General features: G+C 43.2%; 1 protein-coding gene across 2 annotated transcripts; it reads right to left on the reverse strand.

Annotated features, from left to right (window-relative positions):
- Positions 1-474: 474 nt before the first annotated feature.
- slc16a1a (solute carrier family 16 member 1a) lies at positions 475-31,038 on the reverse strand. Of its 2 annotated transcripts, none has more exons than XM_034166013.1 (5): positions 30,731-31,038; positions 17,906-18,161; positions 2,181-2,324; positions 1,193-1,966; positions 475-1,090 (listed from the first exon to the last, which is right to left on the reverse strand). In XM_034166013.1, the coding sequence occupies exons 2-5, from the start codon at positions 18,120-18,122 to the stop codon at positions 855-857; spliced, it is 1,371 nt and encodes a 456-aa protein (XP_034021904.1). In that variant the 5' UTR covers positions 18,123-18,161; positions 30,731-31,038; the 3' UTR covers positions 475-854. The 2 variants fall into 2 exon arrangements, with proteins under 2 accessions (XP_034021904.1, XP_034021903.1); XM_034166012.1 differs by having other exon boundaries at positions 17,906-18,156; positions 30,727-31,038.
- Positions 31,039-72,089: the final 41,051 nt, after the last annotated feature.

Genomic DNA, 72,089 nt, shown 5'->3' on the forward strand with positions numbered 1-72,089 from the left:
ACTAGCACCTCTACGCTGAGTCCTCCTGGATATTCAAGTATCTCACCCTTGAGTGTCAGCCCAGATACCTGACAGAGAAACCTAATTTCAGGCACTTGCATCTGAGGCCTTCTTCTTTTAGTCATTACTTTCTTGTGAACCTTCCTGTAGGGTTTGAATTGTGTTATTGAAGTGTTTGAGAGGGTGCCGCAGTGGTTTACTTTTGAGCTGAGTTTGCATGTTCTCCCTGTGTTTGCGTGGGTTCCCTCCAGGTGCTCCAGCTTCCTCCCACTTCCAAAGACATGCGGGGAAGGTGAACTGAAAACTTTACATTGGTAATACGTGTGAGAGTGTGAATTAGTTTGTATGTCTGTTTGTCAGGCCAGTGATAGACTGACAGCCTGTCCAAAGTGTGCCCCACCTCTCACCCAATGACCGCTGGGATAGATAGGTTCAGAAAATGAATGAATCAGGTATTTAAGAGGCACTGTTTTTTTCTTTACACCAAAATAGATTATAAAATATTAGTTTACAACAAAACAGAACTGTTACAACACTATGTCAAATATAATAAAACCAGAATATTGAGAAAAATATGTTTTATTCTCACATCTTAAATGTCAATGGAAGAGACCTGCAATTAGTAAATGCAAAGCAACGTGATGTCCATTAATGGTGGTGTCAAAAACAAACAACAACAACAACAACAAAAACAAATCATTGTCCCAAACATAGTGTTAAGGGTGGTGCTAAAGACATGATTTTAGTCCAAGCAAGTTATGAAGCATTAATTTGTAGATAGTAAAAGGACACATAATATCCATGTTACCATGTTTATTATAACACAAAAAACCTCTGTATATGAGAAGTTAAAATTAGACAGCATTTTCTGTGTTTTTAGCTTCTGTCACATCCTTGGCAGCCTTGTCCCTGCTGGCTCTTTGGTCTCTGCCTCCCACCCTGGCCTTCCTCTCCTCCTCTTTTTTCTCTTTATCCAAAAGACGGTAGTTCACTCCCATTCCTACAAACAGGAAGACACTGGAAATGATGAGAAGGATCCCACAGCTTTGGTATGTGTACTTGTAGTCATGGTAGATGTCTTTGAACTTCCCTGTGGAGACAAAAAAAAGTTGTGTTACCATATTTTTGTTAAAATACATTAAACGTAATCATGTTAATTCATTTGGAATTCGGACGGTAGGTACATACTCACCAAGCATAGGGGGCCCTAATAAGACAGGACCACACTCTACAATAGTGACCAGACCCACAGCACTGGAGAAGCGTTCAGCTCCCACCAGATCCATCAAGGTCTCAAACAGCACTGAACTCAGCCAGCCAAAAGCAAAGCCAAAGAAGATGGAATAAACCACAAAGCCAGTGTAATCTACTGACACAGGGGCTAGAACATGGCACACACCATTGAACAGAACAGAGGCAGCAAAAAAGTACTGTACTCTGGGTCGGATCAGCTTAGTATTGGCCACAATGCCCATTGCCGGCCGGGCAAACATGTCAACAATAGCCAGCACGGAGAGTAAGAAAGCTGCCTTTTCTTTAGGGATGTGTATACTCTTTGCATAATTGCTAAGGAACACCAGTGGTGCAAAGAGGCCAAAAAACATGACAATATTGCCCATAATATATAGCAAAAATCCACGGTGTTTGAATAAAGAGAGGTCAATGAAGCTGTTAATGACCTGCATTACAGTTCTCCTCTCTGTAGATTTCTCTGCAGGTTTGGGCTTTGGTCCTATAGGTCGCATGAGCGAACCAGCAACACAGCAATTGAGGAGCACCCCCCCAAGAATCAGGAAGCTTCCTCTCCAGCCAAACTTGTCAAAGAACCAGGTGTTTATAGGAGCCATCGTGGAGAGAACTATGGGGCTGCCAGCCATAGCAATTCCATTAGCAATGGGCCGCCTCTTGTAGAAGTACTTTCCAATCATAGTGAGGGCTGGGTTAAGATTGAAGGACAAACCCAAACCTAGAAAACAGTTAGTTAAAAATAGTGTTAGACATTCCTGGTCAATAAGAGGCTGCAAAAAAAAAAAAAAAAGAAAAAAAAAGAGGCACAAACAGACAAAAGAAACAAACATATGGTTGGAAACTGTTTCAAGGCACTTGCGTCTTGGACAAACACTAGATGGCGCCATTGCTCAGTTAAAAACAAATGCAAAAGAGAAATAAAAATTGGCTACCTCCTACCACACCAATGCAGAAGTACAGAGCTTCAACCGAATTGCAGAAAGAGGCAGAAACAAGGCCAACTCCAGCTAAGCATCCTCCGAGCATCATCACAGGGCGACTCCCATATTTATTCACCAGGATGCTGCTGATTGGACCTGAAGAGCAAAGAAGAAACAGTGAAAAATTGCTGTCCAGTTATCAATGTGCAGGCCTGCAACTGACCGTCAGAGGGCTCCAGTGTGACATCTTTGGTGCAGTGATTTCACTCAACTTGTGCAATCATTTTTGGCAGTACTGCACTGCAGCAGCTGCGTTCACATGTCAGAAATAATGTGATTCGTTAGAAAAAGAATGACAGCAACTTTGAAACAATCATATATTTGGTGCACATATTTATAAAATTTGACAAAGGAATAATTCATAGATTCTCTTGTAACTGAAATGCTTTTTGAAGATGATTAAATCAGGTAATTGGGTGCATAGATGTGTCTCTGAGTTTGTCTTTTGGCTGTGGTGATGCAAGTATGTGGTCAAGATATTCTCTTCTCCATTCCCCTACCAACACCAATATTTGAGTCTTCTGGTTCCAAACAATCAGTGAGTGAGAGAACGAGGCAACAGCCAACCCACTTTTTAATGAGTGTACCATGGATTCCTCCTGTGTTACTATTAGAGATAAATGTTAGCAAGATTATCCAAAAACTATTAAGTCAGTTTTCTTGAAATTTGGCCAAATTGTGGGGTATGGACATACAATCCCAATTCCAATGAAGTTGGGACGTTGTGTAAAATGTAAATAAAAACAGAACACAATGATTTGCAAATCCTCTTCAACCTATATTGAATTGAATACACCACAAAGACAAGATATTTAATAAAAAAGGAGAGTTCTCCGCACTTCTGTATAGCACAAACAAATCTGGTGCAACCAGATAGGACTGATTTGTAAAAGAGAAAACTGGTGGTGCAACACAGAAGTAGGTGCTGAAAAATTTAATGAGGTGCTGAAAACATACAAAAAGTATACAAAGAGACTGAAGAGACTAATGTTTCGACGTGAAAGTCACATCTTCATCAGGACTCTGATGAAAGTCACATCTTCATCAGAGTCCTGATATATATATTTAATGTTCAAACTGATAAACTTTATTGTTTTTGTGCAAATATTTGCTCATTTTGAAATGGATGCCTGCAACACATTTCAAAAAAGCTGGGACAGTGGTATGTTTACCACGGTGTTACATCACCTTTCCTTCTAATAACACTCAATAAGCATTTGGGAACTGAGGACACTCATGATTTGGTATAAAAGGAGCATCCCCAAAAGTCTCAGCCATTCACAAGCAAAGATGGGGCGAGGATGACCACTTTGTGAACAACTACATGAAAAAATAGTCCAACAGTTTAAGAACAATGTTTCTCAATGTTCAACTGCAAGGAATCGAGGGATTCCATCATCTACAGTCCATAATATAATCAGAAGATTCAGACAATCTGGAGAACTTTCTACACATAGCGGCAAGGCCGAAACCAACATTGAATGCCCGTGACCTTTGATCCCTCAGGTGGGACTGCATTAAAAACCGACATCATTGTGTAAAGGATCTTACTGCGTGGGCTCAGGAACACTTCAGAAAACCATTGTCAGTTAACACAGTTCGTCACTACATCTACAAGTACAAGTTAAAACTCTACCATGCAAAGAAAAAACTGTCAATATCCAGAAATGCCGCCCCTTCTCTGGTCCCGAGCTCATTTGAAATGGACAGACGCAAAGTGTAAAAGTGTGCTGTGATCTGATGAGTCCACATTACATCCAGATTGTTACCAGTCAAGCAAGAATGGGAAAAAATTCCACCTACAAAGCTTCAACAATTAGTGTCCTCAGTTCCCAAATACTTATTGAGTATTGTTGGAAGGAAATGTGATGTAACACAGTGGTAAACATACCACTGTCCCAGCTTTTTTGAAATGTGTTGCAGGCATCCATTTCAAAATGAGCAAATATGTGCACAAAAACAATAACGTTTATCAGTTTGAACATTAAATATCTTGTCTTTGTGGTGTATTCAATTGAATATAGGTTGAAGGGGATTTGCAAATCATTGTATTCTGTTTTTATTTGCATTTTACACAACGTCCCAACTTCACTGGAATTGGGGTTGTAGGAAGAAACCATTAACTTTTGGAGCACATCCGATTAAAGGGGAGGATACACAATTTTTTTTCCCCACTTCCTTTAACATTGTGAGATTCGGAATTTGTTAACATTTTCATGAATTTCTAAAGTACTATTGCGTACAGGCCCTTACAAAATGAACATATAAATAAATAAATAAAAATTATGCAGGGTGCTAATATCTACTGTATCTCTTGAGAAATTATTAAACATGTTGAAAAAATGCCCTACTTACCAATGTTAAAAAACGTGAAAATAAATTGCTGGTTCGGATCCAAACCTTAATGGTTTCTTTCTTGACCTGTTATCCACCATTCCGCCAAGTTTCAAGAAAACTGGTTTCGTGGTTTTTGCCAGCCCAGTCTCATTTTTTTCCTTTCCTTTTTCTTTGTGACACCATCGCGATATGTGTTAGATTTTCATGATGAGGTCAACTTCCAGTCACTATTTTTAACCCTAACCATAACCCTAATCATAACCCCAACAGCCCCCTGTGTCAACCCAAATTTTGTGATGTCATCACAAAATATTTTCATCATGAACATGTACTCAACTTTGTGACTGTATAATGAACGATTACATCAAATTAATTGTGATGTCATCATGTTTTTGCCATGTGATCTAGTTGGTTTTATAATCCTGCTGAAAGAGCACAGAAAACACTACCTCATTGGCTAAAGAAACAAACAAACAAACAAAAATCACCATTGTCGACAAACGACAAAAACGCAAAGCTTCAGGTTGGAAAACAATATCTCCATCTACAGCTTGTAAAAACTGGCTAAATGAGTATGAGGATCCACATGGAAGACATTCCTGCCTCTCTGCCAAATCCCCGCACTACCAAATGAACCTAAATAGAAACTGACAGTTTTTGTTTAGAGGTTGTCCAAACTCATTTGCCAGCACAACGCAAGACAAAGAGTTTTTAAATTGTAATGCCGGCAGTCTGCACACGACAATAAGTGCTTTCCTTCCACCCTGCAGGGGACGTAAGTCAAGATAAAAAGGTTGGAGACAAACCAGTGTGGAATATTACGAACGTAATGAATCAAAAATTGAAGCAGTACAGAAGTAAGTAACACTTCGGTTGTTAAATAACCTGTCTTGTGCTGCTGTGGTTGAACACAGAAGGTAAAACTCACCTGTAACGTGCTTGGCAGGCAGTTACTCACTTCCATCAATACATTACACATCATCAATAAATGTACTGTCAGATGCAGTAATGGCTAGAGTTCAGCTAATCAGCTAACAGCTAATTAGCCAAGTAAATTTTTCTGTAGTGGATTAGCCTTCTAGCTAACTTTGAAAACCATTAGCACACCAATTATCGCAGACTTAATGTAGTTCCACTAACATTAAGTCAACTAACATAAAAAAAACAAGGTTTAAAGGTCAAAAACACTTGTATACACTAAAATCATACATGTTAATTCCTGCTGGAACATATCCAATAAGCAAAGCTGACACTGTGTGGTGGCAATGAGCATCACCTCCAGGAGATGAAGGAGCAGACAGTCAATCCAGAGTAAATATATTAATTAGATTATTAAAATTATTATTTATGTACATTTTTATTTCTTAACATTCCTTATTCATTTCATACTTTCTATGAGTAAACTGTATGTTAAATATAAAGTACTGCTAAAAGTACTGCTGATCATCTGATGTTGCTGTGACGGAGGCCACCAGGAGTCGTCATACATGTGGAAGTCAATTGGCCTCACTCCTCTGACAGCCAAAGAATGGCCACTCCGACCAAAGCCTGGGTTTTGGCCGACTGATGAGAGCATCACCTTCCCATGCTGGAAATCGTGAGTTCACATCCGGAGGACAGCAAGTGGGAGGAGTCAATCACAACACAATGCAGAGGAGGTACTATATTAGTGCTATGACTCAGATGTTCCAAGGTGACACTAGACAACACTTGGAGTTCAATCTTCTGCAGTAAGTGACCTAGGAGCCAGTACTATCTCCCGACCTTTACCACACCATGGTTTCCTTGCTCTGGAAGTCAATGAGAAAAGAGACTTATTGGTGCTTGAGAAGCCTTCAGTAGGCTGTTGGTAAAACCAACCATCCCCAGAAAAGACCTAACCTTAATGGGAGATGGAGTCCTCATCCATCAAGTCCTTCCTCCTCTGTGAGATCAACAATGGCTTAACCTTCTCTGGGTCAGTATAAACTCCATCCTTAAATGGTAAAATGGTAAATAGACTGCATTTATATAGCGCCTTTCCATCTGCATCAGACACTCAAAGCGCTTTACAATAATGCCTCACATTCACTCCGATGTCAGGGTGCTGCTATACAAGGCGCTCACTACACACCAATAGGGGATTAAAGACCTTGCGTAAGGGCCTTTAGTGATTTTCCAGTCAGGCTGGGCTTTGAACCAAGGATCTTCTGGTCTCAAGCCCAACGCCTTAACCACTAGACCATCACCTGCCCCTGGCCAAGAAACTTAACAGAAGAACGCATGAAGTGATACTTTTTGGTGACAACTTAAAATTGAGTCTCTGGACAGCCAACTGCTCACCAAAGACTGACGTCATCATCTGCATGAATGTGGCAGGGCTGTTATACAGTCCCTGGGGCAGCCTGTTGTACTTAGACAACCAAAAAAGGTGAGGTGAACACAGTGAACTTGTCCTCCTCATGAACTTCCACATTGTAATAAGCCAAAGTCAGATTCATGGTAGAGAACACATTCCACCCCAAATGCATCAAAAGCATCTGCCTGATGTGGAACGGGGTGCACATCCTTGATCGTCTGAACCAGTGCTTATCCGGGATCGTGTCGCGGGGGCAACAGGGGATCCCAAAGTTCCCTTTCCGGGCCACATTAACCACTTCTGAGTTCTGACTGGGGGATCCCGAGGCATTCCCAGGCCAGTGTTGAGGTATAATCTCTCCACCTATAGTCCTGGGTCTTCCACAGGTCTCGTGTCAGCTGGATGTGCCTAGAACACCTAGTTTGGCGCCCAGGAGCCCTCGTTACCTGATGACTGAACCACCTTAGCTGGCTCCTTCATGTTGAAAGGAGCCATTTGAGGTAGATAGTTCAGAGGTAATACCTCTGAAGTGATTTATAAGACTTTATATATGTTAGCATGTAAACTAGCAAGACAGAAATGTCACTCTGAAAGATGCTGGACTGAGACAAATCAAGTGAACGTTGGTTCTGTTAAGCACTCAGGCACGGAGGAAAAACCAGCCCAGTATCAAGGGATTTTTTTTGTCCATGATACTGTCATGAAATGTGTTACATTTTTGTGAAGCAGTCACCCTTCGATCATGAATTTTAACCCTAACCCACACCCTAACACCCTAACTCTAACCATAACCCTAATGCCACCCTGTGTCAACCCAAATTTTGTAATAGTATCACGAAAAATTTTTCATGACATCATCATGAAAATCTACTCCATTTTTTGATAGTATCACACACTAATAGATTAAATTACTTTTTGTGACGCCATCACAATCTTGATTTGAGATTGGGTTGAGAAAAACTCACTATGAAAGAGTCGGGTTTTCCTGTCCTTCATAATGTAAGATTAAAACATTGTGTACAACCTGGCCCCAGGAACACACATCAAGTGACCATAGTGTTAAGAATGTTAAGGTTTGTCACACTGGTAACAAAGTGATAAAGGATGCAGCGTGGTGGATTAGAAAGGATAAAATGAGAACAGCTGTGAAGAGGATGAAGAGTGGATGGTGTAGAAACAGATCTCAGAAATATGCGTCTGCACATGTGCAAAACCACAAGGTAGGCACATCTCAGTAGGTAGCATTGCTCCACAGAGTTACAGCGGAATTACTGCTCCTTGCTCCAGTGAAATTGCTCACTGCTCGAAGGAAATTTGTTGAGCTACTTTTCAAGATGTAGTGGACTTTCTGAAAGGTGATCGGGGAGAACACTTGGGAGCAATGCTGCCAGAGATCAGCAAGCTAGTGAAACTCGCTCTGACTGTCCCTGTAACATCCTGCAGTTCAGAAAGGTCGGGCCTGCAGTGGCTTATAACCTATTTAAAGTCCACACTGGCACAAACACGACTGAATCATATCACTTGGAAGTGACTTTGTCCCTCGGCCCCAGAGAGGCCCTGCCACCAAATGTACATCTCTCCGTGCAAACAGTTAAGTCTTGCGCAGTTAAAATTCACATTGCCGGTCCCTAGTGCAGTTATTACAGAGTATATCTGCTGTAATCTGATGTAAACCCACACAGATGATGAGCCTTTGTGTGCAGCTGCTGTGTCCAACACAAAATGATTAAGCAACTGACTGTGAGGCGCAGGACATCAGACATCCTCACAGTGTGTACCAGTAACCTTTAACCAGTGCTGCTGCTAATTACACAACGTGTGAGGTGTCTGTGTTGCTGAACAATAAACACCAGTGTTGTACAGAAATGAGGGCTTTGTTTGCTGCTAAGTGTTGGGTCCATCTGACATATAACACTATGAAAGCACACTGCAGAAATCTGGCAGAATTTATGTTGCAAAAACGGTACTTGGCAAAAATTCCTGAATGATTCATGTCTGACCTTTTCGTATGATGCTCCACATTAATACTGATGCATTGACACATGCACATATAAATGAGTGATTAGGATGTCACTGATGTATTGCAAACCAGATGTGCACTTGGAGAGTGGAAACCTCTGCAAAATAAGTAATAATGACACTGACATTAAGACCTCTGTCACCTGACTGAGGAGGGTGACCCATCTGCACTTACTTTAGGACTTTAATGTAGATTTGCTGCAAACACAGGAGGGAATTCAAACAGCACTTAGGGTTGGATTGCATCTATGGGAACGCCACCCGACAAAGTCATTCCAGCACTATCCAGAAATTCTCTGGAGAGGCTCATTACTGAAGACATAGACGAAACCGCTAGTGTGTACCAAAGGTCATGTCCCATGAGGGCGCTGCATAGCAGTTAGGCTCTAGTCTAAGGTGGCTAGTGAGAGCAGACATATGGAGTGCTTCTTAAGCCACCTTGAAACTTGCACGAATTTGATCACCGCACTGCCGCTCAATTTGTCGTGCCAATTCGATGTTTCGCAGTTGTGAATCTCGCACCATCTTGTGGTCCATGACTCACACGAGAGGTCAGTTTCAGCAGAGTTCCGGTTCAGGGCACAATGTAAACAAAACTCGTGAAGTATGCAAGACAACATCGGGGCACGGCAGAAGTCCATCACAGGTCCATCACATCGTCTGTGAAGTCGCTGGATCCACGCCATTCACATCCTTGCCAGCTATTGTCTACATGCGCTGTGAGATGCTGGAACTCTGCTTGGGCTGTGGTGCATTCTGGGAAGTGCAGTGGGCCACCAGGGGGATTATGGGAAACATGAAAGTACTGAATACATGCCGCTTTGTTCCGCTTGATGCCATGCAATATAAAATAAAGTCTGTGCCATATCATTTCATAGCCGATGACACATTTGCTCTCAGAACTTGGTTGATGAAACCATCTCTCATCGCTCCCAGAATCACAGAGAAATTATCTACAGCTACAGGTTGTCACATGCGGTGAAGAACGCATTTGGAATCTTGTCTAAAAGGTAATTATTTATAATATATACAGTATAGTAATGGATTGGTAAAACAGTTACATTTTCATTCCTTCTTTTGAGTTAGATAATGTATCTCTGTAAAGTTATGTTTATTATGGATGTAACATGTCGTCATAATCTAATTTCAGGTTCAGATGTGCTACACACAATGACACGCAATGTTTTCAAATAGGCTGTGCAATGTTCACGACGACTTCACCCAAGTGGCATGAAATTTATGCGTGCCAGAAATTTTGGACATTTTAAAATCTGCTCCTTCATCTCCTGCATGGCTGTGTGCCAGTGCACAGTTTACAGCACTTTACAACAGGTTTACTTACTGGCACGCAAGATTGCGTGCCAGTGTGGGGATCAAACTCGTGTAATTGTCAAGGAACCCTTAGAGTGTCTCAGTGAAGAAATCAAAAGAAAGTTGGTCTCAAAATGTGAAAGCAGGTGATGAACATTTTTTTTTTAACAACAAAAACCTCTTCTTTGTTCAACTGTTGCATTTGCCATTATAATAACGGTCGCTATTGTCATATTTATTATAACAGAGAACCTTCACCACTCTTGCAAAAGTTGTTATACTAGTAGGTAACATTGCATGGGAAACTTAACCTGCTGATGTAACTATCAGTAATAAGCATAACAACAATAGTCAAAATTGCATTGGAAATTTAATCACTTTTAATAATACTGATGGAAACTTCATTGATGGAAGCATACGGGAAATAAAACCAGTTCTTTTTTCAATATTTTCACAAAAAATGTTTGTTTTACCTATTTTTTTTAATTAAGTTTTAAACTCTGGAGTATTACATCATTTGTGCCTCATACACTTTCACTTTATACATGCTTCCCTTAGGCAGTATTATTAGACGGTATTGCTTAAATTTTCATTGTTACGCAGATGATACCCAGCTTTATCTATCCATGAAGCCAGAGGACACACACCAATTAGCTAAACTGCAGGATTGTCTTACAGACATAAAGACATGGATGACCTCTAATTTCCTGCTTTTAAACTCAGATAAAACTGAAGTTATTGTACTTGGCCCCACAAATCTTAGAAACATGGTGTCTAACCAGATCCTTACTCTGGATGGCATTACCCTGACCTCTAGTAATACTGTGAGAAATCTTGGAGTCATTTTTGATCAGGATATGTCATTCAAAGCGCATATTAAACAAATATGTAGGACTGCTTTTTTGCATTTACGCAATATCTCTAAAATCAGAAAGGTCTTGTCTCAGAGTGATGCTGAAAAACTAATTCATGCATTTATTTCCTCTAGGCTGGACTATTGTAATTCATTATTATCAGGTTGTCCTAAAACTTCCCTAAAAAGCCTTCAGTTAATTCAAAATGCTGCAGCTAGAGTACTGGCGGGGACTAGAAGGAGAGAGCATATCTCACCCATATTGGCCTCTCTTCATTGGCTTCCTGTTAATTCTAGAATAGAATTTAAAATTCTTCTTCTTACTTATAAGGTTTTGAATAATCAGGTCCCATCTTATCTTAGGGACCTCGTAGTACCATATCACCCCAATAGAGCGCTTCGCTCTCAGACTGCAGGCTTACTTGTAGTTCCTAGGGTTTGTAAGAGTAGAATGGGAGGCAGAGCCTTCAGCTTTCAGGCTCCTCTCCTGTGGAACCAGCTCCCAATTCAGATCAGGGAGACAGACACCCTCTCTACTTTTAAGATTAGGCTTAAAACTTTCCTTTTTGCTAAAGCTTATAGTTAGGGCTGGATCAGGTGACCCTGAACCATCCCTTAGTTATGCTGCTATAGACGTAGACTGCTGGGGGGTTCCCATGATGCATTGTTTCTTTCTCTTTTTGCTCTGTATGCACCACTCTGCATTTAATCATTAGTGATCGATCTCTGCTCCCCTCCACAGCATGTCTTTTTCCTGGTTCTCTCCCTCAGCCCCAACCAGTCCCAGCAGAAGACTGCCCCTCCCTGAGCCTGGTTCTGCTGGAGGTTTCTTCCTGTTAAAAGGGAGTTTTTCCTTCCCACTGTAGCCAAGTGCTTGCTCACAGGGGGTCGTTTTGACCGTTGGGGTTTTACATAATTATTGTATGGCCTTGCCTTACAATATAAAGCGCCTTGGGGCAACTGTTTGTTGTGATTTGGCACTATATAAAAAAAATTGATTGATTGATTGATACAGTACAGCCTGTACAGAATGAGCGTTTGTATGTGCAGTGATGAATCTCTCCATTTTTCCAATAATGTGGAACATAACCTCATCAGTATGAAGCCAGATGTTGGAGAAACGTTCCACTGGAAAATGGAGTGAGGGTGGATGATATGAGCTGAATGATCAGACAAGAAATTAAGTTTGAATCCAGAGTATTTGCAGCAGTCATAGGCTGTATATACTATCAGCAGGCTGCTCTCACTGAAGCACAATGAAGAGAGGAGTCAGCTTTTATTGATTTATTTTTGGTGAAAAACAAGGATTTCCGTGTTTGATTTGGAACACTTTCATTAACATGCTTCTTCTGGAGGATGGTGTATTTTTGCACATGTTGGCTTCTGAATGCTTACATATTGAGAGTGGCAACATGCAATGTTCAAGACTTTTGAATGGTGCATTGATCACATTTTAAGTTACACACTTCTCAACACAGTGTGGACTGTTGGATGCATGGTTTTACTCTCCAAAATGTTTCAAAATGATGGAATGATGCGCATGTGGATACAAAAATCGACCTGAAAGCAGATATAAAATGTAAGGAATTCCTGCAGATACAGAAAGGAGAAAATAAAGCTACATCCAGCACATGACTCTGTCAGGCAAGTTCATGTTGCCTGACAGAGTCATGCTTATACATCGTGAGTAGAACTTACTCTTCAGGCTTTTACAACTGAATTGAATAACTGATTGAATTGAAATGAATTGCATACTTTCAACTGAAACTGTAAATCTAATAAGTGAGTGATCAGAGAGCACCGATGCAAGAAGCACGATGTCAATATTTGTGAGAGCAATACCACGTGTGAGAACCAAATCCAGGGTATTTCCACTAATGTGTGTTGAGTCCTGAATGCATTGCTGAAATCCTAATGCTTCCAGAATTTCCATAAATGATTTGCAGAGGGGATCAGAAAGCTTATTTATATAAATGTTGAAGTCACCAATAATCAGACTGTTATCTGCACTAGTTGACAGGTTAGAGATGAACGCACCAAATTCATCTAAGAATTCAGAGTATGGGCCAGGAGACCTATATAACCACTCCCCTAATTACCCATAACTTTATGACTTAACAATATTACAATATGTTAAACTGATGAGTTTTTTTTATATATATATATATATATATATATATATATATATATATATATATATATATATATATATATATATATATATATATCCCCTCGTAGAGTTATTATGGATGGGGAAAACTAGTCATAGAGTTCCATAGCATTTATGTACCGGGCTGTAAACATATTTATTTCTCCCCTAAAACTAGACTTTTTAACATGGGATTATACAAGAACACATTTTGAGCCAGCCTCAAATGGCCATTCAAGGAACTCCAACTTTTTCCATTTCCAGGCATGCATCATTTTACACAGCTGAGGGTTGTGGATTGGTCACTCTCTATGAACTGGGAGATAAGTTAACTTCTTAACCTGTTAGTCTTTCAGTGAAGCAAAGTAAATATTCAGCACTCAAACCTTCCTAGAATTGTTTTAATAAGATTTAATTGTTGTGTGGGCCGCTGAAGAGGAGGTACTGCTGGCCCACCACCAGAGGGCGTCCTGCCTGAAGTGCGGGCTTCAGGCATGAGAGGGCGCAGCCGCCTCACGGGAGCAACCGGGAATGACAGCTGTCACTCATCACCACCTGACAGCTGTCACTCATCACCATCTCATCACCATCTCCATAAAAGCCGGGCAGCAACTCCACCTCCCTGCCGAGATATCGTTCTACCTCTCAGGTAAACTGCTCAGCCGTTTTTTTGAGTCTTTCACAGACGGTTTTTGCTTCTGTATTGTTTGCAGTCGTTTCTGTGAGTGCTTGCAGCTGTAGGCTGGGTTTGTGGTTCATGGAGGGCTGACGTCTTCGCTCCCCACGCCAAACTTCGATAAGTAACTCACTGATACTGCACGTGCCGGGTTTCTGGATTGGAGGTGGAGGTTTTCCCTCCGTTTGAAACTAAGGACTGTTTGCTGGGTTGTGCACACACCCAGCATTAAACTGTTTCTGCTTCCTGCCAGCAGTTCCAGATCTGACAGCTGGAGACGGTGGCCACCTGGGAACTCAGGACTTGGCGGCTCCAGTGTGCTCCAGATCCGTGGGCAGTGGAAATCGTGTGGGACCTGGCTCTTCTATTCTCGAGCCTGTCCACACGTCACCTTTGTATATTTGACTTGATTCTAAATCTGTTATTGTCTGTATTCCGTTGTGCACATTCACAACATTAAATTGTTGTCTTTTGGCTCATCTATCATCCGTTCATTTACGCCCCCTGTTGTGGGTCCGTGTTACTACACCTTCACAATATTAATGATGTACTGCTCAACTGCTGGAGTAAATGTAGCCATTGCGCAGACATTGTTCAAGTCATGTGTGTTAAATGTCTCACAATTTCCATTCACATTTCCTGGCTGATTTGGTAAAGTCCACATTTTTAGAAAGCGTATGAAATGAGGAATCAAACAGCAAGGTTCGTAAGGCTGCCATCTTGGATTTACAAAGTTGCTGACCTTCAGGAACTAACTTTTCATTTTCTTGACTTCTGGGTATTTGTGGGTCATGGTTAATAAATAATGGCACCATTCTTGGTATAAGGATTCATAACCTTTATTATATAACGGCTGAGTGGATCCTTGTCATTTGATTGGTGTTTCATATGTCACATGACATGGATTAATTCATCCCATTTGTGTTGCGTTGCATTTAGAGTGCAGCTTTGTTCCATTTGGAGTGCAAATTTGGTTCCATACGTTTAGTACCATTGCACTCTCACGTGCACGCGCACACGCAAGTGCGCATGTCCTTGTGCACGTGCGCACATGTGATCACGCATGCACACGTGCACACGTCCTCATGCACGTGCGCGCATACTCGTGCACATGCACACATACTCGTGCACGCACACGTCGTGTGCACGCATGCTCGCACAGGAGTATGTGTGTGAGTGGATTGGTTTTGTGTGGTTTTGTGCACGCACAGAACCAATCCACTGTGCTGCCTGGAGGTTGTTAGCAGGAAGAGAGAACAAAAGCTGGACTCATTTCTGATGTGATTTTTTTTTTTTCGCTGCACTGAGGACATATACAGTCTTATTTTTGTTGTTCACATGCGCACAAGCGCCGACCAGGTTGCGTGTGTGTGTGCACGCGGGGGACATGACTCTCCTGAGACATAATTTGAGCTAACTGACACTGTTAATTCTTGTAAAATACACACATTGGCTAAGGAGAAGTGGGGTAAGAAAGGTGACATCAGACAATGCTTTTGAAAACACCCAATTTCCTCTAGCCTCAGAGATCATGGGGAACATTCACTTCCTCCAAAACAAAGTAGGCAATCTCCAGGGAAATGTTTGTTTTCAGAAGGACTTCACTGCCAGCTGTGGCTTTCATGGAGACAACTCAACTCAAGGTGGTAAGGTGAGTTTATATTTAAACTTTGCAAAATCTTGTAACTGTTAGAATGGCTTAAGCAGTGGGCCACCTCTTTGAGTCTGTTCTGTTTGAGGTTTCCTCATCAGAGGGAGTTTTTCCTTACCACTGTCACCTGTGTGCTTGATCTAGGAGTTGGTAAGGTTAGACCTTACTTGTGTGAAGCGCCTTGAGGCAGTTTTGTTGTGATTTGGCGCTATATAAACTAAATAAACTGAAAATAAATTGAATTGAACAAACAATACCCCTGTGACGGTCAGAGAGTGCATCTACACACCAGATGTTGAATTATTATCACTATTATTTCTCGTTGCAACCTTTTTTACCTGCACTGCAAGTTTCCACAACTTTTTATGATAATAGTGTACATCCACTCAAAGGTAAATGTCACCTCTGGCTCTACCAATATCTTGTATATTCTGCAAAAACTGCCAGCGATTTCACCCAATGCACCAACTTCATACTGCATGATGTTAACCATATCTCTCTTTAAAAGACACTCCCAAGCTTTTACCAATATTTCTCCTGTCCAACTAGACGAAATAAGACATTAGACCGTAGGCCCCAAAAGGATGCTTACAAATCACTCTCACAACATACACTGGGCTCAGCAGATCATAACTGTGTGCCCATATATTGAACTGTTTAAGGCACTGACAGAGGACACAAAGGACTGGACAGAAGATACAGTACTTTGTCTGCAGGAATGTTCTGACAGCACTGACTGGGATATGTTTCAACACGGGTGCGGTGATGATTTGTTGAAACGTAACATGTTCATGTGTAAGCTTTTGCAGAGGTGTGATCATTCCTTGAAGAAAAGTTAAGATGTATCCTAGCAATAAAAAGTGTGTAACTAAAGAATTTTGAGTTTAAACAGGGAGCTAGTAAGGAGGTGGAAAATGTAAATCCTACAAGAAAAACAAGTTAATGCACTTGGTTTAGCTTGATCCAGCTTCCAGAACCTCAACAACAGAAGTCAGATAACTTGTGATGGCATTAAGTTAGACACTGAGCTCGCTATTGATCTTAAACATTTTGTTATGTTTTTTCTTGGTTGCCATATTTTTGTTGTGGATTTTTTTTCCCGTTTTTTTTTTGTGTGTGTGTGTGTGTTTTATTTGTTCAAAGTAAATTCATTCATAATCCCTTTGACATAACTGTATAGACAGTATATACAATATATGCACAGTTCCTAGTGTTCCCATTATTTTATTGTCTATATATTTGGTCGTTTCATTAATTCATCCATCTATTTTTGTAATGTTGATGTTTTTCTGTTGTGTTATGTTCTTTTACTGCACAGCTAATCTACCCACAGAAATTAAGTAACCTGAGCCTGATTGGTTAATCATGGGAAACTTGACCACAAAATGTAACCAATATTTTAAAACATATTACACTAGCAGACACAATTGCATGAGAAACTCAACAACTGTTATAATGATTACATTATTGCAATAATTATTAAAAATCAAAAGTGATTATCTGACTAACAATTTGAAAACAGATGCTTATAATCATTGAAAGGCATTATTACAGTAAGGACACTTATTACAATAGCAGTTGCAACAATGCTTTAAAGCACCTTTCCTTAAACTTTCCTGTCATCATTTTACCATCGGATCACTTATGAAAGAGAACTACACCGTGCTGCTGTGGTTAGGTTTCCGTACATAGTCTGCTTTGATCTCCAGTCTTTGTGCACTGAATGTCACGCAAAAAAATAACTCTTTATGGTCGCCTACCTGGCTCAACCTATGCACCGCCCTCTGTCTCATTCATCTCATCAGTGCAGGAACTTAACCAAGCCTAAAATATCCTCTTAAAGCACAAGGGAAAAGGATCAAAGCTCTGCAATTTAAAGCCCGTTCATTGCTGCAGACTTTGCACTTTTGTGATCAGCACTTAAACTGGTATTGTGTTGTCTCTGTTTGGAAGGTTTGATTGAGGCTAAATGATAATTGCAAGAATCTGTGGTCTGTTTGTGGGTGAATCATGGATGAAGAGGTAATAGAGAAAACAGTGATGGTTGCCTTTTAACTGAACATTCAGCAATAAATCATCTACAGCTGTGTGATAATAGCTAGAAATTGATTCCTTATAAATCTCTGTGAAAATGTTTGTGACCCCTTTAGTTTTTACCCTTTTTAAGTTTTATGATATGAAACTTTAAAAAAATTCTTTGTTAAAACGTTTGAAATTGTGTGCTTTAAAGTCACAGTGAAAACAAATTTCTACAAGATGACATAAATTAAACAAGAGCAACCAGAGATTTCTGATGTCCTCATCCAGTTTGATCAATCCCTGTGTTTGGCAGGTTGCACTTACCTCCGCCATACATAACTGCTAACATGATGGAAGAGATCCATGACACTTGGCTGCTGGTCACATCAAAGATCACCTCGATTTCCTTGAAGAAAACGGTGATAGACTTGGGGAACGCATAAGAGAAACCAATGGAGATGATAGCACCAATCACCACCATCCATCCCCAACCACCCTCAGGTGGTGTGTAGCCGACAGGACCGCCGAGGGCAACCGGCATTTTCACTCCTTGTTCAACGCCTTATGCAGATATGGTGAGCTGTTCACAAAACAAGAAAAACAATTATTAATTATATTATTTAAAAGACTTTTTTTCCAATTTGGTGTGTTTGATATTTATGAAACAAATGAATTGCTGAAAAAGAAACATTATGTTCCATCATTGATATTTAATTGATCAAAGGGTATATAACTGCAAAAGGCTGGAAATTAATCTGATTATATTTGCTGTTATTTTATACTTGATTGTTCACGTTCTTTGCCGTTTTCATTGAACATGTTGTTTAACAAGTAATTTCAGTGGAAATTTTGATAATACATCACATATAAAAACTTTGAGTGAATGATTGAATGAATGAATGAATGAATATTTTGTTTTCAGACATTCCACCAAGAGTGACCAGAATGTCAAAGTCAACACATATACACTTACACATACACTTAATTAACCCTTGTGGGATTAATAAAGTTGTTTGATTGACACCTATTCTTAAGTGTTAATACAACACCACATCACACACACACACACACACACACACACACACACACACACACACACACACACACACACACACACACACACACACACACACACACACACACACACACACACACACACACACACACATATATATCTGAAACAAAATTAGGTAATTATACCGATAATACAAGCATATCCATCTATAAAAGTCTGTGCACACACATGCCACATAATTAGTGAATATGTCTGAAAAAGGGGTAGAAAGAAGTAAAGCTTATCTAATCCTACTCCTTCTCCATCATGTTTCCAGTTAGCAATGTGAGTTTGTAAAGTTTTGTATTCATCTGTTTTTTGTATGCATATATATTATATACTAATATACTTATATACAAGGTTGGGTAGGATTACTTTGAAACAATACATGGGGATTACATGTATGTATGTACATACATTTCGATTACTTGTAATCTGATTACTTTTGGATTACATTTCAAAGTAATCCAACCTTGCTTTTATATATATATATATATATATATATATATATACAGTGAGGAAAATAAGTATTTGAACACCCTGCGATTTTGCAAGTTCTCCCACTTAGAAATCATGGAGGGGTCTGAAATTTTCATCTTAGGTGCATGTTCACTGTGAGAGACATAATCTAAAAAAAAAAAAAAACTGGAAATCACAATGTATATATATATATATATATATATATATATATATATATATATATATATATATATATATATATATATATATATATATATTCATAATTTATTTGTATGTTTTTCCAATAAATGTAAGTTCCTAAATTTTATCTTAAAAAGAAATAAAATTTTACTTAGTGAACAACTTGAACAAAAAAATTACAAAACATTTTGGAAAAGGGTTCCAAACTGTTCATTCCATTTTATTAAGCCTTTTTTTGTGATCATGACTTTAAAAATTTAGCTGTACTTAAAGTGACTATGATCTTTCTCATTCATCTTCAACCGCTTTTCCGGATTCAGGTCGCAGGGGAAACAGCTCCAGCTCTTTCCAGTTCTTTCATGCCACATTGACCACCTCTGACTGAATAAATTATGTAATTTTTAAATGCTCTTAACATCATTTTGCACTTTCAAAGTTTCAAGATCCCTCTTTATCCCTCTTTTTTTCTTTTATTTATTCTTTGTATTTTAGTCTGAAGCAATACAATAAACACATTTCTTTATCATTCCTTCAGTCCTAAAATGGATTAAGGTGTTATACCTTCCATCCATCCATCCATTTTCTTCCGCTTTATCCGGAGTTGGGTCGTGGGGGCAGCAGCTCAAGCAAAGCCGCCCAGACCTCCTGATCCACACACACCTCCTCCAGCTCCTCTGGGGGAACCCCAAGGCGTTCCCAAGCCAGCCGAGAGATGTAATCCCTCCAGCGTGTCCTGGGTCTTCCCCCGGGGCCTCCTCCCAGTGGGACGTACCCGGAACACCTCTCCAGTGAGGCGTCCAGGGGGCATCTGGAAAAGATGTCCGAGCCACCTCAACTGACTCCTTTCGACGTGGAGGAGCAGCGGCTCGACTCCAAGCTCCTCCCGAGTGACCGAGCTCCTCACCCTATCTCTAAGGGAGCGCCCAGCCACCCTGCGGAGGAAACTCATCTCGGCCGCTTCTACTCGCGATCTCGTTCTTTCGGTCATGAGCCAAATCTCATGACCATAGGTGAGGATCGGAACGTAGATCGATCGGTAAATCGAGAGCTTTGCCCCCCTACTCAGCTCTCTCTTCACCACGACGGTCCGATACAGCGACCGCATCACTGCAGATGCTGCACCGATCCGTCTATCGATCTCACGCTCCATCCATCCCTCACTCGTGAACAAGACCCCGAGATACTTAAACTCCTCCACTTGAGGCAAGGACACTCCACCGACCTGAAGAGGGCAAAGCACCTTTTTCCGGTCGAGAACCATGGCCTCGGATTTGGAGGTGCTGATTTTCATCCCGGACGCTTCACACTTGGCTGCAAACCGCCCCAGTGCACGCTGAAGGTCCTGATTTGACGAAGCCAACAGAACCACATCGTCCGCAAACAGCAGAGACGAGATTCTGTGGTTCCCAAACCAGACCCCCTCTACACCCTGGCTGCGCCTAGAAATTCTGTCCATAAAAATAATGAACAGAACCGGTGACAAAGGGCAGCCCTGGCGGAGGCCAACGTGCACTGGAACAAGGTTTGACTTACTACCGGCAATGCGAACCAAGCTCCTGCTGCGGTCGTACAGGGACCGGATAGCCCTTAGCAAAGGACCCCGTACTCCCGGAGCACTCCCCACAGGGTGCGCCGAGGAACACGGTCGAATGCCTTCTCCAGATCCACAAAACACATGTGGACTGGTTGGGCAAACTCCCATGAACCCTCGAGCACCCGATGGAGCGTGTAGAGCTGGTCCAGTGTGCCGCGACCAGGACGAAAACCACACTGCTCCTCCTGAATCCGAGGTTCAACCATCGGTCGAATTCTCCTCTCCAGTACTCTGGAATAGACCTTACCGGGGAGGCTGAGGAGTGTGATCTCCCTATAGTTGGAACACACCCTCCGGTCCCCCTTCTTAAACAGAGGGCCCACCACCCCGGTCTGCCAATCCAGAGGCACTGTCCCCGATCGCCACGCGATGTTGCAGAGGCATGTCAGCCAAGACAGCCCCACAACATCCAGAGACTTAAAGTACTCAGGACGGATTTCATCCACCCCAGGAGCCTTGCCACCGAGGAGCTTTCTAACCACCTTGGTGACTTCGGCCTGGGTAATGGATGAGTCCGCCTCCGAGTCCCCAGTCTCTGCTTCCTTTTCGTAAGACGTGACGATGGGATTGAGGAGATCCTCGAAGTACTCCTTCCACCGCCCGACAACATCCCCAGTCAGGGTCAATAGCTCCCCACCCGCACCGTAAACAGTGCTGGTGGAGAGCTGCTTCTGCCTCCTGAGGCGTCGGACGGTTTGCCAGAATCTCTTCAAGGCCGACCGATAGTCCTCCTCCATAGCCTCCCTGAACTCCTCCCAGACCCGAGTTTTTGCCTCTGTGTTATACCTGTTAACCGGTGTTATACCTGTTAACTTTAATCCTAAAGTTTGATTAATTTTTCCAGTCATACATCATCATATATGCTGTTCTCTTACATGCAGAAAATATAGTTGATTGTTGAACATTTATCTTTTTCTGCTTTTCTTGTGTATTTTGTTATTACTCATAAAGCTCATCTTCATCACTGACTTATCAAACTGTTCTGATTTAGGTGTACCTGCATATTAGAGCAGGTAGCTCAGTGGGATAGAGTTGGACTAGCAATATGTAGACCTGGATTTGATTCTTGGTCTCTGGTGGATCTGATCTTCTTCCATTTATGGATGATTAAGGCCACTGTGCTCACTGGGACTTTCAATCTTGTTTTCACGGTCTACAGACAATTCCGTTGACTTCATGCTTACTTTGTGCTCTGACATACACTGTCCACTGTGGGACCTTATATGTAGGCAGGTGTGTGCCTTTCCAAATCATGTACAATCAACTGACTGTACCCTAGGTGGACTCCAATTAAGTTGTGGAAACATCTCAAGGGAGATCGGTGGAAACGGGGTGCACCTGAGCTCAATTTTGAGCTTCATGGCAAAAAGCTGAGAATACTTATGTACATTTGATTTCTTAGTTTTTAAAACATTTTTAATAAATTTGCAAAAAATCACAAAAATTTGTGTGTAGAATTTAGAGGAAAAAAATTTACTCCATTTTGAAATAAGGCTGTAACATAACAAAATGTGGAAAAAGTAAAACACTGTGAACACTTTCTGGGTGCACTGTACTTCTTATATAGTATGACATTAGACAAAGGATACCATTTCTGGACTTCCTTAGCTTTGAACTGCATATAGTTTCTGAGTTCCCTCCCACTGATGCCCCAAAGTCTCACTTTCGAGGTGATGTATAACGATTCCATCTGCAGACTCAAACGACTTACTGTATTGTTTGCACAAAGGAAACCATTCAGAGAGAACATCGATCTGTCTATGAACACTGGTTGAGTTCACACTGCTCAATACCTCAGGGCAATGCTTCACAGTGGGTGATGATACAGTGTTTTTCAGCTGAGGAGGACTTGATTTGGTTGATGAATTGGTTTAGCGTTCTGAAAACGTATTGGACGAGCCAGGTGTGTGCAGTGAGTACTGAATATTTAATGTGTTATAGAACTTTTGTTATTGAGGTGGGATTTTAGTTGCTGCTATGCAGCTGTAAAATTGCCTCCTGCTTTGTCCTACAAATGTAAGCGATAAATGAAGAGAAACAAGAACTTATTCTTTGTCTTATTTATTCATACATGCGCCTCACTTGGAAAAAAATTAGGTAGCAAAATGCATTTGGGTGAGGCAAAAGTAATTTGCATAGGCAAGTAGTGGAGAGTACATATAGTGAAAGTGCATTTTGAAACGCTGCAAAATTTTCCCGAACAGGCTTTTTTTGTGTTAGATCACTTCGGATAAGTCTGTGTAAACTTGAATGGCAGCCAGCAGTGCTCACACACCATTTTTAAACCTGTTGACCTGTGACTTAAAGTCTGTGACTTTAAGACTTTGTCTTAAAGAAGACTGAAAAGATTAATCCAGGTTTTGAGTATATTTCTTATTGTTACATGGGAAACAAGGTACCAGTAGATTCAGTAGATTCTCACAAATCCAACAAGACCAAGCATTCATGATATGCACACTCTTAAGGCTATGAAATTGGGCTATTAGTAAAAAAAGTAGAAAACTGGGTGTTCACAATAATAGTAGTGTGGCATTCAGTCAGTGAGTTCATCAATTTTGTGGAACAAACAGGTGTGAATCAGGTGTCCCCTATGTAAGGATGAAGCCAGCACCTGTTGAACATGCTTTTCTCTTTGAAAGCCTGATGAAAATGGGACGTTCAAGACATTGTTCAGAAGAACAGCGTAGCTTGATTAAAAAGTTGATTGGAGAGGGGAAAACTTATACGCAGGTGCAAAAAATTATAGGCTGTTCATCTACAATGATCTACAATGCTTTAAAATGGACAAAAAAAAAAACAAAAAACAGATACGCATGGAAGAAAATGGAAAACAACCATCAAAATGGATAGAAGAATAACCAGAATGGCAAAGGCTCACCCATTGATCAGCTCCAGGATGATCAAAGACAGTCTGAAGTTACCTGTAAGTGCTGTGACAGTTAGAAGACGCCTGTGTGAAGCTAATTTATTTGCAAGAATCCCCTGCAAAGTCCCTCTGTTAAATAAAAGATGTGCAGAAGAGGTTACAATTTGCCAAAGAACATATCAACTGGCCTAAAGAGAAATGGAGGAATATTTTGTGGACTGTTGAGAGTAAAATTGTTCTTTTTGGGTCCAAGGGCCACAGACAGTTTGTGAGATGACCCCCAAACTCTGAATTCAAGCCACAGTTCACAGTGAAGACAGTGAAGCATGGTGGTGCAAGCATCATGATATGGGCATGTTTCTCCTACTATGGTGTTGGGCCTATATATCGCATACCAGGTATCATGGATAAATACTTGAAGAGGTCATGTTGCCTTATGCTGAAGAGGACATGCCCTTTGAATTGGTGTTTCAACAAGACAATGACCCCAAGCACACTAGTAATTTTGTTGGTTGTTCCAAACCAACAAAATTAATGCCTCACAGATGTGAAGAAATCATGAAAAACTGTGGTTATACACCTAAATACTAGTTTAGTGATTCACAGGATTGCAAAAAACAAAAACAGTTTGAACATAATAGTTTTGAGTTTGTAGCGTCAACAGCAGATGCTACTATTATTGTGAACACCCCCTTTTCTACCTTTTTTTTTTTTTTTTTTTACTAATACCCTAATTTCATAGACTTAAGAGTGTGCATATCATGAATGCTTGGTCTTGTTGGATTTGTGAGAATCTACTGAATCTACTGGTACCTTGTTTCCCAAATAAGAAATATACTCAAAACCTGGATTAATCTTTTTACTCACATAGCACTACTATTATTCTGAACACTACTGTAGGTGCACCACGCTTGTGGCATCATATTCAAGAACACTTTAGGCTGTAATTGCTGCCAAAGTTGCATCAACAAAGTATTGAGCAAAGGGTGTGAATACTTACACGCATGTGATTTCTTCATTTTTTTTTTTGACAAATTTGCAAAAATTAAAAAACAAAAACTTTTTGAATATTGTCATTATGGGGTGTTGTGAGTAAAATTCTGAGGGGAAAATGAATTTACTCAATTTTGGAATGAGGCTGTAACATAACAAAATGTTGAAAAGGTGAAGTGTTGTCAATACCTTCTAGATGCACTGTATGTGTATATATAGGTGATATATAGAATGTATATCCTGAAGAATTGGTTATAATTTCTGTTCAGCACCACTATGAAGTCATATATCACCTTTCTAAGGGTCATATGATCTTTGACCTTGGGTGAACATAAAAGGTCAAACTCCAGGTCATAACTGTTGAACTCAGGCAGTTTGGAGCAAACATACATTCATCATGGTGGAAGGGTTGCTTAATAGATATAGTGTTTCAGTTTGGGAAAGAATTGATTAAATGTCAAGGCCACACAGAACCAAATATAACAGCATCAGTAAATCACAAATAATTAATTTGCATGACATTGTGTCAACCTCTTATAAATTATGCCACAAGCCTGCTTAATTGTGATTTGTACAATAGAAATACTCAAACCATCAGAGAGCACTTTAGAAGTTTTAATTGCTATTAAATTCATATCTTTTGATGCCAAATACAAATATAGGAACTTGAACATGCGAGTGCTAAGTGTACTCCCATTATATTATCCCTAGATGTTATTATTATTATTTGCCTGTTGGTTGGATTGTTAGCAGAATAAGTCAAATTTTAATGAGGCCATTTTCATTAAACTTGTTGAAAAGGTTGATATGACCCGGGATAGAAGCAATACAATATTGGTGTGAATCTGCATGAAGGGGTAAAGGGAGATAGGGAGGAGAATTGTACCACTTGGCGATATACGGCGGGCATGTTAATGCATCCATTCATTCATTTTCCTCTGCTATCTGATGCAGGGTCACAGTGGCAGCAGGTTAATTAAGTGAGGCCAGACATTCATCTCCCCAGCCGCATCCTCCAGCTCCTCCTGGGGGATCCACGGTGTTAACAGGCCAGATGGGATCTACTGTATAACCCCCTCCAAGCATATTCTGGGTCTCCTCCCAATTGGATGTGTGTGCAAAACCTCCACATGAAGGAGTCCAGGGTGCATCCTAATCAGATGCCCCAATCACCTCAGCCGGCTCCTTTCACACTAATATTCACAATCAGATTTTGTTCAGCTAAATGTGTGGAGCCAGATGGTGATTTTTAAGGTTAAAAAGTAATAATAATAATAATAATAATAATTTAAATAGCACTTTCATGCAGAACATACTACACACATGAACATCAAAATACAAAAGTTAAAAGATGTTTCCAGTTTCTAACTTTATTCTTGCAGTTGTTGAATATCAACAGAATTTACTGCAGTTTTACTTTCTGTCAGCATGTTCCACTGAGTGAATTACGTAGTTAACAGCAACCGTCACCTGTGATGAATAGCAGAGGTGGATACTCTGGATTTCCCTTTGTAGCTGTTACCTTTCTCACTCTGTAAACTGAAAGTTTGCAAAAGTATAATAAAAGTTGCACATTCAATATCCAAAAATAGTCACTACTCATACAACTTTGCGACCTGTCAATTGCCGCATTAATGACACATTATTAATGGTATTAACGTGTCATTAGGTACAGTGTTGTGTTCTTAAAAGAATTCATAAAAAAATCATTAGTGTTTGACTTAAGATGATGAATGGTGAGACAGGCAGAGCGAGACACAACTCCAGCCGAAATGACAAAATCACAGACATAATAAATAAAACAGAAAATGTCACACAAAGAATTGATTGCTGGCTCAAAAATAGAGAGAAAAGTCTCACACAGTTCAGTGACAACTGAGTTTCAGGGTTGAGTTCAGAGATTCATTTCACCCTCAAAGTGCTGAAGTCTGAGCAGCCAGACACTCCGATTCTGTTGCATTTTTCACCCGAGGCCATCAAAATATGGCCATCGGGTATTGCCAAGGCTTTGCATCCGTCTGTCTGTGTGTCTGTGTGTCTGTCCCTCTGCCTGTGCTCAGCATAGGTCCAGCCATATTACTGCCAGAGTCTTCAAATTTCAAGGACACAACCCTTGGACAAGTTCAAAAATGGCTAACCTTGACCTATTTTAAGAGGTCAAAATGTCAGATTTTGTCTCCTATTTTTATGCTATGAATCATGCAAATCCACTTTTTTGGGGTTGAGAGTGGCAGGGGGTGACAGCCAATCAGAGTAGAGAGACACAGCGATATCACTGGCTGGACTCACTGCCTGCTAATTCCGCTGCATTTCTGGGTAAATCTAACACACACACACACACACACACACACACACACACACACACACACACACACACACACACACACACACACACACACACACACACACACACACACACACACACACACACACACACACACACACATATACATACAGTGAGTATTTGACTTCAAATGGGCCTGGACATGTGCTGGTGTGAGCAGGGGGACCTTGCGTGCCCTGCGGGATTTTAAACCATGACAGCATAGTGTGTTACTAATGTAATTTTTGCAGCGGTGATCCCAGCTAGAGCCCAGACCTGAATCCAACTGAACATCTCTGGAGATATCTGAAAATGGTTGTGCACCGACGCTCCCCATCCAACCTGATGGAGCTTGAAAGGTGCTGCAAAGAGGAATGGGCAAAACTGACCAAAGATAGGTGGGCCAAGCTTGTTGCGTCATATTCAAGAAGACTTGAGGCTGTAATTGCTCCCCGAGGTGCACCATCAAAGTATTGAGCAAAGGGTGTGAATGTTTATGTACATGTGATTTCTTAGCTTTTGATTTTTATCAAATGTGCAAAAAATTTAAAAATCTTTTTTCACATTGTTATTATGGGGTATTTTGTGTAGAATTTTGAGGAAAAAAATGAATTTACTCCATTTTGGAATAAGGCTGTAACAAAACAAATTGTTGAAAAAGGGACGTGAATACTTTCTGGATGCACTGTATATTCACATTTAAAACTGAATCATTTAGTTACTGGAGCATTTTCCATCTGCTCACCAAATTTCAGTGAGATTTCTTCATTACTTTTTGAGTTATCCTGCTTACAGACAAATTCAAAAATAAATAAATAAAAAAACACCAGTGAAAACATTAACTCACTGGAGTTACCATACAGACCTAATAGCAGAAATACATATAGCATTCATAGTCAGGTGGTCATTAGTGTCTAATTACCTAAACCAACAAGTCTTTACATAAACGTAGACAGAGCTTTCCATAAAGTTGTGCTCAAAAGTACTGGCACCCGCATGGTGGCAGAGTGGCACATAGAAGGCTTTTCTCAAAAAGAACATACAATGTAACATTTCAACTACAATTTGCCAGAAGGCACATGGGAGACTGCAGCCTAGATTTGATCAGTTTATTTGCAAGAAAACCCTTCTCTGCCCCACTCCAACATGAAGCTGTGACAGCAGACAAAAGATCCACTCTATGCACTTTCTCCAATCACAGCCACAGAAGCCTATAACCCTTTTAGAGTTGTCATGAGTTTCTTTATGGCTTCCCTCACTGCTGATGCCACACAGATTTACCATAGACTACCATAGAGTTCATAATGATTGATGAAAATAAAGTCCAAGACATATTCAGTGAAATGCAAAGGTTCATGTGTTTAAAAGTGATGATTTACTGTGAATTCATCAAAGTGTCCAGCATATATTCTTTTTTACTTCAATTTATATTATTCAAGTATTAAAGTATTTTGTTTTGTTATTTCTATTCAATACCTTTGGATATTTCTAAAAAAAAAAAGTTACAAAATTGGTTTGCATTTATTTCTGAACATATTTTTTAAAAAGGTACTTCAAATACAGGTGTGTCAGTAATTCTGCTGTATCTACAACCCCTGGCAATAATTATGGAATCACTGGCCTCGGAGGATGTTCATTCAGTTGTTTAATTTTGTAGAAAAAAAGCAGATCACAGACATGACACAAAACTAAAGTCATATCAAATGGCAACTTTCTGGCTTTAAGAAACACTATAAGAAATCAGGAAAAAAAATTGTGGCAGTCAGTAACGGTTACTTTTTTAGACCAAGCAGATGGAAAAAATATGGACTCACTCAATTCTGAGGAAAAAATTCTGGAATCACCCTGTAAATTTTCATCCCCAAAACTAACACCTGCATCAAATCAGATCTGCTCGTTAGTCTGCATCTAAAAAGGAGTGATCACACCTTGGAGAGCTGTTGCACCAAGTGGACTGACATGAATCATGGCTCCAACACGAGAGATGTCAATTGAAACAAAGGAGAGGATTATCAAACTCTTAAAAGAGGGTAAATCATCACGCAATGTTGCAAAAGATGTTGGTTGTTCACAGTCAGCTGTGTCTAAACTCTGGACCAAATACAAACAACATGGGAAGGTTGTTAAAGGCAAACATACTGGTAGACCAAGGAAGACATCAAAGTGTCAAGACAGAAAACTTAAAGCAATATGTCTCAAAAATCGAAAATGCACAACAAAACAAATGAGGAACGAATGGGAGGAAACTGGAGTCAACGTCTGTGACCGAACTGTAAGAAACCGCCTAAAGGAAATGGGATTTACATACAGAAAAGCTAAACGAAAGCCATCATTAACACCTAAACAGAAAAAAACAAGGTTACAATGGGCTAAGGAAAAGCAATCGTGGACTGTGGATGACTGGATGAAAGTCATATTCAGTGATGAATCTTGAATCTGCATTGGGCAAGGTGATGATGCTGGAACTTTTGTTTGGTGCCGTTCCAATGAGATTTATAAAAATGACTGCCTGAAGAGAACATGTAAATTTCCACAGTCATTGATGATATGGGGCTGCATGTCAGGTAAAGGCACTGGGGAGATGGCTGTCATTACATCATCAATAAATGCACAAGTTTACGTTGATATTTTGGACACTTTTCTTATCCCATCAATTGAAAGGATGTTTGGGGATGATTAAATCATTTTTCAAGATGATAATGCATCTTGCCATAGAGCAAAAACTGTGAAAACATTCCTTGCAAAAAGACACATAGGGTCAATGTCATGGCCTGCAAATAGTCCGGATCTTGATCCAATTGAAAATCTTTGGTGGACGTTGAAGAAAATGGTCCATGACAAGGCTCCAACCTGCAAAGCTGATCTGGCAACAGCAATCAGTGAAAGTTGGAGCCAGATTGATGAAGAGTACTGTTTGTCACTCATTAAGTCCATGCCTCAGAGACTGCAAGCTGTTATAAAAGCCAGAGGTGGTGCAACAAAATACTAGTGATGTGTTGGAGCGTTCTTTTGTTTTTCATGATTCCATAATTTTTTCCTCAGAATTGAGTGATTCCATATTTTTTTCCCTCTGTTTGGTCTAAAAAAGTAACCATTACTGACTGCCACAATTTTTTTTTTCCTGATTTCTTATAGTGTTTCTTAAAGCCAGAAAGTTGCCATTTGAAATGACTTTAGTTTTGTGTCATGTCTGTGATCTGCTTTTTTTCTACAAAATTAAACAACTGGATGAACATCCTCCGAGGTCGGTGATTCCATAATTATTGCCAGGGGCTGTACACTGGAGTGGGCCCCCTCATGTTTCACCACCCAGGTGATACAGTAGCCCAGATTTAACAAATCTAAATTAATCAGTTGGTAAATTATATAAAAATGGGGGCTACGTCACGACAGAAATTCAGTTGTTGCATATTTTTCCACTTTGAGCATTTAAATTTTTCATTAATTTTCCATGCAGACACACGTTGGACCTGGTCTGACCCCGGGTTTTCGTATTCTACTCAATACATGTAATAATTTTCTCTCATTATTAATACATAAGAAAAAGATGATTTGTAATGTATGAAGCCCACTCAGCCCGATTAAATGAAAATCCATGTGAACATCTCTTATCCATGTAATTATTTTTAAAGAAATGGTAGATGTGCATATCATCTTACCTTGCTTGGTGCCAGATGAGCTCTGCAGATTTAAAAAAGGGAAAAAAGTCTTCAGGTGATGTTAATACAGTGCAAACATCACTGACAGGAGCTGGTATGTATTCTATAGATCTGTGAGGGACCTGTGGTTCTGTATTTGCTGTGACAGACCACCTGTGCCTCTGGCTTAATCTGTTTCTTAAGTGAGGTTAAAATGTTCCGTTTGCACCTAAATCAAGCTGGATGATCCAGACAATACGATGGAGAGGTCAGTCAAGTTCTTATGAACTGTGCGGAGCTCCACGCCGTGTTCATACAATGCTTTCTCCACCCCTCCGTCAGAAGATTGGAGTTGTTGGCCTGCTGCTTGTGATGTCAGAGGATATTGTCTTGTACCTGCACCCTAAAAGATAACATGCTTGTTTCATACATTTATTTCCTGAACAAGCCAAATTACGAACACAATTCAATTATTTATTTGCATCTTTAACAAATTCCACTTCAGCCACACAACAGACATTGTTGATCACAGACATCCGAAAGAAAGATTTCTGAACAGTTCGTAGGTCACATCTCATTTAGCCTTTCCTCCAAATTCCCCATGGGGCCAACAGTGACTCTGTCAAGTCTTGGGAAAGGAAAAGGTCCGAGTACATGGGGTCTATTCAAACTGCAAAGTGCTGTCAAATTTTTGAGATTATTGAAACATTAGTTTTCTTTGTTATACAGTTTTTATGCTGTTCCTCCCTTATTTTGGAGCCCAGTAAAGAGCTTTATTGCTTTTCAAACAGAGGATGCAATAAAGCACCATGTACAATTCATTTTTTTCTACTCAACTGACATTTATTCACAAGCGCAAAGAATGGAAATAGTTCCAGGGTGAAAACCACCAGTGTGCACACATTCACACACAAATATGCATCTAGATATTAAAAGCCAAGTGGCCTCTGTGTACGTGTATGTGTGCACGCATGTGTATGGCTTTGATCATGGAGAAACTGGGGAGAGCTGATGTTTGCTTATGTATTTTGGGTCAAGGATGAACCCCGCCAAAAGGGAACATTGATAGGACTAATATTTTTGGAGAAACTATGGATATCAGCTAACAACACTGAACAACAAACATTAATAATTACATACTGGATTCCCACGCCATTCCAGCAACGGGTGGTAAATCATCTATATATTAAAAGCCAAATGGCCTCTGTGTACACGTATAGCGCACGCCTGCGAGCATGTACCTTTGAACACGGACAAACTGGGGAGAGCTGACATTTGCCATTTGGTATGCTTATGTATTTTGGGTCAAGGATGAATGCCGCCAAAACGGAACATTAATAAGACTAATAATTTTGAAGAAATTACAAACATTACATAACAACAAAAGCAGTCTTTCTAGACTATTCTTCCGCTTTCAACACAATACAACCCAATATTCTATTTTCAAAAATGTCCCACCTGGGAGTGAACCCTTACCTGATCGATTGGTGTGCCTCTTTTTATCAAATAGAGTCAAGTTGGTTAAGGTAAACAAGACCCTTTCTTCTGCCATCTCAACCAACATTGGTGCACCTCAGGGCTGCGTAAGTTCTGCGTAAGAAAACCGAGGAAATTGTGTTTAGTCCAAAACCAGTAAGGGTAAACCCCACAATCATTAATAATGGAATAATCCAACAGGTGGAGTCATATAAATATCTTGGTGTAATGATAGATGCCACTCTATCTTGGAAACATCATATTGACTACATCTGTAAGAAAACTAAACAGAGGATGTCGTTTAAGATCGTTTGGAGCTACACAACAGATACTCCTACTGTTTTATACTTCTGTTATTCTCAGTGTACTGCAGTATTGTAATGCTGTGTGGTACAGCTGCTTGTCCACTTCTGTAAAATCTGGACTGAAACACTTGTTAAAAATCTGTTCAAAAATTGTTGGTCAGCCTTTAGAGGGTCTGTATGAGACCTCTTATTACACCAACACCATTTTAATTTGTGCCATTTTAAATTTCACACTGAATTTCGATTCATTCCAATGTTATTTGTCATCACTTGCAGATTTGTGCTGATTCACTGTAGGTTTGAGTAATTCTTGCTGATATTCTCCATTGAGTTTTGCTCTGTTGAACTTTGATATGAAGATTTGTTGATGCCCAATCAGAAGTCACCATCTTACTATTGACTTCTGAATTAAAAAACAAATTTACTCGCATAGCAAATATGTTAGTCAAGTTATGTAACAACTGGGAGAAGAAATGTGATACCTGCTATGTGTGCAAATATCAGAAGAACTACAAAACTGAACTTGATGCACGTGTGACCGTAGGACTTTTGTGGCCGGGACAGCGGTGGGATCGAACCCGGACGGCTCGCACTTAAGACTATTCCTCTACCAGGTCAGCTAAAGGGGAATTCCCCATTAGCCAAGCTAGTGGGAACTACTTTTCAATCAGGACCCAGGACCTTCATCCTACTACACATGTATAGAATGTGTGGCTGGGGATGGTGTCAAACTTAAAACACTGCTTTTAAAAGTTTCAAAACTTTTGAGACAGTGAAACTTTAAATTTGAAGCATTATTCTGAGTTCATGTAAAAAAAAAAAAAATCAAATAATAAAAAAATAAAAAAAACTTCTCCAGCTGTCCTAAATGCAGCCTCAATACTTCAGTACTGATGCTGAAACATACTGGAACACACATGAATGAACTAAGATCGCACTCTTTTTGAATTTCATATTTGAAGGCTACAGTCAGTGCAGGAATGGTATATACATTAGCATGTACTTTGCTTGTTTATTCACCATGCCACTTAATATATTATTACAAAATGTTCCCTTTCCAAAACAAAATTCATATAGACTGCATTTAATTGTAAGACAAGATGACATAGTACAAATAAAATTAGCTAGCGAGTTTGCTAGCTTGCTAGCTCTCCAAGGACAGCAAAGACCATATTTACCAAGCCAGTTAGCCTAGTCATGTAGCTAGCTTGAAAATAGATTTCTTTTCAAGTGTGACGGAGGTCAGCAGGAGTCGCTGCGCATATGGTAGTCAGTAAACCTCACTCCCAAATGCCAAAAGACGCTCTGGGCACCAGGGCTCATGGGTTTTAGCTTCCTGGTCAGCGCACCCGCCTCCCATGCCGGAGATCGTGAGTTCACGTTCTGAGGGTGGAGTGATGGAAGAGAAAACACATATACTGTTGGGAAGGTGTCGTAGCACGGACCCACAACAGGGGGCGCAAATGAACGGACAATAAGTAAGCCAAAAGGTAACAATTTAATGTTGTGATATTACACAACGAAACGTGTCTTAATGTTCACAGTCAATAAACACCAGGTGACGTGTGGGCAGGCTCGAAGATAGAAGACGCCCGACGAGAGAGAAGCCGCGTCCCACACGGCCTCCACCACCAACGGCCTGAAGAACACCGGAGCCGCCAAGTCCCGAGTCCCCAGGTGGCCTCTGTCTTCGGCTGTCGACCCTGGTACTGCTGGCAGAAAACAGAAAGATGATGTGTGAGTGTGAGTCCGCACACTCAGTAATTAACAGTCCAGACACCGTTAGGAGGGAGCACCTCCACCTCCAAATCACACACACTCGTGCAGCTCCTGATCAACCACTTATCTGGGACGGGGTGCGAGGTGAAGCCGTCACTGTCACACCAAACGCCAATCCTCCAGACAAGGAAAGCACCAGGAAAACGGCTGCAACAGAAGTTCAGATTACTATTCAACGTATAAGTCAGCAGAGAAAATGACCTTAGTACTGGTAGTCGATTTCTCGGCGGGGAGGTGGAGTTGCAGTCCGGCTTATATGGTGGTGTAGATGAGTGACAGCTGGAGTAATGAGTGACAGCTGTCACCTCCTCTGGGTCTGGCGCCCTCTCGTGCTTGGAGCCCGCACTCCAAGCAGGGCGCCCTCTGGTGGTAGTGGGCCAGCAGTACCTCCTCTTCAGCGGCCCACACAACAGGACCCCCCCCTCAACGGGCGCCTCCTGGCGCCCGACCAGGCTTGTCCGGGTGTCGTCTGTAGAAATCGGCCAGGAGGGCCGGGTCCAGGATGAAGCTCCTCTTCACCCAGGAGCGTTCCTCAGGTCCATACCCCTCCCAGTCCACCAGATATTGGAACCCCCGGCCCTTACGACGGACGTCCAGGAGCCTGCGGACCGTCCAAGCAGGCTCCCCGTCGATGAGCCGGGCAGGAGGCGGCGTAGGGCCAGGTGCACAGAGGGGCGAGGTGTGGTGTGGCTTGATACGGGACACGTGGAAAACAGGGTGGACCCGCAGTGAAGCTGGGAGTCGGAGCTTCACTGCGGCCGGGTTGATGATCTTGAGGATGGGGAACGGGCCGATGTATCTGTCCTTTAATTGGGTGAGTCCACACAGAGGGGGATGTCCTTTGTTGACAGCCACACCTCCTGCCCGGGCTGGTATGTGGGGGCCGGGGAACGTTGGCGGTCTGCATGGGTTTTGGCCCTCGTCCGGGCCTTTAATAGGGCAGAGCGGGCGGTCCGCCACACCCGGCGGCACCTCCTGAGGTGGGCCTGGACCGAGGGCACACCGACCTCTCCCTCCACCAGCGGGAACAATGGGGGCTGGAACCCCAAACATGCCTCAAAAGGGGAGAGGCCGGTAGCAGACGAGATTTGGCTGTTATGGGCATACTCGATCCAGGCCAGATGGTGACTCCAGGCCGCCGGGTGCGCGGAGGTGACGCAGCGAAGGGCCTGTTCCAACTCCTGGTTAGCCCGCTCTGCCTGGCCGTTGGTCTGGGGGTGGTACCCGGACGAGAGACTCACGGTGGCCCCCAGCTCCTTACAGAAACTCTTCCACACCTGTGAAGAGAACTGGGGACCACGATCTGAAACGATGTCCGATGGTATCCCATGCAGCCGCATGACATGGTGGACCAGGAGGTCTGCCGTCTCCTGGGCCGTCGGGAGCTTCGGGAGGGCCACGAAGTGGGCCGCCTTGGAGAACCGGTCCACTATCGTGAGAATAATGGTGTTGCCCTGGGACGGCGGGAGGCCCGTGATGAAGTCCAGGCCGATGTGAGACCAGGGGCGATGAGGCACTGGCAGGGGTTGGAGGAGTCCCGTCGTCCTCCGATGGTCTGCCTTGCCCCTGGCGCAGATGGTACAGGCCTGGACGTAGTCCCGGACGTCGGTTTCCAGGGATGCCCACCAGAAGCGCTGCTGGACTACTGCCACGGTCCTACGCACTCCGGGATGACAGGAGAGCTTGGACCCGTGACAGAAGTCCAATACGGCAGCTCTTGCCTCTGGTGGGACGTACAGTCTGTTCTTGGGGCCAGTCCCCGGGTCCGGGCTCCTTGTCAGGGCCTCCCGGACGGTCTTCTCCACGTCCCAGGTGAGGGTGGCCACGACAGTGGACTCGGGGATGATGGTCTCGGTGGGGTTCGACAGCCCCACTTTGGCTTCTTCTTCGTGCACCCGGGACAATGCATCTGGTTTTTGGTTCTTGGTCCCGGGGCGATACGTGATCTGGAAGTCAAAGCGCCCGAAGAACAGAGACCAGCGGGCTTGCCTGGGGTTCAGCCGCTTGGCGGTCCGGATGTACTCCAGGTTCCGATGGTCTGTGAAAACCGTGAAGGGCAACGATGCCCCCTCCAGCAGGTGTCTCCACTCTTCAAGAGCCTCCTTCACCGCAAGAAGTTCCCGATTGCCGACGTCATAATTCCGTTCAGCTGGGGTCAACCTGCGGGAATAAAAGGCACAAGGATGGAGGACTTTATCAGCCTCCACGCTCTGGGACAGCACGGCTCCTATCCCTGAGTCAGAGGCGTCCACTTCTACTATGTACTGGCGATCAGGATCAGGCTGCACCAGAACTGGTGCAGTCGAGAACCGGCGTTTCAACTCCTGGAACGCGGCTTCGCACCGATCCGACCAGGCGAAGGGGACCTTGGTGGAGGTCAGGGCAGTCAGGGGGCTAACTACCTGACTGTAACCTTTAATAAACCTCCTGTAGAAATTTGCAAAGCCTAGGAACTGCTGTAGTTTCCTGCGGCTTATCGGTTGGGGCCAATCTCTCACCGCCGCAACCTTAGCCGGATCAGGGGCGACGGAGTTGGAGGAGATGATGAACCCCAGGAAGGACAAAGAAGTGCGGTGGAACTCGCACTTCTCGCCCTTCACAAACAGCCGGTTCTCCAACAACCGCTGTAGGACCTGACGTACATGCTGGACATGGGTCTCAGGGTCCGGGGAAAAGATGAGTATATCGTCCAGATACACGAAGACGAACCGATGCAGGAAGTCCCGCAAGACGTCATTTACCAAAGCTTGGAACGTCGCGGGGGCGTTAGTGAGGCCGAACGGCATGACCAGGTACTCAAAATGACCTAACGGGATGTTGAATGCCGTCTTCCATTTGTCTCCCTTCCGGACCCGAACCAGGTGGTACGCGTTTCTAAGATCCAATTTAGTGAAAATTTGGGCTCCATGCAGGGGCGTGAACACTGAATCCAACAGAGGTAACGGGTATCGGTTGCGAACCGTGATCTCGTTCAGCCCTCTGTAATCAATGCATGGACGGAGTCCGCCGTCTTTCTTGCCCACAAAAAAGAAACCAGCACCCATCGGGGAGGTGGAGTTCCGGATCAGCCCGGCAGCTAAGGAGTCCCGGATGTAGGTCTCCATTGATTCGCGTTCCGGACGTGAGAGGTTGTACAACCTACTGGACGGGTACTCAGCGCCCGGGACCAAATCGATGGCACAATCATACAGTCGGTGTGGGGGAAGAGTGAGTGCCAGATCTTTGCTGAAAACGTCAGCAAGATCGTGGTACTCCTTTGGCACCGCCGATAGATTGGGGGGAACTTTGACCTCCTCATTAGCCGTAGTGCCGGGAGGAACCGAGGATCCTAAGCACTCCCGGTGGCAGGTTTCGCTCCACTGCGTCACAACCCCAGACGGCCAATCAATCCGGGGATTGTGCTTCACCATCCATGGAAAGCCCAAAATCACTCGGGAGGTAGAAGGTGTTACATGGAACACTATCTCCTCCCTGTGATTCCCAGACACAACCAAAGTCACTGGTTGTGTCTGATGTGTGATTAATGGAAGCAGGGTGCCATCTAGTGCTCGCACCTGCAATGGTGCCGGCAGAGCCACCAGAGGGAGCCCTACTTCCTTTACCCATCTGCTGTCCAGCAGATTCCCTTCAGACCCTGTGTCTATCAGTGCTGGGGCATGAAGGGTTAAATCCCCACAAAGGATTGTTACTGGGATTCGTGCAGATTTGCGGGGTTTTCCCGTGTGCGTGTTATGACCCACCCTTAGCCCAGTTTCTAAGGACGGGCGTTGTAGTTTGACCGTTTTAGGGCAGTCCTTCTGCATGTGCTCGCAAGAGCCGCAGACAAAACACTCCCCGCGGGCCAGCCTCCTTTGTCTGATTTTTGATCTTAATTTGGCCCTGCTCGTGTCCCTAGCCTCCTCAGCAGGGGGAGCCGTAGCCACACGGAGCTCTCTGGCAGTGAAGCGTGGGGACGACGCCACCTTGTCGGAACCGGAAGGGGGAGGGACGGCTCGTGCCCGGTCACGCCCCCCGGCCTGCTCCCGACGATGCTCATTTAAACGGTTGTCTAAACGTATAACCAAATCGATCAGCCCGTCAAATTCCCGCGGTTCCTCCTTGGCCAGTAGGTGCTCCTTAAGGACCGGGGACAGTCCATTTACAAAGGCGGCGCGGAGCGCAACGTTATTCCAGCCAGACCTCGCTGCCGCGATGCAGAAGTCGACTGCATACTCGGCTGCGCTACGGCGCCCCTGTCTCATCGACAGCAGCACGTTCGAAGCGGTCTCGCCTCTGTTGGGATGATCAAACACTTGTTTGAATTCCCGTACGAACCCAGAATAAGACGTTAGGAGCCGTGAATTCTGCTCCCAAAGCGCCGTAGCCCATGCGCGTGCCTTTCCTCGAAGCAAATTAATAACATAAGCCACCCGGCTAGCGTCTGATGCGTACATGACGGGGCGCTGTGAAAAGACGAGCGAACACTGCATGAGGAAGTCCGCGCACGTCTCGACACAGCCCCCGTACGGTTCCGGAGGGCTTATGTATGCTTCAGGGGACGGTGGGGGGGTTCGTTGAACGACCAGTGGAACGTCTAATACGGGCCCAGGACCAGCCAGAGGAGTGGCTGCAGCAGCGCCCTGATCGCGCGCTTCCACCCTGGCGGTGAGAGCCTCCACCCTCCGATTAAGGAGGACACTCTGCTCGGTCACAAATACTAACCGGGCCTTGAAGGCGGTTAAGATCTGCTGCAGCTCACTCAACCCGCCTCCCGCTGACGCCTGCGCTCCTGGCTCTTCCATTGGCCGTTCAAGCTGGAGTTGACGCCCCTCGGAGTCCATGACGATGGCCGAGAAATCCTGTTGGGAAGGTGTCGTAGCACGGACCCACAACAGGGGGCGCAAATGAACAGACAATAAGTAAGCCAAAAGGTAACAATTTAATGTTGTGATATTACACAACGAAACGTGTCTTAATGTTCACAGTCAATAAACACCAGGTGACGTGTGGGCAGGCTCGAAGATAGAAGACGCCCGACGAGAGAGAAGCCGCGTCCCACACGGCCTCCACCACCAACGGCCTGAAGAACACCGGAGCCGCCAAGTCCCGAGTCCCCAGGTGGCCTCTGTCTTCGGCTGTCGACCCTGGTACTGCTGGCAGAAAACAGAAAGATGATGTGTGAGTGTGAGTCCGCACACTCAGTAATTAACAGTCCAGACACCGTTAGGAGGGAGCACCTCCACCTCCAAATCACACACACTCGTGCAGCTCCTGATCAACCACTTATCTGGGACGGGGTGCGAGGTGAAGCCGTCACTGTCACACCAAACGCCAATCCTCCAGACAAGGAAAGCACCAGGAAAACGGCTGCAACAGAAGTTCAGATTACTATTCAACGTATAAGTCAGCAGAGAAAATGACCTTAGTACTGGTAGTTGATTTCTCGGCGGGGAGGTGGAGTTGCAGTCCGGCTTATATGGTGGTGTAGATGAGTGACAGCTGGAGTAATGAGTGACAGCTGTCACCTCCTCTGGGTCTGGCGCCCTCTCGTGCTTGGAGCCCGCACTCCAAGCAGGGCGCCCTCTGGTGGTAGTGGGCCAGCAGTACCTCCTCTTCAGCGGCCCACACAACATATACAACGCAGAGGTTAAATAAGCACACAGTGTATTTTGCTATATAGTTACTGGGTCATGTTACTCTGTGAGCTAGTTAGCGATTTAGCTGTATAAATTTAAAGTCATAGTGCTGACATTAGATATTTTAACGATAAGCTCCACACAGTAGCAGATCGGGAGACGCAAGAAGTTCCAATTCCACCAAGGTTCCAGTTCTGCCTTTTTCTTCAGACCACAAATATAAAATTACATTGCAAATCTATTGTGTGACTGTCCGCTAAACCGAACAGACGAAGGGACAGTGACACAATCCTTAGTCCCACATGCATTAGTCATGCTGTCTTGGTGATTATTTGTCACAGTCTATTTGTTTCTCTAAATTAGGCGTAAGATTTGTCATGTAATATGATTTTAATTTCCAACAGTGATACACCCATTGGTACCGCTGCTTATCCCCGATTAGTGTAATGTGAAGAGGATAATAGTCCATGACATCTTACTTCTCCAAGGCCAGTACTCATTTACACCTTGGCGGACTGGGACAGTGTTGATGAAGACAGTGTCTTCTCCAAGAAATGGACGAGGTGAAATGTCTTGTCCAAAGACACAGACACGTAGCATGACCGAGAATCAAACCCAGGTGGTTGCCTAACTCTTATCCCACTGTGCTAACTGCTCTAAGATAGGAGTTACATCTCATAGAATCATACACTGTAGGATTGATGTATACTTGAATAACAAGAAAATTGTCTACTTCACCGTTCTATGGTCCACAGGTCAAAGATAAATACCTACTGACTGAATGAGGTGGTGTCACTCCAACTCAGGCAGCTGGGCTTCCATTACTGATTTGCACAAAAGTTAAGAGATATTTTATGTTTAGATCAAATGTATTCTCAATTCCCTGCTTTAAACTGTGCGATTTGGAGGGTAATGGAAACCCACCTATTGACAGTGGAGCTTGTACCTGATACATTACGTAAACGGTCTCACTTGCATACAGAGTAGCTCTTTCATGCTGCTGTTGCCAGATAATTTCTGGTTTGGAACAAGATCAGAACAAATAAGTGAGTGACACATCAAGCTTGAATGTTACTAAAGGTTTGTCCTGCTCAGAGAGTAATGCTTCATTTACTCACCAGTGTCATTCGTGGGGCATTAGACACTCAAATACATTAAGAAAAGCACGCTCTTGTGGTCATACAAGTCAGAACTTCTCCATGGAAATGTGGGTGTGTCAGACAGAGTGCAGACACAGTCATTAAGTCACATGTCAAAGAGCAAACAGTAATTGCTATACTGACTTCTTTGAAACGCAAGTCTCCAACAATCAGTCTGTCCATGTGCGTGTCCATGTGCCCAGTGTGTATGCGATAACTTCACAAAGACTTTGAGTACTACGCTGAAACTTGGTACAGAAGGTGACCTCACTTGCTGTTCCGGAGCACAGCGGTGTTCTGCTGTATCTGTTAGCTGTTTGAACTGAGCTGTTTGAGTTCTTTGAATTAACAGTCTTTTTCAAGACTTTTTACTTTTTTACTTTTTTTTACTTTTTCACCGTGCTCCAACGCCTAAGGAAGACCTCTAACGGTCGAAGCATCGCGACGGAGCTCTTTTATCAGCTGGCCTTCATCAGCGTTGGCAGGCTAACTAGCTTGCTAACGCTTTCGTTTTTATTTTTGTTTTATTTTTTAGCACTGTTGTCGTGCTGCTCCACAGCTTGCCTAGTGGATTTTTATTTTATTTTAGCACTGTTGTCGTGTGTTACCTGTGCTGCTCCACAGCCTGTTCAGCGGATTTTTATTTTATTTTTTAGCGCTGTTGTCGTGTGTTACCTGTGCTGCTCCACAGCCTGTCCAGTGGATTTTTATTTTATTTTTTAGCACTGTTGTCGTGTGTTACCTGTGCTGCTCCACAGCCTGTCCAGTGGATTTTTATTTTATTTTTTAGCACTGTTGTCATGTGTTACCTGTGCTGCTCCACAGCCTGTTCAGCGGATTTTTATTTTATTTTTTAGCGCTGTTGTCGTGTGTTACCTGTGCTGCTCCACAGCCTGTTCAGTGGATTTTTATTTTTTTTTTAGCGCTGTTGTCGTGTGTTACCTGTGCTGCTCCACAGCCTGTTCAGTGGATTTTTATTTTATTTTAGCGCTGTTGTCGTGCGTTGCCTGTGCTGCTCCACAGCCTGTTCAGTGGATTTTTATTTTATTTTAGCGCTGTTGTCGTGCGTTGCCTGTGCTGCTCCACAGCCTGTCCAGTGGATTTTTATTTTATTTTTAGCACTGTTGTCGTGCGTTACCTGTGCTGCTCCACAGCCTGTTCAGTGGATTTTTATTTTATTTTTTAGCACTGTTGTCGTGCGTTACCTGTGCTGTTCCACAGCCTGTCCAGTGGATTTTTATTTTATTTTTTACCACTGTTGTCGTGTGTTACCTGTGCTGCTCCACAGCCTGTCCAGTGGATTTTTATTTTATTTTTTGGCACTGTTGTCGTGCGTTACCTGCGCTGCTCCACAGCCTGTCCAGTGGATTTTTATTTTATTTTTTGGCACTGTTGTCGTGCGTTACCTGTGCTGCTCCACAGCCTGTCCAGTGGATTTTTATTTTATTTTATTTTTTTTAGCACTGTTGTCGTGTGTTACCTGTGCTGCTCCACAGCCTGTCTAGTGGATTTTTATTTTATTTTTTACCACTGTTGTCGTGTGTTACCTGTGCTGCTCCACAGCCTGTCCAGTGGATTTTTTTTTTTTTTTTTTTTTTAGCACTGTTGTCGTGCGTTACCTGTGCTGCTCCACAGCCTGTCCAGTGGATTTTTATTTTATTTTTTAGCACTGTTGTCGTGCGTTACCTGTGCTGCTCCACAGCCTGTCCAGTGGATTTTTATTTTATTTTTTACCACTGTTGTCGTGCGTTACCTGTGCTGCTCCACAGCCTGTCCAGTGGATTTTGATTTTGATTTTATTTTTTTTTTGGCGCTGTTGTCGTGCGTTACCTGTGCTGCTCCACAGCCTGTCCAGTGGATTTTTATTTAGCGCTGTTGTCGTGCGTTACCTGTGCTGCTCCACAGCCTGTCTAGTGGATTTTTATTTTGTTTTAGCACTGTTGTCGTGCGTTACCTGTGCTGCTCCACAGCCTGTCCAGTGGATTTTTATTTAGCGCTGTTGTCGTGCGTTACCTGTGCTGCTCCACAGCCTGTCTAGTGGATTTTTATTTTGTTTTAGCACTGTTGTCGTGCGTTGCCTGTGCTGCTCCACAGCCTGTCCAGTGGATTTTATTTTTATTTTATTTTATTTTTTAGCACTGTTGTTGTGCGTTACCTGTGCTGCTCCACAGCCTGTCTAGTGGATTTTTATTTTTATTTTATTTTATTTTTTAGCACTGTTGTCGTGCGTTACCTGTGCTGCTCCACAGCCTGTCCAGTGGATTTTGATTTAGCACTGTTGTCGTGCGTTACCTGTGCTGCTCCACAGCCTGTCCAGTGGATTTTTATTTTTATTTTATTTTTTAGCGCTGTTGTCGTGCGTTACCTGTGCTGCTCCACAGCCTGTCCAGTGGATTTTTATTTTGTTTTAGCACTGTTGTCGTGCGTTACCTGTGCTGCTCCACAGCCTGTCCAGTGGATTTTGATTTAGCACTGTTGTCGTGCGTTACCTGTGCTGCTCCACAGCCTGTCCAGTGGATTTTTATTTTGTTTTAGCACTGTTGTCGTGCGTTACCTGTGCTGCTCCACAGCCTGTCCAGTGGATTTTTATTTTGTTTTAGCACTGTTGTCGTGCGTTACCTGTGCTGCTCCACAGCCTGTCCAGTGGATTTTTATTTTTATTTTATTTTTTAGCGCTGTTGTCGTGCGTTGCCTATGCTGCTCCACAGCCTGTCCAGTGGATTTTTATTTTTATTTTATTTTATTTTTTAGCACTGTTGTCGTGCGTTACCTGTGCTGCTCCACAGCCTGTCTAGTGGATTTTTATTTTGTTTTAGCACTGTTGTCGTGCGTTGCCTGTGCTGCTCCACAGCCTGTCCAGTGGATTTTTATTTTTATTTTATTTTATTTTTTAGCACTGTTGTTGTGCGTTACCTGTGCTGCTCCACAGCCTGTCTAGTGGATTTTTATTTTATTTTAGCACTGTTGTCGTGCGTTGCCTGTGCTGCTCCACAGCCTGTCTAGTGTCGGATTCCCTGTTTGGGAATCCGCTAGCTTAGCGTAGCTACTAGCTCTTAGCCGTTTTAGCATGGCGGCTTCTCCTGTCTCTCCCGTACTTTTCTGCTCTGGGTGTGAAATGTTTAGTTATTCCTCGGCCTCTTTTAGCAGTAACGGTACTTGTAATAAGTGCAGCTTATTCGTAGCTTTGGAGGCCAGGCTGGGCGAATTGGAGGCTCGGCTCTGCACCGTGGAAAATTCTACAGCTAGCCAGGCCCCTGTAGTCGGTGCGGACCAAGGTAGCTTAGCCGCCGTTAGTTCCCCCCTGGCAGACCCCGTGCAGTCGGGAAGGCAGGCTGACTGGGTGACTGTGAGGAGGAAGCGTAGCCCTAAACAGAAGCCCCGTGTACACCGTCAACCCGTTCACATCTCTAACCGTTTTTCCCCACTCGACGATACACTCGCCGAGGATCAAACTCTGGTTATTGGCGACTCTGTTTTGAGAAATGTGAAGTTAGCAACACCAGCAACCATTGTCAATTGTCTTCCGGGGGCCAGAGCAGGCGACATCGAAGGACATTTGAAATTGCTGGCTAAGGCTAAACGTAAATTTGGTAAGATTGTAATTCACGTCGGCAGTAATGACACTCGGTTACGCCAATCGGAGGTCACTAAAATTAACATTGAATCGGTGTGTAACTTTGCAAAAACAATGTCGGACTCTGTTGTTTTCTCTGGGCCCCTCCCCAATCGGACCGGGAGTGACATGTTTAGCCGCATGTTCTCCTTGAATTGCTGGCTGTCTGAGTGGTGTCCAAAAAATGAGGTGGGCTTCATTGATAATTGGCAAAGCTTCTGGGGAAAACCTGGTCTTGTTAGGAGAGACGGCATCCATCCCACTTTAGAGGGAGCAGCTCTCATTTCTAGAAATCTGGCCAATTTTTTGGGATCCTCCAAACTGTGACTGTCTAGCGTTGGGACCAGGAGGCAGAGCTGTGGTCTTATACACCTCTCTGCAGCTTCTCTCCCCCTGCCATCCCCCTATTACCCCATCCCCGTAGAGACGGTGCCTGCTCCCAGACCACCAATAACTAGCAAAAATCTATTTAAGCATAAAAATTCAAAAAGAAAAAATAATATAGCACCTTCAATTGCACCACAGACTAAAACAGTTAAATGTGGTCTATTAAACATTAGGTCTCTTTCTTCTAAGTCCCTGTTGGTAAATGATATAATAATTGATCAACGTATTGATTTATTCTGCCTAACAGAAACTTGGTTACAGCAGGATGAATATGTTAGTTTAAATGAGTCAACACCCCCGAGTCACACTAACTGTCAGAATGCTCGTAGCACGGGCCGGGGCGGAGGATTAGCAGCAATCTTCCATTCCAGCTTATTAATTAATCAAAAACCTAGACAGAGCTTTAATTCATTTGAAAGCTTGTCTCTTAGTCTTGTCCATCCAAATTGGAAGTCCCAAAAACCAGTTTTATTTGTTATTATCTATCGTCCACCTGGTCGTTACTGTGAGTTTCTCTGTGAATTTTCAGACCTTTTGTCTGACTTAGTGCTTAGCTCAGATAAGATAATTATAGTGGGCGATTTTAACATCCACACAGATGCTGAGAATGACAGCCTCAACACTGCATTTAATCTATTATTAGACTCTATCGGCTTTGCTCAAAAAGTAAATGAGTCCACCCACCACTTTAATCATATTTTAGATCTTGTTCTGACTTATGGTATGGAAATAGAAGACTTAACAGTATTCCCTGAAAACTCCCTTTTGTCTGATCATTTTTTAATAACATTTACATTTACCCTGATGGACTACCCTGCAGTGGGGAATAAGTTTCATTACACTAGAAGTCTTTCAGAAAGCGCTGTAACTAGGTTTAAGGATATGATTCCTTCTTTATGTTCTCTAATGTCATATACCAACACAGAGCAGAGTAGCTACCTAAACTCTGTAAGGGAGTTAGAGTATCTTGTCAATAGTTTTCCATCCTCATTGAAGACAACTTTGGATGCTGTAGCTCCTCTGAAAAAGAGAGCTTTAAATCAGAAGTGTCTGACTCCGTGGTATAACTCACAAACTCGTAGCTTAAAGCAGATAACCCGTAAGTTGGAGAGGAAATGGCGTCTCACTAATTTAGAAGATCTTCACTTAGCCTGGAAAAAGAGTTTGTTGCTCTATAAGAAAGCCCTTCGTGAAGCTAGGACATCTTTCTACTCATCACTAATTGAAGAAAATAAGAACAACCCCAGGTTTCTTTTCAGCACTGTAGCCAGGCTGACAAAGAGTCAGAGCTCTATTGAGCTGAGTATTCCATTAACTTTAACTAGTAATGACTTCATGACTTTCTTTGCTAACAAAATTTTGACTATTAGAGAAAAAATTACTCATAACCATCCCAAAGATGTATCGCTATCTTTGGCTGCTTTCAGTGATGCCGGTATTTGGTTAGACTCTTTCTCTCCGATTGTTCTGTCTGAGTTATTTTCATTAGTTACTTCATCCAAACCATCAACATGCTTATTAGACCCCATTCCTGCCAGGCTGCTCAAGGAAGTCCTACCATTATTTAATGCTTCAATCTTAAATATGATCAATCTATCTTTGTTAGTTGGTTATGTACCACAGGCCTTTAAGGTGGCAGTAATTAAACCATTACTTAAAAAGCCATCACTTGACCCAGCTATCTTAGCTAATTATAGGCCAATCTCCAACCTTCCTTTTCTCTCAAAGATTCTTGAGAGGGTAGTTGTAAAACAGCTAACTGATCACCTGCAGAGGAATGGTCTATTTGAAAAGTTTCAGTCAGGTTTTAGAATTCATCATAGTACAGAAACAGCATTAGTGAAGGTTACAAATGATCTTCTTATGGCTTCGGACAGTGGACTTATCTCTGTGCTTGTTCTGTTGGACCTCAGTGCTGCTTTTGATACTGTTGACCATAAAATTTTATTACAGAGATTACAGCATGTCATAGGTATTAAAGGCATTGCGCTGCGGTGGTTTGAATCATATTTGTCTAATAGATTACAGTTTGTTCATGTAAATGGGGAATCTTCTTCACAGACTAAAGTTAATTATGGAGTTCCACAAGGTTCTGTGCTAGGACCAATTTTATTCACTTTATACATGCTTCCCTTGGGCAGTATTATTAGACGGTATTGCTTAAATTTTCATTGTTACGCAGATGATACCCAGCTTTATCTATCCATGAAGCCAGAGGATACGCACCAATTAGCTAAACTGCAGGATTGTCTTACAGACATAAAGACATGGATGACCTCTAATTTCCTGCTTTTAAACTCAGATAAAACTGAAGTTATTGTACTTGGCCCCACAAATCTTAGAAGCATGGTGTCTAACCAGATCGTTACTCTGGATGGCATTTCCCTGATCTCTAGTAATACTGTGAGAAATCTTGGAGTTATTTTTGATCAGGATATGTCATTCAAAGCGCATATTAAACAAATATGTAGGACTGCCTTTTTGCATTTACGCAATATCTCTAAAATCAGAAAGGTCTTGTCTCAGAGTGATGCTGAAAAACTAATTCATGCATTTATTTCCTCTAGGCTGGACTATTGTAATTCATTATTATCAGGTTGTCCTAAAAGTTCCCTAAAAAGCCTTCAGTTGGTTCAGAATGCTGCAGCTAGAGTACTGACGGGGACTAGCAGGAGAGAGCATATCTCACCCGTGTTGGCCTCCCTTCATTGGCTTCCTGTTAATGCTAGAATAGAATTTAAAATTCTTCTTCTTACTTATAAGGTTTTGAATAATCAGGTCCCATCTTATCTTAGGGACCTCGTAGTACCATATTACCCCAATAGAGCGCTTCGCTCTCAGACTGCGGGCTTACTTGTAGTTCCTAGGGTTTGTAAGAGTAGAATGGGAGGCAGAGCCTTCAGCTTTCAGGCTCCTCTCCTGTGGAACCAGCTCCCAATTCAGATCAGGGAGACAGATAGCCTCTCTACTTTTAAGATTAGGCTTAAAACTTTCCTTTTCGCTAAGGCTTATAGTTAGGGCTGGATGGGGTGACCCTGGACCATCCCTTGGTTATGTTGCTTTAGACGTAGACTGTGTTTCATAATTATTGTATGGCCTTGCCTTGCAATGTGGAGCGCCTTGGGGCAACTGTTTGTTGTGATTTGGCGCTATACAAGAAAAAAGTTGATTGATTGATTGACTTAAGACCTCAGATGAGTTCAGTGTTACGTGTGTTTCAATTCTGATTGTGGCCACAAGGAGGCAGAGTCTCTGAAACCTTGTACAAACGACAACTTCACAAAGACTTCATTGATCACAAGATCACCTTGGGAAGATCTTGGACAATTTGACACTGGACTCAGTGGTGCAGGACTGGGAAAGTGCTGTCCTATGCTTTTTTTTATTTATTTACATTTTTAGGGGTTAACATTTCTAAAATATGCATTTTGAATCATTTTGAAGTGGTGTACAGGGGTAAATTTACAGAAAACCTATATCACTGTACAAATACTGCTGTATTTGTGACTCTGACTTTGAACTGATAGGATTAATAAATGGAATAGTTTTGAGTGAGCTGAGAAGTTGGGCTCCAAAAGTAAAGGTCAAACAATGTTGACGTCCATTGGACTCTATGACATGGCTATGGAGGTATGGGGCAAAAACAACAAGAATGGTGACAAAGGTCAATTTCAGTGTGTACAGGGGTCAAAGGTTAAAGTTGCTTCAATTTTGGTAAAAAGTGATGCAAATAATTGGTTGAATTAATAAGGTTTTTAAAAAACAAATAGATTGGACCGTGTGTTGTGCTTAGCTATCACGTTACAGGTTAACATATGTCACAGCATTTAGTCATAGATAGTCCAAACTATACCTTTTTGGAATATTTATGTTCAGACAAATAATATAGTATAGTTTTGAATATGATTGGAGCATTTTTAAATTTTGACCCCTGTGTAATTCTTCAATTGACCCCTACCTGACTGACTATTGAAAATTCAAATGGCCTTTCTGTTTTTTTTTTTTTTGTTTTTTTTTAAGAGTAATGTCTAAGGAGTATTTGCGCTGATTTTGGTGCTTAAGTCACCATTTGAGGGATTCTTCTGTAAATATTCTGCTGTCTGCTGCAGTAAACCAGTATTGATCAGTATATCTGATATTTATATTATGTATCTGTATTTATATTTATATTTGGAAACTGTTTCTCTTTGTTCCATGTTGATACTCTGTTTGCTTCTTACCCTGTGCGCTGCTATACAATGCTCCTGGAACCTCAATTTCCCTGAGGAAGTCTTCCCAAGGGATCAGTAAAGTTCTATCTAATCTAATCTATACCTACTTATTTATTTTACCCTCAGATTTTCAATTCCTTCCCACATGAACAATCTGAGGTCCACACCAACACGGTATAAAACCAAATTAACCGATGCATGTGTTTTGCACATCCACACAGCTGCTAACTTTGACATCATTTATTGGTCACATCCTAAATAACCATTCCAATCATCACACTGACGTGTTTTATAGGCTACAACAAAATAACTTCATTTATGTTTAGATTTGAATCCATTGTTTCACATCAAAGCCTGTTTCATCACTTTCTCGTACACAGTGTCGCACAGTGAGACATCACACATCTCTGGAGACAACATTTCTATTGCATTTTCTGATAAATATCTCAGTCACACAAACCAGGTTTTGATCTTTTGTTTTGTTCGTGTTTCCGCCTGTTCCATCAAACATACGTTGGAGCATTTTCTCCCTCTCTCGCTCTCTCTCTCTGCCTCTTGTGGAGCACTTCAAGCGCTCCTTTGTGCAGACCAGCGTCCGGCTGCACGGTGCTTCCTGCCTTAATGACTTCGGTCTCGGCCCACTGTAGGTCGGGTGGAACGTGGGGTGCGTGCACAGCTGCTGCTTTTGTCTCTGCTCTCTGTCCTGCTTGCACAGTTTTGTCAGTTTTTGCAAGTTTCCCTGTAAGAAAACAGTTTCCTGAACACACATTGAATCACTCAATGAAGGCACCTCATCATGTATATTTGCGTTTCTTGGACCCAAGTGAAAACCTCATAATTCCACTTTTGCTGATGCTTCGATTTACTTTGAAGAACTGAATGTTCTTTGGGATCCAATACTCCTTAACCTCTTGGGCTCACAAAACAGATTAAAAATACACCTGGATGCAATTTGTGCTTCGTCATCAGGCTGTTTTTTTTTATTTTCTACTCTGAAAACGTTTAAATTTTGGAGATGAGAATTTCAGCTGACAGCAAAACACTAAATGCTTGATGGTCTGTAAAATACTTGTGCAGAGTAAAATAATAACAGCTGAGGTCTGGTAGTTTTTTATGTGTGTACTTAAGAGTGTGTAGTCTGATACACAAAACCTTGTTGCGATTTTGACATAAAGGAAAGAAGGAAGGAAGGATCTTACTCCACTTATTACTCTACATATAACTTTGACCTTGACAGATAAATAGTTTTATGGATTTAATATTAGGAGCTAATGTTTGCTAACTACACTCAACAAAAATATAAACGCAACACTTTTGGTTTTGCTCCCATTTTGTATGAGATGAACTCAAAGATCTAAAACTTTTTCCACATACACAATATCACCATTTCCCTCAAATGTTGTTCACAAACCAGTCTAAATCTGTGATAGTGAGCACTTCTCCTTTGCTGAGATAATCCAACAAACCTCACAGGTGTGCCATATCAAGATGCTGATTAGACACCATGATTAGTGCACAGGTGTGCCTTAGACTGTCCACAATAAAAGGCCACTCTGAAAGGTGCAGTTTTGTTTTATTGGGGGGATACCAGTCAGTATCTGGTGTGACCACCATTTGCCTCATGCAGTGCAACACATCTCCTTCGCATAGAGTTGATCAGGTTGTCAGTTGTGGACTGTGGAATGTTGGTCCACTCCTCTTCAATGGCTGTGCAAAGTTGCTGGATATTGGCAGGAACTGGTACACGCTGTCATATACGCCGGTCCAGAGCATCCCAAACATGCTCAATGGGTGACATGTCCGGTGAGTATGCCGGCCATGCAAGAACTGGGACATTTTCAGCTTCCAAGAATTGTGTACAGATCCTTGCAACATGGGGCCGTGCATTATCCTGCTGCAACATGAGGTGATGTTCTTGGATGTATGGCACAACAATGGGCCTCAGGATCTCGTCACGGTATCTCTGTGCATTCAAAATGCCATCAATAAAATGCACCTGTGTTCTTCATCCATAACAGACGCCTGCCCATACCATAACCCCACCGCCACCATGGGCCACTCGATCCACAACATTGACATCAGAAAACCGCTCACCCACACGACGCCACACACGCTGTCTGCCATCTGCCCTGGACAGTGTGAACCGGGATTCATCCGTGAAGAGAACACCTCTCCAACGTGCCAAACGCCAGCGAATGTGAGCATTTGCCCACTCAAGTCGGTTACGACGACGAACTGGAGACAGGTCGAGACCCCGATGAGGACGACGAGCATGCAGATGAGCTTCCCTGAGACGGTTTCTGACAGTTTGTGCAGAAATTCTTTGGTTATGCAAACCGATTGTTTCAGCAGCCGTCCGAGTGGCTGGTCTCAGACGATCTTGGAGGTGAACATGCTGGATGTGGAGGTCCTGGGCTGGTGTGGTTACACGTGGTCTGCGGTTGTGAGGCTGGTTGGATGTACTGCCAAATTCTCTGAAACGCCTTTGGAGACGGCTTATGGTAGAGAAATGAACATTCAATACACGAGCAACAGCTCTGGTTGACATTCCTGCTGTCAGCATGCCAATTGCACGCTCCCTCAAATCTTGCGACATCTGTGGCATTGTGCTGTGTGATAAAACTGCACCTTTCAGAGTGGCCTTTTATTGTGGGCAGTCTAAGGCACACCTGTGCACTAATCATGGTGTCTAATCAGCATCTTGATATGGCACACCTGTGAGGTGGGATGGATTATCTCAGCAAAGGAGAAGTGCTCACTATCACAGATTTAGACTGGTTTGTGAACAATATTTGAGGGAAATGGTGATATTGTGTATGTGGAAAAAGTTTTAGATCTTTGAGTTAATCTCATACAAATTTGGGGCAAAACCAAAAGTGTTGCGTTTATATTTTTGTTGAGTGTATTTGGACATTGTGGACAGGAAGGAAGGAAGGAAGGAAGGAAGGACTCTATATTACTCCACTTATTACTCTACACAGTACTTTGACCTTGACAGATAAATACTTTTATGGATTTAATATTAGGAGCTAATGTTTGCTAACTATTTGGACATTGTAGACAGGAAGGAAGGAAGGAAAGAAGGAAGGAAGGACTCTATATTACTCCATTTATTACACTACATATTACTTTGACCTTGACTGATAAATACTTTTATTCTTTTAATATTAGGAGCTAAGGTTTGCTGAGTATTTGGACATTTTGGAGAGAAAGAAAGGAAGGAAGGAAGGAAGGAAGGAAGGAAGGAAGGAAGGAAGGAAGGAAGGAAGGAAGGAAGGAAGGAAGGACTACATATTACTCCATTTATTACTTTACATATTACTTTGACCTTGACAGATAAATACGTTTATGGATTTAATATTAGGAGCCAGTGTTTGCTAAGTATTTGGACATTTCAGACAGGAAGGAAGGAAGGAAGGAAGGAAGGAAGGAAGGAAGGAAGGAAGGACCCCATATTACTTTGACCTTGACAGATAAATCTTTTTATTGATTTAATATTAGGAGCTAATGTTTGCTAAGTATTTGGACATTGTGGACAGGAAGGAAGGAAGGAAGGAAGGAAGGAAGGAAGGAAGGAAGGACTCTATATTACTCCACTTATTACTCTACACAGTACTTTGACCTTGACAGATAAATACTTTTATGGATGTAATATTAGGAGCTAATGTTTGCTAACTATTTGGACATTGTGGACAGGAAGGAAGGAAGGAAGGAAGGAAGGACTCTATATTACTCCACTTATTACTCTACACAGTACTTTGACCTTGACAGATAAATACTTTTATGGATTTAATATTAGGAGCTAATGTTTGCTAACTATTTGGACATTGTGGACAGGAAGGAAGGAAGGAAGGAAGGAAGGAAGGAAGGAAGGAAGGACTCTATATTACTCCATTTATTACACTACATATTACTTTGACCTTGACTGATAAATACTTTTATTCTTTTAATATTAGGAGCTAAGGTTTGCTGAGTATTTGGACATTTTGGAGAGAAAGAAAGGAAGGAAGGCAGGAAGGAAGGAAGGACTACATATTACTCCATTTATTACTTTACATATTACTTTGACCTTGACAGATAAATACTTTTATGGATTTAATATTAGGAGCCAGTGTTTGCTAAGTATTTGGACATTTCAGACAGGAAGGAAGGAAGGAAGGAAGGAAGGAAGGAAGGAAGGAAGGACCCCATATTACTTTGACCTTGACAGATAAATCTTTTTATTGATTTAATATTAGGAGCTAATGTTTGCTAAGTATTTGGACATTTTGGAGAGAAGGAAAGGAAGGAAGGAAGGAAGGAAGGAAGGAAGGAAGGAAGGAAGGAAGGAAGGAAGGAAGGAAGGAAGGAAGGAAGGAAGGAAGGAAGGAAGGAAGGAAGGACTCTATATTACTCCACTTATTACTCTACACAGTACTTTGACCTTGACAGATAAATACTTTTATGGATTTAATATTAGGAGCTAATGTTTGCTAACTATTTGGACATTGTGGACAGGAAGGAAGGAAGGAAGGAAGGACTCTATATTACTCCACTTATTACACTACATATTACTTTGACCTTGACTGATAAATACTTTTATTCTTTTAATATTAGGAGCTAAGGTTTGCTGAGTATTTGGACATTTTGGAGAGAAAGAAAGGAAGGAAGGCAGGAAGGAAGGAAGGAAGGAAGGACTACATATTACTCCATTTATTACTTTACATATTACTTTGACCTTGACAGATAAATACTTTTATGGATTTAATATTAGGAGCCAGTGTTTGCTAAGTATTTGGACATTTCAGACAGGAAGGAAGGAAGGAAGGAAGGAAGGAAGGAAGGAAGGAAGGAAGGAAGGAAGGAAGGATGTAAGGAAGGAAGGAAGGAAGGAAGGATGGAAGGACCCCATATTACTTTGACCTTGACAGATAAATCTTTTTATTGATTTAATATTAGGAGCTAATGTTTGCTAAGTATTTGGACATTTTGGAGAGAAAGAAAGGAAGGAAGGAAGGAAGGAAGGAAGGAAGGAAGGAAGGAAGGAAGGAAGGAAGGAAGGAAGGAAGGAAGGAAGGACTCCATACTACTCCACTTATTACTCTACATATAACTTTGACCTTGACAGATAAATAGTTTTATGGATTTAATATTAGGAGCTAATGTTTGCTAAGTATTTAGCTTGCACACTGGCCTAAATCTCCATAAACAAATTAACTCTGTTGTTAAGACAAGCTACTTCAGCTCTGCATTCTCACAAGAGTGAAACCCTTCCTCAGTTGTTGTGACCTGGAGAAAGCAATCCACGCATTCATCAGCTCACGCTTGGACTACTGCAATGCTTTGTACATTGGACTCAGTCAAACATCTTTACACAGATTACAACTGGTACAGAATGCTGCTGCCCGTCTCCTCACAAATTCTCGTAAACATCACCATATCACACCTGTTCTACGCTCTCTCCACTGGCTGCCAGTGCAATACAGGATCCAATACAAACTTCTCCTGTTTGTTCTCTGCTCCATCCACAGCTTCGCACCGCGTATCTATGTGAGATTCTGACTCTTCACCAGCCCAGCAGATTTCTACGATCTGCACAGCTAAAATTGTTGGAGCAGCCCAGGTCTCAAAGCAAACAGTGGGGTGATCGTGTTTTCGCAGTAGCAGGTCCTAAACTTTGGAACTCGCTGCCCCTTGACTTGCGTGCCATCTCGGATCTGCCCCTTTTTAAAACAAAACTCAAAACGTATTTGTTTAGATGTGCTTTTGATACTTAGTCTTTTTAGACTTTGGAATAAAATGAATCCGTGTTCCTCTTTTTAACTATATTTTAAATGCGATTTTTATATGTACAGTACTTTGGTCAACTTAGGTTGTTGTAAGGCGCTTAACAAATAAAATTGAATTGATTGATTGATTGAAGTATTTGGACATTTCAGACAAGAAGGAAGAAAGCAAGGAAGCAAGGAATGAAAGACCCCATATTACTCCACTTATTACATATTACTTTGACCTTGACAGATAAATATTTTTATTGATTTAATACAACCCCAATTCCAGTGAAGTTGGGACGTTGTGTGAAATGTGAATAAAAACAGAATACAATGATTTGCAAATCCTCTTCAACCTATATTCAATTGAATACACCACAAAGACAAGATATTTAATGTTTATACTGATAAACTTTATTGTTTTTGTACAAATATTTGCTCATTTTGAAATGGATGCCTGCAACACGTTTCAAAAAAGCTGGGACAGTGGTGTCTTTACCACTGTGTTACATCACCTTTCCTTCTAACAACACTCAATAAGCATTTGGGAACTGAGGACACTCATGATTGGGTATAAAAGGAGCATCCCCAAAAGTCTCAGCCGTTCACAAGCAAATATGGGGCGAGGATCACCACTTTGTGAACAACTGCGTGAAAAAATAGTCCAGCAGTTTCAGAACAATGTTTCTCAACGTTCAATTGCAAGGAATTGAGGGATTCCATCATCTACAGTCCATAATATAATCAGAACATTCAGACAATCTGGAGAACTTTCTACACGTAAGCGACAAGGCTGAAAACCAACATTGAATGCCTGTGACCTTTGATCCCTCAGGTGGGACTGCATTAAAAACCGACATCATTGTGTAAAGGATCATACCACGTGGGCTCAGGAAACTTCAGAAAACCATTGTCAGTTAACACAGTTCGTCACTACATCTACAAGTGCAAGTTAAAACGCTACCATGCAAAGCGAAGCCATACATCAACAACATCCAGAAATGTCGCTGCCTTCTCTGGACCTGAGCTCATTTGAAATGGACAGACGCAAAGTGGAAAAGTGTGCTGTGGTCTGAAGAGTCCACATTACAAATTGTTTTTGGAAATCATGCACGTCGTGTCCTCCGGACAAAAGAGGACAAAGACCATCCAGATTGTTACCACCGCAAAGTTCAAAAACCAGCATCTGTGATGGTATGGGGGTGTGTTAGTGCCCATGGCATGGGCAAATTACACATCTGTGATGGCACCATCAATGCTGAAAGGTACATCCAGGTTTTGGAGCAACACAGGCTGCCATCCAAACAACGTCTTTTTCAGGGACATCTCTGCTTATTTCAGCAAGACAATGTCAAGCCACATTCTGCACGTGTTACAACAGCGTGGCTTCGTAGTGAAAGAGTGTGGGTACTAGACTGACCTGCCTGCAGTCCAGACCTGTTGCCCATTGAACATGTGTTGTGCATTATGAAGCGCAAAATACGACAACGGAGACCCCGGACTGTTGAACAACTGAAGTCGTACATCAACCAAGAATGGGAAAGAATTCCACCTACAAAGCTTCAACAATTTGTGTCTTCAGTTCCCAAATGCTTATTGAGTGTTGTTAGAAGGAAAGGTGATGTAACACAGTGGTAAACACACCACTGTCCCAGTTTTTTTGAAACGTGTTGCAGGCATCCATTTCAAAATGAGCAAATATTTGCACAAAAACAATAAAGTTTATCAGTATAAACATTAAATATCTTGTCTTTGTGGTGTATTCAATTGAATATAGGTTGAAGAGGATTTGCAAATCATTCTATTCTGTTTTTATTTATATTTTACACAACGTCCCAACTCCATTGGAATTGGGGTTGTAGGTCAGACAGACTGATGGACAAACAGACAGACAGAACGGGTGATTCCGGTATTCTACCGAAACATTTGTTTGTGGGTTCTATAAAGGAGGGCTTCATGGGATCAAGGACACAGACAAAAACATATTCACATAAATCTCCCAAAATGTTCCTGGGTTTGGTTGTAAGCAAAAAAACCTGCATATTATACAAACAATATATTAAAGCAGATATTTTTTGCATGTGTAAGAATTCCATCTGTTATCTTGCTCCCTTTTGTTGTCATTATTTGTTGTGTTTTCATCAATATTCTGTGTTCCTGCTCGAGTCTTATCTATAACCAATTTTCTGCTGCTGTGACAACTCAATTTTTCTGTGAGAATCATTAATGATTCATCTCATCTAATCTGAACACTCGCAACACGACATGCAGAAGTTTCACTGAAGTAAAGCAGAGTGGGGGGGGGCAAAGACAAGGTCAAATACGTTTGTCCTAAAGGTCTTTTTTTCTTTCCTCATGTATAGCTGAATGAAGATCTGACACGCATCAAACAGGGGAGGCGGGTTCTGTGTAAACAGATAAAGTACCTGTGGCGGGGTGAGGTCCCATTGTTAGTTAAGGATGCATTTTCGGAAATGGTGCGAGGACCCGTCCCGCAACAGATGGATCACGCTGGGGAGCAAACTGGTGGGAGACGGCAGGAAAGCCTCTTTGAATTCTGATTTGTGCCTATGAACAATAATGAGACTGCAGCTTTGACACAGGCTTCATCATTTTAAGATGTAAATATTACAATGATTTTGGCTGATAAAAATGTCCTTTTTACAACATAGTTTTTATCGTTGGAGCTGCATTCCTTCAGGCTTTAACAGTATCTAGAAAACCTTTGTCTCCTTGCATTAGAGACACAAACTCCTCCAGGCTGTCGCTGTGTCACGCTTTGTGCATCATTGTAACTACAGTTCAGAACATGTTCAACTAAACCAGCACAGTCAGGGGTTTGGAATGCAGCTACATACATGACAAGTCTCATGTGAGTGTGTGTATTGTCATTTCGGCTGCTCCTGTTTTGGGTCGGGGTCGCCACAGTGGATACAGCCATATACGCATTGGTATTTGGCACAAGTTTTACGCTGGATGCCCTTCCTAATGCAACTCCAGTTTTACGCGGAGAAACACACACAGCCGCCGGTGTTCCGAAGAGGTCTCCCATCCAAGTACTAATCAGATGTCACACTGCTTAGCTGGTTCCTCCTTGACACAGTGTGTCCCTCTCCACCAAATTTCACCTTTGAGATATCCTGCTGAATATTTGACAAATGCATATAAAAACATAACCAACTTGGGGAGGATCAAAGATCAAGGATCAAAAAGGCTGACCTGGATCAAAGATCAATGTGTGATCAGGAAAGCCTGGTGATCAGAATCAAATATCAGGCAGGATCAAAGGCCATCAATCATGATCAACAATGAATCAAAAGGAACAAATATCAGGATAAGAGAAACAGGTCACCAATCAAGATCAAAGATCAGGATCACAGGTTAGTGATCAGGGTGTAAAAATGTTAAAGAACATGTCAAAGGAACAAATCTTACAATGAAAAAAGAAAGTGATAAAAGAAAAAATTTCAGCAGACAGCAGTCTTTGACTGATGTATGCATTCTGAGTGCCCCGAGACAGACAGATGGACAGATGGATAGACAAAAGCAACATAAGTGTAACGTACTTGGCAAAAAGAAAAAGATCAGGATAAGAAAGAAATTAGTGATCAAGATCAAATATCAGCAATCAAAAATGAAAAGCGCTCAAGATCAGGGTCACAGGTCAGCAATCAAGATAAAAAAAATCAGGATCAAAGGTCAATAATCAGCATCTGAGAATGGTAGTGAAGACATCAAAGGTGTAACCCTCCCACAATAAAAAAAGGACCAACCAACCAATAAGGCCACATGGGGGGACTGATCAGACTACAACACTGATATCCTCAGGCTCAAAGACGCACATGGATCAGAAAACCACTGATGCACTTGCTTTAAAATGCTACATTTCAGCCATGACAAAGAACTAAAGTATTTTCAGACGTCGTTTTCCAAAATCAGGATGTTTTATGTGAATAGGTTTTCATCAGGCTGTGATGATGAATCCGACTGAAACAAACCGGTAAAACTAAGACTTTGTATTTACTCCAGTGTGAACGGTTTTAATATTTGAATCAGTCTGTTTGTATGAGGACTGTTGGGAAAGTGTAGTGACACGGACCCACAACAGGGGGCGCAAATGAACGGTCAATAGATGAGCCAAAAGGTAACAATTTAATGTTGTGAATGTGCACAACGAATATACAGACAATCTCAGAATATCATTACAGTCAATCCACAAAGGTGACGTGTGGGCAGGCTCGAGGATAGAAGACGTCTGTCCTGAGAAGAGCCGGAACCACACGATTTCCGCCGCCCCAGAACCTGGTGAATACTGGAGCCGCCAAGTCCAGAATTCCCAGGTGATCACCGTCCCCGACTGTCGGATCTGGTACTGCTGGCGAAGAACAAAGACAGTCAAGTGTGGGTGTGTGTACACCCAGTAACAACAACGGTGGGAATGCCACCTCCACCTCTCACTCAATATGGTGCAGAGTACCGCAGTGATTCCTCAGGGGAAAAGAGTGCCGTCCTGCACTCACTCAGCCTCCACAGAAAAAGGAACCGGTACTCCTGCAAACACTCACAATATACAGATATATTGCAAAAAACACAAACGGCTGAGGATATTACCTCCAATGAAGTATGATATCTTGCCAACGAGGTGGAGATGACGTCTGGTCTTTATGGAGTGAGATGATGTTGAGTAGATGGGTGACAGCTGTCAAGAGGTAATGAGTGACAGCTGTCACCCCCGGCTGTGTCCATGGCGGCAGCGCCCTCACGTGCCTGAAGCCCGCACTTCAGGCAGGGCGCCCACTGGTGGTGGGCCAGCAGTACCTGCTCTTCCGGCGGCCCACACACAACAGGACCCCCCCCTCAACGGGCGCCTCCTGGCGCCCGACCCGGCTTGTTGGGGTGTCGACGGTAGAAGTCGGCCAGGAGGGCCGGATCCAGGATGAAGCTCCTCTTCACCCAGGAGCGTTCTTCGGGTCCATACCCCTCCCAGTCCACCAAGTACTGGAACCCCCGGCCCATCCGACGGACGTCCAGGAGCCGGCGCACCGTCCAAGCCGGCTCCCCGTCGATGATCCGAGCAGGAGGCGGCGCCGGTCCGGGAGCACAGAGGGGTGAGGTGTGGTGAGGTTTGATACGTGACACGTGGAAAACCGGATGGATCCGCAGTGAAGCCGGGAGTTGGAGCTTCACTGCGGCTGGACTGAGGACTTTGAGGATCTTGAAGGGGCCAATGTACCTGTCCTGAAGTTTCGGGGAGTCCACCTGGAGGGGGATGTCCTTCGTGGAAAGCCACACCTCCTGCCCGGGCTGGTAAGCAGGGGCCGGGGATCGCCGGCGGTCTGCATGGGTCTTCGCCCTCGTCCGGGCCTTCAACAAGGCAGAACGGGTGGAGCGCCACACCCGACGGCACTTCCGCAGGTGGGCCTGGACCGAGGGCACACCGACCTCTCCCTCCACCACGGGAAACAACGGGGGCTGATACCCCAAACACACCTCAAATGGGGAGAGGCCGGTGGCAGAAGACACCTGGCTGTTATGCGCATACTCGATCCAGGCCAGATGGTTACTCCAGGCCGTCGGGTGCGCGGATGTGACGCAGCGGAGGGTCTGTTCCAGTTCCTGGTTGGCCCGCTCTGCCTGTCCGTTCGTCTGTGGATGGTACCCGGACGAGAGGCTCACGGTGGCCCCCAGTTCCCTGCAGAAGCTCCTCCAGACGTGTGAGGAGAACTGGGGACCACGATCTGAGATGATGTCGGAGGGTATCCCATGCAGACGGACAACGTGGTGGACCAGGAGGTCTGCTGTCTCCTGGGCTGTTGGGAGCTTTGGGAGGGCCACGAAGTGGGCCGCCTTGGAGAAACGGTCCACTATCGTGAAGATGGTGGTGTTGCCCTGGGACGGCGGGAGGCCCGTGACGAAATCCAGGCCGATGTGGTACCAGGGGCGATGAGGCACCGGCAGCGGCTGGAGGAGTGCTTGGGCCTTCTTATGTACTGCCTTGCCCCTGGCACAGGTGGTGCAGGCCTGGATATATTCCCGGACGTCGGCCTCCATAGACGCCCACCAGAAGCGCTGCCGGACAACTGCCACGGTCCTTCGCACCCCTGGATGACAGGAGAGCTTGGAACCGTGACAGAAGTCCAAGACTGCAGCTCTGGCCTCTGGTGGGACGTACAGACGGTTTTTCGGACCGGTTCCGGGGTCCGGGGTCCGGGCTCCGTGCCAGGGCCTCCCGGATGGTCTTCTCCACGTCCCAGGTGAGGGTGGCCATGATAGTGGACTCCGGAATGATGGGCACCGGTGGATCCGACAGCACCGTTTTGACTTCGTCTTCATGTACCCGGGACAAGGCATCCGATCTCTGGTTCTTGGTCCCGGGGCGATAGGTGATCCGGAAGTCAAAACGTCCGAAGAACAGTGACCAGCGGGCTTGCCTGGGGTTCAGCCGCTTGGCGGTCCTGATATACTCCAGGTTCCGATGGTCAGTGAAAACCGTGAATGGCACAGACGCTCCCTCCAGCAGGTGTCTCCACTCCTCAAGAGCCTCTTTCACCGCAAGAAGTTCTCGATTGCCGACGTCATAGTTCCGTTCAGCCGGGGTCAACCTGCGTGAAAAGTAGGCACACGGGTGAAGAACCTTATCGGTCTCTCCGCTCTGGGATAGCACGGCTCCTATCCCTGAGTCAGAGGCGTCCACTTCAACCACGAACTGGCGGCTAGGGTCGGGCTGCACCAAAACTGGCGCAGTAGCGCCCTCTCGTGCCTGAAGCCCGCACTTCAGGCAGGGCGCCCACTGGTGGTGGGCCAGCAGTACCTCCTCTTCCGGCGGCCCACACACAACAAGGACTGCAGCTTTCAGACAATCAATGGACATCATTAATGGACGTATTTCAACTTATAAGTGAATTACAAGAAACGTGTGTCAGCAATCGCATAACTTACCTACAACTTATGTTCCGCATGTGCTGCATACATTGAAAATTTTAAACATGCCCAAAATTTTTCGAAGTGCTCAGCGTATTATGACATATATCAGCATTCTTCAACATGTTTCAACGTGCTTCAACTTGCTTCAATGTGCTTCCACATGCTTCAACATGCTTCACTGTGCTTCAACATGCTTCAACGTGCTCTTAACTTATAAAAAGCTTACCCATAACTTATTAGACGTACACCCGTGTATGCCCAGCAATTTTAAACTCCTCCATTTGGGGCAGTAACTCTTCACTGACTCAGAGGGGGCCATTCCACCCTTTTCTGACTGAGGACCATGCTATTTTTTTTTTTGTCTGTACCAAAAATGTAGACAAATGTAGGTATAAAAATTAACAGCGGGACAACGCCCTCACACACAGCCACCATTACCACAAAATATGCCTTACTGTTTTGGCAGTACTGATGCAAACCCAAACCTTTACCCTCAGATGGTGGTTCAGATCTTGATTGGGTATAAAAGGAGCATCCCCAAATGGCAACTAGATTATATTAGATTAGAGATTAGATAGAACTTTATTGATCCCTTGGGAAGACTCCCTCAGGGAAACTGAGGTTCCAGCAGCACTGTATTGCAGCACACAGGGTAAGAAGCACACAGAGTATCAAAAGTGAAAAGAAGAAAAAGTTTGCAAATATAAATATAAATACAAATACACAATATAATACCAAACATACTGATCAATACTGGTTTAATGGATACTACTGTCCCTTTCATTCTCATGCCTGATCACTGTCTTCCTGTTACTCCCGAGTGAGGAGTCTGATGGCCTGAGGGACAAAGGAGTTTTTCAGTCTGTCGGTCCTGCACTTAGGAAGGAGCGGTCTGTGCCTGAAGAAAAAATGATGAAGAAAAACGAAGTAAATAAAAAAAACAGTTGCCTCAGGTTCTGCAGTAAAGTGGTTGTAATCTCTAACATATCTGAAATGGGACTAGACCAAAGGAGCAGATGAGTGAGGCACAAGGGCCTGAGCTGGATCGGCGATATAACGGGCACTGTTCTAGCACTTTGTCCGAAAAGCACGGGGAGCTGACCTTGAGGGGAATGAAGAAAACTGGTGGAGGATGAGGGGAAGCTGCGGTAACAAGGGCCAGCTATATATCAGGAAGGCAATTTAGAGCAGTTTATCCGATGAGGGTCAGTTCCTCCTGTGGTATTGTCAATCAGAGTTTTCCAGCCTTAGCATGACTTCATTGGGGATTTGGGGCTTTTTCTCAGTGGATCTGAGATGCATCTGCAGATTTATCTGCTGTTAATTGTGCATTATTACCCAGAGGATGCAAGCATGACACCATTTATACATAATTTTTGTCCAAAGCAGGTTACACCATTGTGCTTAAAAAAGAAAAGAAACACAACATGGAACATCTGCACTAAATCTGTCACAATTTTACAGTGCACTGCCTACAGACTCATTTCACACATGCCTTTCCTCTGTGTCTGACCTTTTCTATTACTGCTTCTATTTTGGATCACTGTCTGTCTGCACCTCCGAGACTGTCCAGATGGCAGGTCTATTGAGTGATAAAATTTGAGAGACAAGAGCAGTGTTGCACCGTGAGACTCTCTGGCTCGGGCCCCAGCTCCGGTCTCGTCGGGAACCATCAGATAACTCCACTGCAGCATTTGAGTGCCCCTTCATTGTCGTCTTCTCCTCTGGCGTTGGCAACAGAATGAGCTCACTTTAGTTGCTCTGCACTTTCTGAAACAGAGTAGGTAATGAACACAGTGAAAAATGTAGGACACCCACAAGCAGGCAGGGAGATGCTCCACACGCTGCTCCGCAGTGGAAGCTGTTTATAAAATACATCCCTCATTCTGAAGAAAAATGAGACTCATATAAACTTAATATTACATTATTGAGTGAGGACATCTTGTGGACAGAGTGTTTTTTGCACTGTCTCAAAAGGCCTCTTTTATTTAAATGCATGCTTATGCAGTTTTGAAGGTGTGTTGTTATGAGAATTCAAATCTCACTGATTGTTTCAGCATCGGCGGTTCTAAAATCTGGCTTGATGGGGCTGCAGCCCCCTGAAAAATATCAGCCCCACCACAACCCTGCAAGAAAACTCACATCTGTCACTCTAAATTCTGTTTTCAGCTTCACACTCTCATCATTGTCTGACTGTTTCGTCCCATAGCGCCGCATTGGCACTCATGAGACATTGTTTTTGCACAGGTGAAATCACCTGCACACAGGGGTACTGCATGCAGAGGTACTGTTTTCAGTCCTGTCTGTCCGTCCATCCCTGTGGGTGTGAAGACAATAATTTGAAGAAATTTGATGTGATTTGAGCCAAGCTTGGTGGATTGACTGAACGACATAGTCACAGGCTAAAGTCAAAATTTTTACTAAATGCTTTATATATATATATATATATATATATATATATATATATATATATATATATATATATATATATATATATATATGTATATATATATACACTCAACAAAATATAAACGCAACACTTTTGGTTTTGCTCCCATTTTGTATGAGATGAACTCAAAGATCCAAAACTTTTTCCACATACACAATATCACCATTTCCCTCAAATATTCTTCACAAACCAGTCTAAATCTGTGATAGTGAGCACTTCTCCTTTGCTGAGATAATCCATCCCACCTCACAGGTGTGCCATATCAAGATGCTGATTAGACACCATGATTAGTGCACAGGTGTGCCTTAGACTGCCCACAATAAAAGGCCACTCTGAAAGGTGCAGTTTTATCACACAGCACAATGCCACAGATGTCGCAAGATTTGAGGGAGCGTGCAATTGGCATGCTGACAGCAGGAATGTCAACCAGAGCCTCACAACTGCAGACCACGTGTAACCACACCAGCCCAGGACCTCCACATCCAGCATGTTCACCTCCAAGATCGTCTGAGACCAGCCACTCGGACAGCTGCTGAAACAATCGGTTTGCATAACCAAAGAATTTCTGCACAAACTGTCAGAAACCATCTCAGGGAAGCTCATCTGCATGCTCGTCGTCCTCATTGGGGTCTCGACCTGGATAATGCACGGCCCCATGTTGCAAGGATCTGTACACAATTCTTGGAAGCTGAAAATGTCCCAGTTCTTGCATGGCTGGCATACTCACCGGACATGTCACCCATTGAGCATGTTTGGGATGCTCTGGACCGGCGTATACGACAGCGTGTACCAGTTCCTGCCAATATCCAGCAACTTCGCACAGCCATTGAAGAGGAGTGGACCAACATTCCACAGGCCACAATTGACAACCTGATCAACTCTATGCGAAGGATATGTGTTGCACTGCATGAGGCAAATGGTGGTTAAGGTCAAGGAATATTATTTGGAACCAGATTGAGACCAGACATGGGACATATACAGTCATTTGCCCAGTTCTGGATCATTTTTTTTGAAAGTCCCACTATACGGAGCCATAATGCAACTGAATATTCTTTATTGTGTATTGTTGTATTGGGTATTTGGACGTTATCTTGCTGAAGAAGTCAGGATGGTGTAGCCATTCTACTTAAAGTGTGAAGCCACATTATGTGTGGTGCAAATATTTGCCGGAAATGGATCACTTTGCCGGTTCTGGATCACGACACTCTGTGTCACTTTGGGGGCATTCCTGGCATCTGGCTGGAGCCCTTCTAATTTAGAATGATACACACTGTGCCTGAGAATGTGTTTTGAACACAAAATGATATAAATTATACTTATTACATGAGAATTTACTTAGTTTTGAAAGGCACAGTTATATGTTTTAACAAGCAAAAAATGAAGTGTTTATTCAAATTGGGTGGCAATCTTTAATAAATGAAGATAAAATAAAATCTGTGGTAATAAATATTCTTGGATTTTGACATCTCCCCCTATGTTTTTAACTCAATGAAGTTGGTCAGGATAGCACAAGATGCCAAGCATCATGCAAAGGAGGGTTTTAAATGTGTTGAGGTGAGATTTCGTTCAAATTAAAAAGTAAAAGCCCCCACATTCATGCCCATTCGTGATGTTGAGATGACCCCGAAAGTACACATGGCTCACTAGTACTGACACGAGGCTGCTGCTTCAGTGATCCACAACTGGCAAATTTTCGCGTCAGAGATAAATGCGTGCAGCAATTAAACAGCAAGACATAACACACTGACATTTTCTACCCAAGTATTTTCCCACTCTAGAACCAAAAACACTGAATGGCTAACTCACCTTTGCTACTTCTTAGAGATCGTCACTTTCACACTTGCAGGAATGAGTCAGAAAATGCGCTCACACCACAGACACCGGGATGTTTTGATTCCTCTGCTGATCACAGAGATGGCTGGATCTGGTTGAGCTTGTGGTCGTTTGTAGACAAAACATCAGTCTTTCCATTGGTACCAAGTATTAGCTTATTCGTGCTGATTACCAAAAACGGCAGCGCAAATACTACAGCAGTGATCCGGAACTGGGCACGTAGATGGATTCTGGAGCTGCCTAGGCAACACAAGATAAAGGTCAATAATCCAGATGAAGGCCAAAGCCAAGGTCACTGAGGCCAAATGTCAAATTTCCACCAGGCCATGAACTGTGTTTTTTTTTTTTCACCAGAGAAATCCATCCTAACCAGAGTGATCAGGTAATGACTGATGCCATAGCCATTGATGTTTTCATGCCTACGGGTACTAATGGCTCAAAGTGGGTAATCCCCGATGAAAAGACACCAGAAAAGAATCCCAGACGGAACAGCATGTGTATTACCCAGGAAATCAGGAGAGAATATATTTATATAATATGATTCAGGTTCCACTCTGTCTCCACAGGACATTCTCAGTGTGCCGTAATAAAGCAGATACACACTATTGCATCTTATCTGTACTCTGTTCATTTTATGCTCGAGGAAGTTGAGAAAATTGGCTGTAAATTGCTCCATGTAAAGTAGGCGTACGTCCCACATTTATTTGTTGGACAGAAGGCATCAGGGTGTGGAGCAGGTACCGTACTGTTGTGAAAGTGGCGTGACACGGACCCACAACAGGGGGCGTTAATGAACGGACAATGGATAAGCCAAAAAGTAACAATTTAATGTTGTGAATCGCACAACAACGTACAGACAATAACAATATGGTGGACTGTCAATCATACACCAGGTGACGTGTGGGCAGGCTCGACGATAGAAGACGCCTGGAGAGAGAAGAGCCGGATTCCCACACAGCTTCCAACACCAACGGAGCTGAAGAACACCGGAGCCGCCAAGCCCTGCGCCCCAGGTGGCCGCTGTCTTCAGCAGTCAGACCCGGTACTGCTGGCAGAGAACAGAGACAGTCCAGATGAGTGTGAGTTCACACACTCAGTGGTCCACGATCTGTACACAGTTAGGAGGGCGAACCTCCACCTCCAAATTACACACTTGTGCAACTCCTGATTAACCACTTATCTGTTTGGAGTGTGAGGCGCAGTCGTCGCAGTCACACCAAACGCCAAAATCCCAGATAAGGGAACAACCACAGGACAACGGCTGCAAATGAGATTAGATTGTTACACAACGTGTCAGTCAGCAGAGAAATTACCTGAATGGTAGTTGATTTCTCGGCAAGGAGGTGGAGTTGCAGTCCGGTCTTTGTAGTGGTGGTGATGGGTGACAGCTTGTGTTGATTGATGACAGCTGTCACCTCCAGCAAAGCCGACGCCCTCTCGTGCTTGAAGCCCGCACTTCAAGCAGGGCGCCATCTTGTGGTGGTGGGCCAGCAGTACCTCCTCTACAGCGGCCCACACAACAGGACCCCCCCTCAACGGGCGCCTCCTGGCGCCCGACCAAGCTTGTCCGGGTGCCGCCGGTAAGAGTCGGCCAGGAGGGCCGGGTCCAGGATGAAGCTCCTCTTCACCCAGGAGCGTTCTTCGGGTCCATACCCCTCCCAGTCCACCAAATACTGGAACCCCCGGCCCTTCCGACGGACGTCCAGGAGCCGGCGCACGGTCCAAGCTGGCTCCCCGTCGATGATCCGGGCAGGAGGCGGTGCCGGTCCAGGGGCACAGAGGGGTGACACGTGGTGAGGGTAGATGTGGGACACATGGAAAACCGGGTGGATCCGAAGTGAAGCTGGCAGCTTCAGCTTCACTGCGGCTGGACTGAGGACCTTGAGGATAGGGAAAGGTCCGATGTATCTGTCCTTCAACTTTTGGGATTCCACTTGCAGGGGAATGTCCTTTGTGGAAAGCCAAACCTCCTGCCCAGGCTGGTACGCAGGGGCCGGGGCACGCTGGCGGAATGCATGGTTCTTGGCCCTCGTCCGGGCTTTGAGCAGGGCAGAGCGGGCGGTACGCCACACCCGACGGCACCTTCTCAGATGGGCCTGGACCGAGGGCACCCCGACCTCTCCCTCCACTAGCGGGAACAATGGGGCTGGTACCCCAAACACACTTCAAATGGGGAGAGGCCGGGGCAGACGAGACTTGGCTGTTATGAGCGTACTCGATCCAGGCCAGATGGTCACTCCAGGCCGTCGGGTGCGCGGAGGTCATGCAACGGAGGGCCTGCTCCAGTTCCTGGTTTGTCCGCTCTGCCTGCCCGTTCGTCTGGGGGTGGTACCCAGACGAGAGACTGACGGTGGCCCCCAGTTCCCCACAGAAACTCCTCCAGACCTGGGAGGAGAACTGAGGACCACGATCTTGTGGTGGTGGGCCAGCAGTACCTCCTCTTCAGCGGCCCACACAACACCGTACATGTGATTTTCAAATCAAATCAAATCAATTTTATTTATATAGCACCAAATCACAACAAACAGTTGCCCCAAGGTGCTTTATATTGCAAGGCAAAAGCCATACAATAATTACGGAAAAACCCAACGGTCAAAACGACCCCCTGTGAGCAAGCACTTGGCGACAGTGGAAGGAAAAACTCCCTTTTAACAGGAAGAAACCTCCAGCAGAACCAGGCTCAGGGAGGGGCAGTCTTCTGCTGGGACTGGTTGGGGCTGAGGGAGAGAACCAGGAAAAAGACATGCTGTGGAGGGGAGCAGAGATCAATCACTAATGATTAAATGCAGAGTGGTGCATACAGAGCAAAAAGAGAAACACTCAATGCATCATGGGAACCCCCCAGCAGTCTAAGTCTATAGCAGCATAACTAAGGGATGGTTCAGGGTCACCTGATCCAGCCATAACTATAAGCTTTAGAACAAAGGAAAGTTTTAAGCCTAATCTTAAAAGTAGAGAGGGTGTCTGTCTCCCTGATCTGAATTGGGAGCTGGTTCCACAGGAGAGGAGCCTGAAAGCTGAAGGCTCTGCCTCCCATTCTACTCTTACAAACCCTAGGAACTACAAGTAAGCCTGCAGTCTGAGAGCGAAGCGCTCTATTGGGGTGATATGGTACTATGAGGTCCCTAAGATAAGATGGGACCTGATTATTCAAAACCTTATAAGTAAGAAGAAGAACTTTAAATTCTATTCTAGAATTAACAGGAAGCCAATGAAGAGAGGCCAATATGGGTGAAATATGCTCTCTCCTTCTAGTCCCCGTCAGTACTCTAGCTGCAGCATTTTGAATTAACTGAAGGCTTTTCAGGGAACTTTTAGGACAACCTGATAATAATGAATTACAGTAGTCCAGCCTAGAGGAAATAAATGCATGAATTAGTTTTTCAGCATCACTCTGAGACAAGACCTTTCTAATTTTAGAGATATTTACATGAACAAATTGTAATCTATTAGATAAATATGATTCAAACCACTGCAGCGCAGTGCCTTTAATACCTATAGCATGCTCTAATCTCTGTAATAAAATTTTATGGTCAACAGTATCAAAAGCAGCACTAAGGTCTGACAGAACAAGTACAGAGATGAGTCCACTGTCTGAGGCCATAAGAAGATCATTTGTAACCTTCACTAATGCTGTTTCTGTACTATGATGAATTCTAAACCCTGACTGAAACTCTTCAAATAGATCATTCCCTCTGCAGATGATCAGTTAGCTGTTTACAACTACCCTTTGAAGAATTTTTGAGAGAAAAGGAAGGTTGGAGATTGGCCTATAATTAGCTAAGATAGCTGGGTCAGTGATGGCTTTTTAAGTAATGGTTAATTACTGCCACCTTAAAGCCTGTGGTACATAGCCAACTAATAAAGATAGATTGATCATATTTAAGACCGAAGCATTAATTAATGGTAGGGCTTCCTTGAGCAGCCTGGTAGGAATGGGGTCTAATAGACATGTTTGTTATGTGCAGACGCGAGTTGAGGAGCGGACCAGCGTCTGACTGAACCCAGCGCTAAATAACCAGAAAGCGGTTCCAAAAACAAAACAAATTTATTTCCCTTCAGTGCAATAATAGTGTACAACATAAATATGCGGTTGTCTGGCAAGGTGAAGGACGGCGTGCTCTCCAGCGCCCAAATGGATCGAAGCCTGACGCTTCTGGACCCAGACTCACCGCCGAACACCCCCCAGGTGGACACAACAAACTGACTCTGTGAAGGATGGAAAAGGTGAGGTAAGTCAACAGCTACAACAAATATCCTTCAAAGGCACACACTATCAGCAACACATTCAGGTCTGAATTTAAGCTTTATGTAAATGAGCAGCTTCTCACAACAGGTGGAGGATCATCATTCCGTACGCCATGGCAGTGAGAAGCGAGCTGCACAATTCTCATCAATGTTCAAATATACTGCGTAACAAAATACCAAATTACTGTTAACACTTATTCAGACAATCATCACCTCTGATGTGTGCTGACAGCATGTGTCCCTCACCCGTCCTCCTTCACAGGCACGATGTGTCAAACCCAGGCGCGGTCCTCAGCGTCTCACAAACGAACGTCACAAGGTCGAGTTCCGGCAATTCTGCTTGAACCACTCATGGCTTAAATGCAGAACGCCATATCATTATCTGCTTCAGCTGAAAGTCTTTAAGTTTACACGTGAACATCCTCCACAGGTGCAGCTAATAAAGCTGATGAGGGTGAAGGACTCTTCTGCCAGCACTGTCTCCATAGACAAAACCAGTTTGCATACCAACCTGGAGAGCAAAGAAAAGAAAACAACACCAAAATGTCCAGCCAAACCCCCCAACACACAACAATGTTGATGGTTTGGAGGAAGTAACTAATGAAAATAACTCAGACAAAACAATCAGAGAGAAAGAGTCTAACCAAATACCTGCATCACTGAAAGCAGCCAAAGAGAACGATATGTCTTTGGGATGGTTATGAGTAATTTTTCTTTAATAGTTAAAATTTTATTAGCAAAGAAAGTCATGAAGTCATTACTAGTTAAATTAAAGGAATACTCGGCTCAATAGAGCTCTGACTCTTTGTCAGCCTGGCTACAGTGCTGAAAAGAAACCTGGGGTTGTTCTTATTTTCTTCAATTAGTGATGAGTAGTAAGATGTCCTAGCTTTACGGAGGGCTTTTTTATAGAGCAACAGACTCTTTTTCCAGGCTAAGTGAAGATCTTCTAAATTAGTGAGACGCCATTTCCTCTCCAACTTACGGGTTATCTGCTTTCAGCTGCGAGTTTGTGAGTTATACCACGGAGTCAGGCACTTCTGATTTAAGGTTCTCTTTTTCAGAGGAGCTACAGCATCCAAACTTTTCCTCAAAGAAGATATAAAACTATTGATGAGATAATCTATCTCACTGACAGAGTTTAGATAGCTACTCTGCCCTGCGTTGGTATATGGCATTGGAGAACATAAAGAAGGAATCATATCCTTAAACCTAGTTACAGCACTTTCTGAAAGACTTCTACTGTAATGAAACTTATTCCCCACTGCTGGGTAGTCCATCAGAGTAAATGTAAATGTTATTAAGAAATGATCAGACAGAAGGGATTTTTCAGGGAATTCACAGACAAACTCACAGTAATGACCAGGTGGACGATAGATAACAACAAATAAAACTGGTTTTTGGGATTAATTAATAAGCTGGAGTGGAAGATTGCTGCTAATCCTCCACCTCGGCCCGTGCTACGAGCGTTCTGACAGTTAGTGTGACTCGGGGGTGTTGACTCATTTAAACTAACATATTCATCCTGCTGTAACCAGGTTTCTGTAAGGCAGAATAAATAAATATGTTGATCAATTATTATATCATTTACTAACAGGGACTTAGAAGAGAGAGACCTAATGTTTAATAGACCACATTTAACTATTTTAGT

This window comes from Thalassophryne amazonica, chromosome 3 (assembly GCF_902500255.1).
Source record: "Thalassophryne amazonica chromosome 3, fThaAma1.1, whole genome shotgun sequence".
NCBI lineage: Eukaryota > Metazoa > Chordata > Actinopteri > Batrachoidiformes > Batrachoididae > Thalassophryne > Thalassophryne amazonica.

What these genes read in the sequence shown, in the direction of transcription:
- slc16a1a (XM_034166013.1), bottom strand. Translation starts at nt 18,122, where the DNA reads ATGCCGGTTGCCCTCGGCGGTCCTGTCGGCTACACACCACCTGAGGGT. An exon ending in CTGCATTGGTGTGGTAGGAG is followed by an intron (nt 1,967 to 2,180) that starts GTAGCCAATTTT and finishes ACTGTTTTCTAG; the next exon opens with GTTTGGGTTTGTCCTTCAAT. An exon ending in ATTAGGGCCCCCTATGCTTG is followed by an intron (nt 1,091 to 1,192) that starts GTGAGTATGTAC and finishes TTGTCTCCACAG; the next exon opens with GGAAGTTCAAAGACATCTAC.